The 72,089-nt window shown below is 38.7% G+C and overlaps 4 protein-coding genes across 7 annotated transcripts in view; 2 read left to right on the top strand and 2 right to left on the bottom strand.

Annotated features, from left to right (window-relative positions):
- The first annotated feature begins 18,568 nt into the window (after positions 1-18,568).
- hlfa (HLF transcription factor, PAR bZIP family member a) lies at positions 18,569-31,997 on the top strand. Its single transcript, XM_067476065.1, has 4 exons — positions 18,569-18,883; positions 19,810-20,169; positions 27,219-27,433; positions 28,136-31,997. Exons 1-4 carry the CDS (start codon positions 18,769-18,771, stop codon positions 28,349-28,351), a joined length of 906 nt encoding a protein of 301 aa, XP_067332166.1. The 5' UTR covers positions 18,569-18,768; the 3' UTR covers positions 28,352-31,997.
- Positions 31,998-33,998: 2,001 nt separating this feature from the next.
- Positions 33,999-50,144, bottom strand: mmd (monocyte to macrophage differentiation-associated). Of its 3 annotated transcripts, none has more exons than XM_067476068.1 (7): positions 49,618-50,144; positions 39,139-39,220; positions 38,810-38,970; positions 37,724-37,798; positions 37,533-37,634; positions 36,443-36,512; positions 33,999-35,846 (listed from the first exon to the last, which is right to left on the bottom strand). In XM_067476068.1, the coding sequence occupies exons 1-7, from the start codon at positions 49,653-49,655 to the stop codon at positions 35,643-35,645; spliced, it is 732 nt and encodes a 243-aa protein (XP_067332169.1). In that variant the 5' UTR covers positions 49,656-50,144; the 3' UTR covers positions 33,999-35,642. The 3 variants fall into 3 exon arrangements, with proteins under 3 accessions (XP_067332169.1, XP_067332167.1, XP_067332170.1); XM_067476066.1 differs by lacking the exon at positions 49,618-50,144 and adding an exon at positions 40,086-40,546; XM_067476069.1 differs by lacking the exon at positions 49,618-50,144 and adding an exon at positions 40,101-40,545.
- Positions 50,145-64,949: 14,805 nt separating this feature from the next.
- tmem100a (transmembrane protein 100a) lies at positions 64,950-68,919 on the bottom strand. 2 transcript variants are annotated; one of them, XM_067477908.1, is made up of 2 exons: positions 68,750-68,919; positions 64,950-66,281 (listed from the first exon to the last, which is right to left on the bottom strand). In XM_067477908.1, the coding sequence occupies exons 1-2, from the start codon at positions 68,766-68,768 to the stop codon at positions 65,788-65,790; spliced, it is 513 nt and encodes a 170-aa protein (XP_067334009.1). In that variant the 5' UTR covers positions 68,769-68,919; the 3' UTR covers positions 64,950-65,787. The 2 variants fall into 2 exon arrangements, with proteins under 2 accessions (XP_067334009.1, XP_067334010.1); XM_067477909.1 differs by having other exon boundaries at positions 68,691-68,918.
- A 1,980-nt stretch (positions 68,920-70,899) lies between these two features.
- pctp (phosphatidylcholine transfer protein) overlaps positions 70,900-72,089 on the top strand; it is a 5,203-nt gene continuing 4,013 nt past the window's right edge. Inside the window, exons 1-2 of the mRNA XM_067478121.1 lie at positions 70,900-71,079; positions 71,951-72,068. Coding sequence (XP_067334222.1) covers positions 70,951-71,079; positions 71,951-72,068 — 247 coding nt within the window. The 5' untranslated portion in view covers positions 70,900-70,950. The remainder of the gene's footprint in view (positions 71,080-71,950; positions 72,069-72,089) is intronic.

The following is a 72,089-nucleotide window of genomic DNA, read 5'->3' as shown; positions in this document are numbered from 1 at the left end:
CTTGGGGCCACTGTAACAAGCCGCTCAACTGGCCGTGTCCAACCAGGGACAGCTGGTGTCATTTCAGTTTAGCTTTAGTTTAGCGATGAATCTATGGAGGCAACAACCCTTCAAAGGATGTTGCACCCAAACTGAGACACTGCTGTTAAATAAAGCACTTTTTTTTTTTTGTCACCATGGTAACCCCAAACTTCACTAAGTCATAGCACACATTTTCCAACTTAGCTGGTCGTTTGGATACTGTTAAAGTAAAATAATGTTTTTAATTTATTAGTTTTCAGAATGAAATATGATCTAATCTTTACCAAATTCAGAAATATCAGCAAACATAATATTTCTAAGCAAATACAACATAAACATGTCTTACATGTCTTTTATGAAACATACAAAGTGACTGTGGAAAAAATAAAGGCAACACCAGGCTTCTGATGTCATTAAAAAAATAAATCTGGTATTAGCAAACCTGGAATCCAATCAATGAAACAATGTTAGAGATGTGTTTTTGATCGACAGTACCTTAACTTATAAAAACACCAAGTTTGCCAAAAAACACCTTGACACTAGGTCAACTGGGAAAATGTCTGGTGGGCAAATAAAGGAAATGTATACATTTTGAGAAGAACACATATCACTCCAATTAGAGTCAAAAGAGAACTGAGTAGCAACATAAAACATCCCAACAGTGAAGTACAGTGGAGAGAACATCATCATTCAGGGCTGCTTTGCTGCCTCTGGACCTAGAGCTCTTGGCACTGTGGAGGAGAAAATTAATTCCCAAGTTTTTCAAGATATTCTACAGGATAATGTGAGTGTGACTGTCTGCAGGCTGAAGCTTAGAAGAAACTGTGTGATGTAACTGTGACAGTGACACTAAACACTGAAGTAAATCTACTACAGAATTGCTTCAGAGCCATACAACCTTCTTGGAGTGCTCCAGTCAGAGCTCAGACCTCAATCCCAATAGAGATCCTGTAGATTGACCTTATAGTTCTGTAAAGAAGAATGGTCCAAACTTATTCCTGAACATTGTGCATGAATTCACAGCTACAGAAAGTGCTTGCTTGAGCTTAATGCTGCCAAAGGTGGTTCAATTAAATATTAAAACATGGTTGTCATTTCTTTTTCCACCATTACTCTGTATCTCTGTATATAAATCAGACTCTTTTCTATGCCATGAATAAAGGCAGCGGTAGCGTTGGCATGTGAAACTGTTTATCCAAACTTACATCCCTGCGCTGGCAGTCGTACTTAATGTGTGCATTCACTATAATGTATAAAATTATGAGAACAAATACAAACTCCAAGGCAAAGAAATCCTCCACATCTAGCCGTCAGCCAAGATCAGAAACATTGCTTCGGATGACGCTCAGAGGAAAGGACATTGGTTCCTTGCATCTTTTCCTCAGGTTTTAAGTCCTAGGGACTAAAACACGAGGCTAAGACACAAGGGCGAGGAGAGAAGAGACACTTGTAGGTAATGAGATGTACCCCATGACCTTTTGTGCTTTATCAGCCTCGTGTTTGTTGGTATTTGGGACTTTGGTGAAAATCCGATCAATTCATCACCAGTTTATGCCAAAAACTACGAAATTGCAAACGCTGCCCTTTTATTTCCTTGGGTTTTCTCAAAGCTGTGTGACAAGATATTTTTGATCGATCATTTTAAATCAAGATTGTTTTCAGTAATGTGAATGAACAATTTCCTATGGCACATCATTGTGGAAATAAACAAAGGACTAATCCTGGCTTTACCTTCTGCCTACTGTCCTGTGTTCAATATTTTTGTATCCTTATGACTTAAAGTTTTTATTAATTCCAGTGCAACCAGGACTCCTACGCTTAAATAAAACCTTCTGTTCATTTGATAAAACACAAATCATAAATATTATATTAGGACTATGTTTCCATTAGGCTACATGATTTTCAACAACTAATAAAGCCAAACACTTTGACTAATACAGGCTTCCTATGCTCAAAAGAATAATTAATTGCACCATTTTTGTAATTTCTCTTTTTTAGCCAGATCACTGAAAATAAGGAAAAAGTCTATATAACAGCACCACTTAGTAAGCATGCCAGTAAGTAAAATCTCCCCTCAGAGCGCTGCAGGGGGTTACACTCGTGTCCTGCCATGTGTCTCTTTAAGGACGGATCTCAGGATGCTGCTCAGAACACACAAGCAGATGGTGGCCGAAGGTTCAGTGCCAGCCATGGTTTGACCCAATGACTCGTCTGTGTCAGCAGTGTGTGACTGTGGCAAACAGGATCCTGTGAGAAAAGATGAAACAAAACTAGAAGAAAAGCAGTCCAGGCAGACACCAATAGTCCTGATTACTGATCTGATCACTCTTCAACACTCTGTGACTCCCTGATATATTTTTCTACAATGAAACATGAACACCAAATGTCTTTTTTTTTTTTTTTAGATTAAAACTGGTCATTGACAAAAACAAAGAAATTAACTCTTGTTAGTTGTCTGTGAGGGTCCGTCTGGACCATAGTTCCACATCTTTGACACTGGTCATTCATTCAGAGGCACTCCATGCCAACAACTGGGGACCCCAGGTGAGAAGGGGGCACCCGAATGTTGACAAAAATTGACTTTGCAATGAAACTACCAGTTGCAGACCTCCCTAATAGGACCCCGACTCTCACTCTGTTGCAAGTAGCACATGATTCGGTGTAAACAAACAGGTCTAATAAAACAAGGAAAACCAGCTGATGAAAATCAGTGGAGTCATCAGAAAAGAAGTTGGACAAGTTAACTATAAATCATTACATTGTATGACTGTACGTTTTTGTGCTATGTGCAATGTGGTGTGGTGTGTATTTTATTGCATGTTCCATATCTTAAGCAAAGCGGTTTTATGAAGAAAAATAGTTGCCTAGGGCAGACTCTACAACAGACTCTAGGATCGCCACTGCATCCATCCATTATCTGATCATACAGCCACTGTTAGAGCCAGATCATATTTGGTTTCTATTTTTGTCTGTACATGCTGAAACTTAATGCTATGTGGTAATTTGTGGACACTGATCCAACAGACACATGCTGCCCCAGACTAATGAATCAATGACCAACTCGGCTGTTTGCATAACGAAAACACCCAACTAAAATAAAGAAAGCAACATGGCTTCAAAGGAGCAGCAGAACATTTTGGTCCTTTTTCATCTCTGTATAGAGCTTATTTGCAGCAGACAATGTTTTCCATCTCCGGCTCTGTGGGACATGTTAGATGATTTTCTATTGTTCCCCGTGGAGGACGAGGCACAGAACAGTATCACATAAGCCCACCACCGAGCAAGGGAACAGAAAAACTCTGAAACAAGCAGGCAGCTGTGTGGGCTGCATGTGCTCACTGAAACCAAGATGTTGCCTCTCCTTGTTGCTGCTGGAAAGGTTTTTCATGTTTTAAATAAATTAGTGATTTTATACAAAATAAATGCACACTGGAACAAAGGGGTCATGGACAGACGATATTTTAACCTTAGGAATGTTTTTTACAATAATAAATTGGATTTGTGCTGCCAAACAGAAAGATGTTGAGTTTTTTTAATCATACATAATTTAAACTTTTACAAAGGCATTTAAGATCAAAACCCTGCTGATGTTTTTGATACGGTTTTATCTAGCAGACGTAGGAGCTTTTGACTGTCTCGCCTCTTTCTCACATGAACAAAATCAGCTCGGGGAAATTACCCAGAGTTGTCCTTTCAAAAATGCAATGCACAGCAGGAGATTGTCTGTCTGAGTCAAAAGCATCTCATGGGAGAAACTCTGCTAGATTTCAGTGATGGCTCAGCACATACAATAGGCAAAACTTGATAGAAAAACTTTGCATCCAAAAAAAAGAAAAACACACGTTGGCAGTCAAATGATATGATATAAAAAGTTGTCTACACACACATTCACTTGTTCTAAATCCTCCCAACAATTCAGGACAAAGCAGCATGTTCCACAAACAGGCTCATGCACATATCTTGTCTTAGTACGATGGGGCTGGCAGAATAAAGTTAATAAAGTTATTCCCTGGAGCATCTCACTTGGACATTTGCGTTCTCACATGCTAGAATTTCAGGATTCCAGTGCATGTGAGAAAGAGACTAGAAAATCAGAGGGTAGTGAAATAATAATAATAATATTATTATTATTATTATTATTATTATTATTATTATTATTATTATTATTATTAGGAATTAAAAATGTATATCTCCCCAAGTATTATGGAAGAACTTTCAAGGAAGAACTTCTAAAACAAATTTTACTGGTAGCTTTTATGCCACCAAGGCAAAAACTGGTTCCACTGGCTGCTTTAAAAAAAAAGAAACCAAATCATGTTTTGGCACTTGGATGGACACTATTGGCTTTTTTTGTTTGTTTGTTTTTTTGTCCTTTCAGCTTATCCCGTGAGTTCAGCGCCACAGCGGATCATTGTCCCCAAGTTGATTTGGCACAGTTTTTACGCCGGATGCCCTTCCTGACAAAACCCTCCCCAATTTCGGGGAAAGGGCTGTTAGGGGTTCAGTGTCTTGCCCTGAGACACTTCGACACACATATATATATATATATATATATATATATATATATATATATATATATATATATATATATATATATATATATATATATATATATATATATATATATATATATATATATATATATATATATACCGACTGATTTATGGACACTGTTAGCTAATAGCAAGCTAATAAACAGTGCACTGAGAAAGTTTTCAGACCCCCTTCACTTCAGTTTTGTTATGTTGCAGTCTGATACCACCCTGCTTCACTGTAGGGATGGTGTTGGGCAGGTGATGAGCACTGCCTGGTTTCCTCAAGACATGTTTAGAATTGAGGCCAAACTAATAAAGTTGGTTTCTCTTATTAAGGCCCCTCTCCCCCACTTCAGATTGGCCAGGTGACGGGTTATGTGGAAGAGTCCTCATTGAGCCACTTGAAAACTAAGGAGGAATGTTTGTCCCCGTGCTCCCCAAGTTTCCTCTGAGTACTCCAGTTCCTCCCACAGTCCAAAGACATGCATGTTAGGTTAATTGGTGATTCTTATTTGCCTGTAGGTGTGAATGTGAATGTGAATGGTTTTCTGTCAGTGTATGTTCCTCGACAGTTTGAGAGTTTGCAGGAAATTATTTAAAAAGACTAAATTCTTCAAAAATGAATATAAAGCTTTCACCGTGCTTATATGTTGAGAAACATCACTTTCATCAGAGCAGAAGCAAACTTTGTGACATATTCATAATCTAAAATAGCTTTTCCTTCCTGTCTGAAAAGCTGGACTGAATACTAATTTTGAAATGAGAAAATACAGTAGCAGCTCCTGGTGATGAATCCTTTATTGCAGACTGATATTCCTCCATAGCTGTTGAGGAACATCCTCCCACACCATGCTGTGTTTTTTGTGTTGGTCAGATGATGACAAAAATAGCTGTTATTAAAGCAGAGATGGAGGTGGACAAGGACTGTGGGTTAAACTGTCCAGAGCTGCAGGGTAAAGTGCGGCTGCTGCTCCTGCTGCTACCTCTCTTCATCGCTGTGAGCAGATGCACAACATGGTGAGAACAATTTAAAGTGAGCATGCAAATGAACCATTGTCTCATTAAGGGATAACTGAATCAAATGCAACCACTGTGCAAGCATATATGCCAAACTAGGTCGCATTAACAAAAAATACAGGAGCGTGACAACATGAACTCTCTTCTGATCCTTTGAACTTAACACAGTCGGCGTAGACGACGTTGCCTAGGAACAGAGACACTGCTTATTCCTCAGTACACCAAGGTTTCACATTGTTTTTGTAACAACACATCATCACCTCTTCATGTCATCATCAAGTCTTTTGTATGTGTGATCAGACGCACAGACTAAAGGCTGATTCTTGAAAAGAAATCTGTGGAAACAAAACAACATAATAATGGTGTTACTGCAGTTCACCTAAATCTTTACACCAAGTCTCTGAACCAGTTACTTTGCATGTTATGGCTTTCTTGTGATAATATTGTAAGGAAATAGAATAGGGGGAACACTGTTTATCAGTGATCTAATAACTTAACCAATATAGTGAAACATCAACACAATTATGCAGAATTTCAAATAACCTTTTTTTACTGTAGAATTAGCCAAGTCACATTTTGAAGGCATTAGTTGTGATCTACAGAAACCGAGACATTAATTTGGATTTTGATGAAAAACAGTTATCACAAGAAAATATGACAAACATTTATCGTCTATCTAACTTATCATTATTATTAATATGAGAAAATGTTGCTTTTTTAACCTGAGCTATGAAATTAAGTATCCATGGCCGTTCTCTGCACATAAGTGTGGGTTACAAGAACAAGGACTAACTCTTATATCTTGCAGATGCAGATTCAGATAAAAGCTGGATGTCAAAAGCGTGAATTGAGGTTTGAGAAATAACATAATCCAAAATTTTACCTGATCTTATAATTATTAAAATGTTTTCATCATGATTTGTGTAACTGTAATGATCTAAAGTGTCCTTGTGGCTTGTCAAGATTTCCAGGATACCGAGGGATTTACTCAGTAATCCTCCCATCAACTGGTCAGAGCTTGTGGTCAACTATTTTTGCTCTAGTGATAGTACACTATGCTATTCCTGTAGTGATTCTTAATCGTGTCTGACTGCTACCACCAAAAAACGGGCTTCACAGTGTAGACTGGTATAGGGAGACATTATCCACATGTTCAGGTGTTTAAGTACATTTTTAGTGTCAGTAATATATGAAAACGGAGCAAAAAGAGGATACTGATAAATGCACCAGTCTTGAAACATTTACTGGATTCTTCTTTAGATTGCAAATTGAATTTTATTTTTTTTTTAGATATTGTGATAAACCAACAGAATTTACAGGAATGACATTTTACAGGAACAATCATGAAATGCTTTGAAATGCTTTGAAATGCTCCAGCTTCTGTCCCTTTTTAAAAGGTTATAAAAATCAAAAAATGGAAGTTGCTCATTTTCGGAGTGACAGTGTTACTACACTGTCTGTAATCCTCACAAGGTTACAGAGATTATAAAACGCAGAGTATAAGTAAGGAATCCAAAGAGAGCTCCAGCACATCAAGTATAATCAGATAGTTTCATATGAACTGATTTACCTTTTTCCCCATTTGTCCACCAAAAGGGAGATGTGTAGAGTTCTTGTGAATCATTTTAAAAACATCTGCCCAAAATTCAACCTGATGCATTTAGTTTTGTTGCCATCTCTTTGATCACCACTATGAGTTAATATTGTTTTACAGGCTTCAACTACATTTGCAATATAGTTGATTAAATTATGATGTAATTTATAAATTTATGGATAATATTAGTAATTCTATTATTTTGCACTGCGGGTGATTGTTGTTTTATTTCATGGTAGAACTTGGAATTGCTGTAAAAATTATTTTGAAGGTTAATTGATACACTACACATGTACATTTAAATAACTCGAAAATCTGCCTTTAAATGGCTGCAGATAAACTTTAAGTATTGGCATGTGATTCATAAATACTTAACTGAGCTCAGTTCTTATCAACTAAATGCTTGTAAGTTGTTAGTATTATGACATTATGTGAAACGGTTGGCCTGAAGGCTGGCTGGCACGCCTCCAACGGCCTTTCGTGACAACACCAGACAGCAGGAGGACAGGCCTCCTAAACAAACACTCTCTCACACACACACACAAACACACACACACCCAAACACACACACACACAGCTCAGCCCTATGCTTTTCCCTCCCTCCTGCACTTCAAAGCCTTGGATGGCACTGCAGACCCTGGTCTGCCTCTGTTCTGAGCGCATGAAGCCAGGAGGATGAAATGGCCAGGGCAGAAAATGCACACGGGTAAACCGGAAATATCCGACAGGCCTGAAGACCTTGAGTCTGTGTGCTTCACCCATTCAGCTGCACAAACCGTGCATCCCTTGCTTCATTTACCTCCGAGAGAATGCACTCCTTAACTCATTTAACCAAACAAACCTGATTGTAAGTGGACATGTGAAAACCCTATCCAATTATGAGAAACATCATTAGGAAACTTGATTTGCTCCTGTATTAAAGTGGTTCCTGCGGTGGAAACTTGTTTGACCTTTGGTTTATCTCAGTTAGGACTTTAAAGGGGGCTTCTGCCAATTGCATGATTACCAACACTGTGAACATTTGCTGTATATTCACATCACAAAATATTATTATATGAAATACTTGTGAATGCTTAAGAGGCCTGTTTTAAACATTAAAGAAGCTGTAACCAACATGTTAGAATTAGCTCAGAGCATTACTGTCTTGTGAGTGAGATAATAACTTCAACCGGAACCAACAGGTAAATGAAGCTGCATGACTAATCATGGTCATATGCAAAAATTCTATAGTGGCAGCATTAAGGGTCCTTGCAGGAAATAGTGTGTGGTGGTAAAGGGGGATGAGTGTTTTCACACTGGCATCCTGGTTCAAAAGTTCCTCCTTCACCTTCACCATGACGTTAGTCATGTAAACATTCGCTGGTGATGAGAACTTAATTTAAAGGTAATTCACAGCAACATTTCACCGGACCATGATTATCATGTTACAATAACTAAACAATAAACAAGTGTGTTATAGTGATGTTTAGCCATCCAGTATGTTTTGAAGATATTCAGTACATCTAAATATTCAGGGTTTGCAGTAATATAAGTGTTCAGGTTTGGTGAGTTAATTTGAATGAATAAATACATAAAAGTTCTTACAGGTTCTATCTCCTTTTTCCAAGTTGCAGTTTCTTTACAGTCATGCTTTGACTTCAGGCATGACTGTAAAAACACATCCCGATGTGACTGTTGTCGTTGTCAAACCATAGTAATTGATCTGCTGTTACAACAGCCTGCAATGTGCTGGTTTATGGTTTTCCATTAGAGTTTGGACCTGGCTGCAGGGACTGTTCCCTTTCTGGCACAAGAGCATTAGTGAGGTTTAAGGGTTGTTGGGTGCTTGGGTTATCATCAGTGTTCTTGTTCATACCGAAAGTGTTGGATTGGGGGTTGGGTTCAGGGCTTTTTACATAAAAACCTTTGACCATATGTTTTTTAATTACTTCTTAAGAGATTCCAAGTTAAGTCCTAAGTTAAGACCAATATGAAAACAAACCATAAATCAAAACTAAACCTTGTCATTCCACGCTGTGCATAGACATCCAGGAGACTGAAAAGTTCACCGTGTAACAGAGCACAAAATGTACATAGAATCACGAATATTAAAACATAGTTGTCATCTTAAGAACAGGATGATAAAATTCAAGGTAAAATATGTTAAGGAACTCCCAGGTTCCCATAGGAATCTGAGGGGCTTAGATACTACATTGATGCTACATTTTTACACCCTTGCCCAGCAACACTGGAGAAACCAACTGAAATTCATCATGGTGGGTAATCACTGGTTCTCTGATCATTGATTGTCAGGCTTTAATTCCAATCAAGTGACCACTGGAGTAGGGTCAGACAGTAGTGGTCTAATGAGGTGCTAGGCCGGGTCCAGATTGTTTACGCTGTGTCTTGGAAAAATGTGGAGGGCTAAATAAAATGGTTTGCTGTGCCGTGTGGATGATGACTGACTGTTTGTTGCATCTACTTTCTGACTCACACTGCTCTCCTGTGGGAGGCATAAACATGGAAATACACTGGCACACAGGGCCATAACATAGAAAAGATCAACAGGTTTACTTGTTTATGTGACAGGAAGTACTATGTAGAAAGGGGGGGGGGGGGGGGGGGGGGGGGTAGGGGGATTTAGAGAGGGATGGAGAGAGAGTGCAAATTAAGGGGTTTTTAAAAAAGAGAAGAGAGAGACAGAAGGCATGTGCTTGGAAACGTGTTTGTCCATGCTGACAGCATGTGACTCTATACAAGTCTGTGAGCAAAGCACAGCAGGGGAGTGTGTGTGTGTGTGTGTGTGTGTGTGTGTGTGTATGAGAGAGAGCGAGAGAGAGAGAGAGACTTAGTCTTTTTATCTTTGGGTGAACAGGAGAGGATGAGCAAATGCTGATCTCCATCAGTTTGAATTGCACCTTTTGAGAACATGCAGACTGTGAATGAAATGTGTTCATCATTGTCAAAAGTCTTTAGACCCAAATACAAGACACAAGTCAGGGGAATCATGTAACAAAAAGTTTTAATTACAGGTTTTGCCAGAAAGTCACAAAAGGGAAGAATAATATCTATAGTTTGTACAGTAACATTCTTGGCTCTTCAGTGATTACTTCAACTAGGTAAACGTGCTTGGAATATTGTAGAGAACAAGGCAAGGCCAGCGTTAACCTTTGCTGGGACTAGCAAGAAGCAAACCGCAAAATGTATGTGCACAAATGATGAACTGCAGAGTCAAAGGCAGAAAAGATACAGTCATCAAACCCAGTGTTTTCAAGGACATATTCCAAAGAGTTGAAGGTTATAGGTAGACAATGGTCATGAGCATAAGCAGACAATCTGGCAATTATTGAAGGCAAGAGGGGGTTTAAATACTAAAATGTAATCTGAAAACAAGATATAGGTATGGAGGGGCATAGTTAGGAGAGCTGGCACCAAAATAGATGGAGGCAGGCAAGGCCTGCAATGAGGAAAGTACAGGATCTTAAAAACACAGAGGGCAACATTGTGAAAACAAGGAAGTGTGAAAATGTGAAAATAAAAAGCATGACAGTCATGTCATCATATACTTGATTCTCGGACGTGAGAATCACAATAGTCTTCCTGTTGAAAGCTCCCAGGTACTGTTGTTTCACAGGTTTTTTGCACAGGGAGGATTTGTTTCCGTGTGTGTTACCTTCCAGTAACACACCACCCACCCATACAGACGGATCCATACACAAATATTATGTGCCAAATTTCCAGTTAAAATTTAAACTAAGATTTTACACGGGCCAGATAAAATTAGATCATGTACATAATGAATATTATAATGAAGTACTTTAATTACATTTTCTGTATTTTTTAGCCTAATAGCACATCAAATATACTGTATGAGTGGCAGCTGCTACCACAGAGCCGAATGAAGATATAAACAAACTCTCACAGCTGACATTCAAGTTGCTTTCTCTCACTTCTCACAATTAATTACCCAAAAAGACTAAAGTACCCAAAGTGCCATTTCCTCAGTACTTCATGAAATTGGACTTCAAAAACACTGTTAGTGGCTTGCTCTTGCCAGAGCTGCCAAATTATTCACTCAAGTGTCATTCTGCTATAACAGAAATTACAGCACTCTAGCACAGAATAATCACTTTAATGGATAGAAATTCAGTTCCCATCATTTTGCCCACTGTCAAAATTGTTTTAGACAAGCCACACTTGTTCATTCAGATGTGGGTTCTAAAAATGAACAGCACTGGAAACAAAACATCCCTTCAGAAACCTTACAAGCCTATATATTTCCTTATTTTGGGTCTACTCTAATCTAATGTTAAACAAGCACATCTAAACAATAAAAGCCAGCAGAGCAACTACCCATGCATCAATGTTTCCTCCTACCATTCTAAATGGACTCGCAGCACATTACTGGCTCCAAAAATACACTGTAACTGTCAGCCCCACTTGTTTCACCTGCAGCCCTCTCAATGTGTGTGGGCATCTGAGTGAGCACAGGGATGTGAGTGTTTTAATGCAGTGTGTGGGATGTGGAGATGAACAACCCTACACCTCAATATCTCTTCCCTGCTGGCAAGAGGAGATGATGAGCAGGTAGGTGGAGAGTCAAAAGGAAATTCAGAGCTAAAACTGGTGATTCTGTTTCAGGAAAAACACACCAGCTGGAAAACACAAAATAGTTTCCATTTCTCATTTAGGCAGAATCTGTGGTGTGGTAAGATGCTACTGAACACAGCTAAGACACTGAACACACTGACATGTAGGAATACTGAGTCAATAATAAAGTTCTCTTGTAGTTTATAATCCTTCGTTTTATTCAGGAACTACTCATTAACAATTTAGTAATTAGGAGGTTGTTCCTCTCCTGTTTTTGTCTATAATACTGTATTGATCCCCGGCCCTGGCTATATGTCGAAGTGTCCCTGGGCAAGACACTGAACTCCTAACAGCCCATTCCCCTCGCCAGCTGTGCAGTGCCGGTCCAAGCCCGGTAGAAATTGGGGAGGGTTGCGTCAGGAAGGGCATCCGGTGTAAAAACTGTGCCAAATCAACATGCGGACAATGATCCGCTGGGGCAACCCTGAACTCACGGGATAAGCCAAAAGGACAAAAAAAAAAACTGTATTACATTTATTTCCCCATGTCACTTTAGGTCAAATATAGGTGTTGTACTGGTACTGGTGTACTGAGTGACTACACTTGGTTTTGATTGACTGTAAATGGCAGTTGTTCCATGTCTTTAACATGACTCACCAGCAGGCGAGCATAATAACGCAACTGCAGACTGAGTGATGTTGAAACCCCTCCCAGTGTGATGTCACAAAGGACTGTGAATTCAGATATTTCATGATCAGCCTATGTTGGAAGTCTACTTTAAACACTAACCACTAATTTTCAAAATAAGCACAGCTGTGAACATCATTTCTTTCTATTACTCAGCGGAAGTAATACAGAATGGATAAGCGAGCTGCCTCCATCTACTTTTGCAAAAAGTTAATTGTTATGAAACTTAGAAGAATCCTGCAGTTCTTAAACATGAAGTCTCAGTGCAGCAACAGCAGTATTTTGTAACTGCATAGCTGAATATAATATGCATAATTCATTAATAATAACAAGAGCTCTTCATAGATTTCTAGTACTAAAAGGAAACGTTAAAAAGTATGCAGGCTAAGGTTAGCTAGCAGACCGTTAAAAAAAAAAACATTCTAAAGGAAATTATGGTCAATTTTAAATGCTAATCATTCTATAAACACCTCCAATGAGTCTTTTGCTTGTTGTTGGTCATGTTTTTTCTACCACTAATAGATCATCATTAAAAAATTAGGTTAATAGTTCTTTCTTTAGGTTAACTTCTAATATAGTCCTGAAACGTGCAACTTGTTTAATCCGCATTTCAAACACATCAGGGTAAATATGGAATTCCTTTAAGGTAAATATTTTGCAAAATGAGTATAGATTGACCATATTCAGGCCTGAGTAAAGATTACCTTGTATCCTGACTAAAAGTGTGTGCTGGTCATGTACTGTGAGGCAGAACACTGCAAGTGAGGGATCACTGCCTGACTCCATGTAATTGCTTTGCAAAGTGTTACATAACAGGAATAGTTTTGTTGCAGATTCAGGATCATTTCAGCAGCAGGCTTAAAGCCTTAGTGCTGCCAGATTATTCCAGTATAATTCATCAAGCTTATTCATTTGCCCTCCTCCTTCTGTTATCCTATGTCTCAGAAAGAAAAAGAACTTGGGTTTTGAAAGCTCTTGACCCCTTTATGGCATCAGGGCAGGTCTGAATTGGCTTTTTTATTTCTCACACACAGTCTTTGTTATTATTTAGCTAATTTACATGTTGCCCTGAAAATTTAAATGCAATGAGCATGTTGTTGACCGATGTGAAAAACTGTTTTGTTAAAAGGTTCTTCAGTTGGATTATTTGGCCAACACTGTCTGTGCTCTAAAAATAGGTTTGACAACTACTTGTGGCCTATATGGTATATATGTTTTTCATGATGTGACGCATTAGTTCCACTGACATGAAATCTTAATGCCGCAGCATACTATGTAATTTTAGACAATGTGTGCCATGGATGAATAACAAACCACTTAGTTACCATCTAGAGGTCCCTTTTTATGTTTATATTTAGAAAACATACATCTTTTCAACAAAAAGTGGAATTCTTTTTTTCATCACTTAATACATTTTAGAATCAATTTGTCACATAAATCTAACAGAATGTATATTTAATAAAAATGCAGTGGGCTGCACTGATTGGATGCTAATCTGATTTTTCCAGAACCCTGTACATTTACACCCACAATGTGCCAACGCAGTACCCTCACTGAATTGACTCAGGGTCTTCAGTGCAAAACTGTTGTGTGTCTAAATACAGTACTGTGCTGCAGTCACAAAATGTTAGAAAATGGATGTTTCGATAAAAGAAAATTCTATTTTGGCCAGAGGTCGGATTTCAAAAATAGTGTTTTATCATCTGTAAACAATGTAATATCACGTAATGCTGGGAATATCGTTGAAAACATGTTTGCAGAATGAGGTGTGTCTGCAGGTTTTCATGTCACTTAAAATGGTGGAGAACTCACTAAGAATAATAATGAAAGCAGCATAATATGCATGAATAACAGCAGCATGGGAACTGTCGTCAGTGCACACCAATACAATGGAGGTTAAAAGAATTTTTCACTGACAGGTGTCATTTACACTATTTATATGGTAAATATTTTACTGTAAAAGTAGGTTAGATGCCTCCAGGAAAATACCAAATGTCAAGATATGTCATCCACAGTACTGTGTGAAATTGTGTGTGTCTGTGTTGCATTCGTTGATTAAGACTATGCGACAGGCTGTGATAGATGAGCACCTACACACTCTTTAGTGTTAGAAGTCATTATACAAGTTACAGAATTGTCTGTTTTCCTTAAAGGCCACCATGCAAGATAATATTCCCATATCATCCCATAAAGTTCCCTACAAGCTTGGATGTATGGTACAAACATTATGAAGTTGTATGTGCATTCATAGAAAAACCTGAGCAATATAGTAAACTAATGTTTTTCACAATAAACATAAAAAAAATATCTTATGGAAATCTGAGGCTGGCACTGAGGAGCAGTTACTCTCTGCTGTGTAATCCTCTCTTCCTTCACACACAAGTCTTTGTAGTCCACCGTCACAGTTTGAAATCACATTTTCATAGGCTGCAGCTCTTTGAATGAATCTTTTTATGTGTCCTTCACTGACTCCACTGTGATTCAGGGACAGTCTGCTGTGTTCAGCTGACCGCTTTCATACAACACACTTTTTGTTCGGCATATACGTCACAGTTTTCTTTTCAAGAGTTTTCTCACAGTTAAAACATGTATCATTCCTGCACAACTCATCTTTCCCTCTTTAAGAGCACCGCAGTGCCCTTTGGCAAGGTGCATAACCCTAACTGTTCGGTGGCCAATGGGTTGAACTGCGGTTGTGCTGGGCAATTTCCAGGTGTGAACGTCCTCTCAGTGAAACTAAAACTTATCTATTTACCTGCAGCAGATTGGTCCATGAGAAAACACAGACTTTAACCTTTACTCTTTCACCTCATTACAATTTTCAATCACTAATCTTTCTTTTAGAAAAGCATTTTGGTTTCCATTATTGCATGACAAGTATGGAGTGGATGTTACCTGAAAATGTCCTTCTATACAATGACATGCAGGCCTGCAAATATATAGCAGTGTCTCAAATTCCAACTGAGATGGGGCAAGCAGTAATAACAAAGTTAAGGAAGAGAGAGTAAAGGATATGAATGGAAAATACCCACATGAAGCCCTGGGAAAACCTCGTGGAGATACTGAATTTAAATTGCAAATTTCAAAATATACTGTAGCATCCACTGTCTGACCTGCTTGAGGGGACAAGTTTAAAAGTTAAAAGTTTCTTACCATGAAAAACTTTTTCATACGCATAAGGGCGGTTTCAGATAAAGGGATTTATGCCATGCTGATCCTAATCCATGTCTCCTCCTTCATTAAGCTTTTCTCATGTATTGCTTTGTGCAATTTGTTTTTTCAGCAGTTTTTTTGATTTGTATGGTTTGTTTGTTTTGTTTTTTTGTTTTTTTGGTGGAAAACAAATGGCCCTGATAACACAGACTAATCATCAAAAACAAACAAATGAGCAGAGTGCAGTGAGCATTTTAAACTATGACTCAGTCACTACTACACTAGAAAGCATGAGTTTCCATGCGCCACAACCTGAACAGATAGAACTGCATTCTGACAACAGCCATTCGCTAAAAGTAGGTCAGAATTAGAGTCACGTCATCCCATGCTGTGGCACTACACTGGATTCTTTCCCTCTGCTTGGATTTACAGTTAAACACGGCTTGTCTGACAAGCTATTTGGCTTTAACGTTCTTACAAAGACATGTATGTAAAGCAAACAAACTCTAAAATCTGTGTTCCAGCGTTTCATGTTGATTTATGAAAATATCTCTGACAAGAGAAAGAAACTGGACCAATCAGGGATATATTCTGCCACAAAGTAAAGCTCAGATTCTTCATGAATAAAGCTGCTTTATTCATGAAGAATATGACATTGATCTAACTCTGCAGACATATTTTAAATCTAAATGAGGTATAGTTCAAAGCAAATTTGCCACATAAATGTGATCCTACATTGGGATAACTTGTGGAATGACTGTTTGACTCGATTGTTTTTATGTGTTGCTTTTAGGTGTTTGGCCCATTTTATGGCCACTTAATGTCAGAGGAGGCCAGACGAAATAGTGCAGGCATTACAGCAGAAAACAATGAAACATTTAACATAGCAACTTTCTATTGGTTTTGTTACTGTTTTTTTAGTTTGTTTGTTTTTAAGGGCAGTCTGATGATCAGTGATTTTTAGAGAAATTCCTCTCAGTGAAAATGTTGGAGTTTTGTTGTAAGTATTACTAAATCATATAAAATGAAAATCTGTTACTTTATGACAGACTGCTACAATGTTTAAAGTGTGTGAAATGGAAGCAAGTGTAAAGTACTCAGTCAATTTAATGTTTGGAACATGTAAGAAAGATACAAAATATTACTTCCATTACTTCAACAATTAACATGCATACAGTTGTAATCCCATACATATTACGACTTATGTGACAATGTGACCCAAATGACATTTTTCCCTTTCACATTCAAACAAAAATGTTTGATGTTTACATTTAAAAAATACTCAATAAACAAACAATTAGTATGGCAACATTAATTAGAGAGAGAGGTGCAAATTACAAATGTTGTGACAAAGAGGGTGACAGTACACAGTAATTTGTGAAAATAGAGAATGTTTGATGTACAGTACATTAAACTATGACATATTTACAATATCAAAGCTCAGGTGCCTTGGTGTTACTTCTACAACTAATGTGATCAGGGAGATAGGTAGGAGGGTACTCAGTGCGTGGGAAAGAAGAAAGTGGACAAGGAGACTTGGTGGTGGAACAAAGAAATTCAGGATTGTATAAAGAGAAAGAAGTTAGCTAAAAAGAAGTGGGACACTGAGAGGACTGAAGAGAGTATACAGGAGTACAGGGAGATGCAGCGTGAGGTGAAGGTAGAGGTGGCAAAGGCCAAACAAAGACCGTAAGAGGACTTGTATGCTAGGTTGGACACTAAAGAGGGAGAGGTGGATTTGTACAGGTTCGTGAGTCAGAGAGATAGGTATGGGAAGGATGTGCAGCAGGTCAGTGTGATTAAAGATAAGGATGGAAATTTACTGATGGAGGTGATGGAAGGAGTACTTTGAGGAGTAGATGAATCAGAAAAATGAAAAGGAACGGAAAGTAGAAGAGGTGACTGGTGTGAAGAAGGAACCAGCAAAGATTACTAATAGTGAAGTGGAGTGAAGAATAGTGAATAGTGAGAATAGTGAAGAATGAAGAGTGGAAAGGCAGTTGGTCCTGATGACATACCTGTGGAGGTATGGACGTGTCTAAGAGAGGTGGCAGTTTCTGACTAGTTTGTTTAACAAGATATATGAGAGTGAGAGGATGGAGGAGAAGTGTACTGGTGTCCATTTTTAAGAACACGGGAGATCTGCAGAGCTGCGGCAACTACAGAGGAATAAATTTGATGAGCCACAAAATGAAGTTGTGGGAAAGAGTAGTGGAAGCTGTGCTAAGGACAGAGGTGAGCATTTGTGAGCAGCAATATGGTTTCATGTCTAGAAAGAGTCCAGCAGATGCAGTATTTGCTTTGAGGATGCTGATGGAGAAGTACAGAGAAGGTCAGAGGGAGTTGCTAGTGCAAGCAGGTTGGAACAGGGGGGAGAAAAGTGTCAGGTTTGTTTTGTGATAAAAGATTATTAGCGAGAATGAAAGGAAAGGTGTTCAAGACGGTGGTGAGACCAGTGATGTTGTTCAGCTTAGAGACAGTGGCACTGAAGAAAAGACAGGAGGCAGAGCTGGAGGTAGCAGAGCTTAAGATGTTGAGGTTCTATTTTGGAGTGACGAGGATGGACAGGATCAGGAATGAGGACATCAGAGGGACAGCTCATGTTAGATGTTTTGGAGATAAAGTCAGAGGCCAGATTGAGGTGGTTTGGACATGTTCAGAGGAGAAACTGTGAATATATTGGTAGAAGGATGCTGAGGTTGGAGCTGCCAAGCAGGAGATCTAGAGGAAGGAATAATAATTATTATTATTATTATTAATTTATGTTTAATATAGTATAAAAATTTTCAGATAATTATGGAAGGCAGCACATTTAAAGAGGATTGTCCGACGACTCATGAATGCCCCGCAGGAATAGTCCCGCCCTCGCGGAGCTCCTACGTCAGCGGCGTCCGTCTCCGCACATGGATGGAGAAGTGGAGAAGCTCCGCCAAAGCCGCGCTCCCTCCGCCCTCTTCCTCCAGCTATTTGCCAGTCAGCCTCGACGACAGACAGCCAGCCGCCCGTCGTCCTGCCGCCGCCGCTGCTGCTGCTGCCGCCGCCGCACGGAGTCCCCTCTCCTTTGCGACCCCCGGCGCTGTTTTTTCCCGCCTGTTAGGACCTCCACAGGCCGGCTAGCGAGTTCGGTCGCGTCTGTTTTGGGGGGAAATTCAGTCTTTGCAAGCTTTGTTCTCCAATTGCCCTTGAAGACATATGGAGAAAATGGCCAGACCTCTTCCTATAAATCCAAGTTTCCTGCCGCCGAGCCACGGCGTACTGAAATCCCTGCTGGAAAATCCTCTGAAGCTGCCTTTCCATCACGATGAAGGTAAAGTTGCGGTTCAGACTTGCACGTCCCCAGGACTTGGTTTTCGCCTCCAATCGGCGCAGCTTGTCCTCCGCATGTTATTATCATTGTGTTGACATCAGTGGTATTAGCGATAGAGCGCAGTTAGGAACGCGGGTTAACCCACAGTTTATTTATTTTACGATTTCAAGAAAGAAACATCGTAATAACTCGTTACTTATTAGTGTAATAAGACATGATGCTGGATGTCAGTTGATCGACAGGTTACCGTGCTCTTCAGCTCAAGCTAACAGCCTTTTTTATGCCTATAATCTAAATGTTATTATTTGCATGATGCTATTGTGAGCGCGCTGTTAACTTGGTTTTGCGTTTATAACCTTTAAACCCTCGTCTTCTTTGGATTTAAATGAATGATACCAGAAGGCGTCGACAGAGGGCAGCTTTTCTGTGCTGAAGCGGTTTCGAACGCTGTCCACATGTTGGTACTGCTGATCGTACAGTGTCATTACATTCTGTGAGCATGAATGGAGATGTTGTTAAAGGTTTAGTTCACCTAAATGGCAACATAACTAATTAACGGTCGAAACGGATTTGGTTTTATGTTTTTCTATCGTTTAAAAAACATACAACCTACATTGGGGCCACCACTTAAGTACATTTGAGTTTAATTAAATACAGTTTTTACTGACAGCATCGACAGTGACACGCTTACACTGAGAAATGATGATTTAAGAGTTAAGTATTTTTTTGCATTTGATTGTAAAAAAAAAACTAAAAAATTCCGTGCACTTTTATAGGTTCATAGTGACTTGTTCATCACTGGTAAATTAGTTGAACTAAGCCTTTAAGATAAAACCCCAGGCTTGCTTTCTATTTATACCCACCCACTTACCCGTGATCCTCCTCATCTGTGAAACAATGAAATGACTGTGTGCAATTATTTGCAGGATTTGGGAAAGACAAGGAGAAAGAGAAGAAGTTAGATGACGAGAGCAGCACAGCCAACCACCCACAGTCAGCCTTCCTTGGCCCGACCCTCTGGGACAAGACCCTGCCCTACGATGGAGACAACTTTCAGTTGGAGTATATGGACCTGGAGGAGTTCCTGTCAGAGAACGGCATCCCCGCAAACACAGCTCAGAGCGACCAGGCTCCACCAGCAACGCAGCCACCACAGGCACCTCTGCAGCAGGCTCCACCACCCGCCCCACCCACACCCTCTGTGGTGGACCTCAGCAGCCGTGCCACCACCTCAGTTCACACAAGCATGGCGCCTCAGACCTGCCTCCACAGCCCCAGCCCAGCAGGTAGGAAGCACATGCACTGAAGCCTGATGTGCACCTGAAATCACACCTGCACATTGAGACACATGGGTTGACTCTCCTGTACACGCCTTCTCTGTGGCAGGGGAGGCTCTAGAGGTGTATATGAGTCTTCCCCAGAGTTTCCTCTGATTTAGCTCCTGCCCCTGTGTTTCTTGTACTCAGAGCTTTTGACCACAAATTATATATACACTGACACACTTCAGCTCTGATTTACAACCCTGAGCTGGGCTTTGAGTCCCACATTACAGACAGGCACTAGTCCAAGTAGGCAGCTCAGTCTCATTCATTAATGTCTGACTGGCAGAAAAGGTTCTTTTCTCTGTCTTTATCTGCCGTGATTCATGTTTATTTTTTTGTGCAGGGGTTATATTCAATTTTATTTTTTCGCAGTAATTAGTTAATAGTTGGTTTTGAAATGTATTGTCATTAGTAAGTATTCCCTGGAGGCTATGGCAATTATTGATTATGTGCCTGCATTAGTCTGAAATGTGATTCATATTACATTCTGTTGTACTGTAGATTCAGTAGGATTCATCTTTTACAAATATTATCAAATTACATTTTCATTAAGATCTCAGCAACATAGTATATAGTCATAAAAATTCTTTGAGAAAGAGGATGTTATGAACTTAGAGGCTGATACAGACTTGTTTATTTCGTGATAGACCTGTTCAGGTTGCAGTGATATGATGATGAAATGGAGCTGTTTGTAAGTTGTTAGGAGGCTGCCACACAATACTGGGGTTTGGATTCAACAGACATGAGAACAGTTTGAATTATTTTAAGGGACGGACTTCACTATAAACATAAACAGCAGGCAATGGGGACAGTTAGTGTTTCACATCCAAACTTACTACAGAAATGTTCCAGGGAGAAAATCTGATTATGTGAGACAAAATGACAATTACAAGTGTGATGTTGTAAATGGCTAAAGGTTCGCTTTACCTCTAGGCTTAGGAGGTGGGCTCCTGATGTGACGCATGTTGTTTGACTTAAAAGTCAATGAATGCCTAATGGGGTGTGTTATGCGCTGATAAGTCATATATTTATCACACAACTTCCAATCAGTTAAATGCAGATTAACCTTCGGTGCATTTGTGAATCGATCCCAGTGATGATTAAAGGCTCAAGGGTTTGGATGATAATGGAGGGCGAGTGCAGACTGATCACAACCCTGTCAACTATTCAAGGACAGATTTCGGCCTAAGCAACAGCCGAGCCACCGCTCGTTTGTCAGCTTAATTGCACGAAATGTGTCTGATCGTTAGTGGATGAAATTTTGCATGACTTCCACCCCTAAAGACCCACACAGAGTCCTATATTAGTGTTTTTGTTGGGGCTTTTTGTGCAGAAGGCTGCCATTTTATTTGTGAATCTCCACCGCTGCTGTAGCATTACACAAATCTTTTCTGTCAGTGTGATGTATCTCATAGTTTTAAGAGCAGGAAGAAAAAAACTCTGATGAGCTATTGTAAACCAAGTGATACTGTATGTGTAAAATATGATAATTACTTCATATCACATCATATGATCTAGTATTTATCATGGGGCTAGCTGATATAATTGAATACATAAGAAAATGCCTTATTAAACTTAGTTTACCTTGATCTAAGTTAGAAATCCCCCAATCCTATTTGGTTTAACTGGAACTACCTGTGCTACTGACAAATCAGGGTGGAGGTATACGTGTTACTTAAGTGTACACCTACACAAAATGGAAATTTCACATAGCCTACATAATTTGGGAGTGGCAGTTGGGTTTCGGTTGGCCGTCAGAAATGAACGCTATGCAGTCCCACATATTGCCAATAAGGCAGTATCAAACAATATCGGCAGCGGCTTCAAATCAAAACAATAATATTGGAAAGAAAAACCTAGCAGTGTTAAAAAAAATTTGTGAGCACCTCCTCAACTACCTACCTCTACATATCTGTCACTTATTTTGTCTTGCCGTTTTCTATGCTGTGATCTCAGAATTAACTTCATTGCTTTTGTGTTGTGGAAACACATTTAAAAGGCAATTTAATACTCCTTCTATAGTTCATATGTAGGAAATGAATGAATACAGCATAATCAGCTTCCTTTGTGAAAATGTATAACTACGTTAGGTTTGTTCTCTTCAAGCACATCGTCGTGCCTGATCTGCAGACTGGGCTAAGATAGTTTTAACCTTCTTTACATCATCCCTGCTTGTCTCTGCACTAACCATCTTCATCCTAGTCAGAAACACTGCAACCTAACAAACTCTTATTTGTGATCTATTGTGACTTTAGAAAGTCCTAACGGCTAGAGTGAAGTTTTACATTTTGTTTAACCTAGACAAATTTTAAAAGATGGGGGGGAAAAGGTTAAAACCTTTGCATTGAAAAGCCGGAGTGGCAGAATGTTTGATATCGTTGTCTGATCAATGACTTAAATGATGAATGATCAAAGCAGTTTTGACTAATTCATGGCTCAGTGGGGTAGCATTGGGTCAGGAATTCAACACCGCGGGTCTGAATCCCACCCCACCAGGTGTGGACCTGCCCAGCCATAAAGGGCAACCTTGGTGCCGGTGCCGAACTCAGACAAAATGGGAGGGTTGCGGGAGGATGGTCAACCAGCATAAAAACTCATGCCAAATCAACATGCAAAACACCTTGGTGACCCCGAAGGGACAAACCAATAGTCGTTGCTTTGAACTGTATGATCGGTGTAAAGTTTATTAAGTTGTTACTCAAGTTATGTTGCTACATCAAAAAATGTACTTTGCAGTGTTCGCATAAATGTACCTGATGCCTGTCTGTTGACCAGCAAAGACAGGTGTGCAGACTCAGCAAAGTGACTTTTAGCTCAAACCCACAGAACACACAGAACTCACAAAACACAGAGTCCGAAATAAACAGATACCCTGGAAGCGGTGCATCTGTACAGTACAATTTTGCCCAAGCACACGTGTGTACATCTAGACTTCAGACCATATGTGTGTGTGTGAATGTGTTTTGTTTGGGCCTGACTCTGTGTTTTCACATGAACATGGCTGGGGTTTCCATCAGCGTGCCGGGCCATGTGATGGACACATGCAAGCGCCGTGTGCAGCACTGAGCTACAAACAGGAGCTTGTCACGGCATGAACCTGCCTGCCTATTTTTTTTTCTCTCCTCCCTCCCCCCTTCCTTACTCCCTCCTCCCCCACTCATTCACTCTCACTTTCACCCTCCCTCCTGTCTTCTCTCCCCTCAGCACTCTCCACTTCCCGTCCAGTCTTCCTTTCCCTCCCTCCCTCGCTCGCTCGGCTCAACTCCTAAACAGCCTGGACTCGGAGCCAAGGCACAAGCTGTACCCAGCAGAGCTCACATGGACTCGGGTGTGCTTTTGTCACGTGCACACAATGTTGTTCCAGCTCGCCAACTCTCGACTTGTCTAGCCAGCCACTCGGCCCACAACACCCGGCTTGGTGCTATAGATTTTAGTTCCTTCAACAGCAGGAAATAGAGTGTTTTCTTAGACTGTGTTTTCAGCAGCAGATTAATCCACATTTGGTTCACTTAAAACTATTTACTGCTGCTGCTGGATGGGGAATTCGAAGCTTAGTTAAAATAAATGATACAGTGTGTATCATTGTAGCTCACTGATGTGTCATTAGTAGTTTTTGGTTGAGAGCGGAGCAAGTCAATATTGAATAATACCTTTTTGGGTCATGTGAACATATCTTACACTTGGGTCAGAGTACAGGAGGTTTGTCCCTGCACACAGAAACATACATGTCAGCTGATCAACTGTGGTATTATTGCTTACCTGGAAAAGTGATAAAACTAACAGAAACTGTGATATTATCATGTAGTTTGACAACAACCTGCAGTCAGTGGTGTGTGTGTGTGTGTGTGTGTGTGTAAAGGTAAGCTACTGTGAAAAGGGTCATGAAAAGGTGTGTTTGTTCCAGCTTTCATGTCACTCTTTGTAGGTCAGGTCTGGACTAACTTTCCTGTATAGTTAATTTTAGATTTCCTCTTTAGGGGGTGGAGAATCCACATTTGACCGCTTCCTCTCCCCTGGAATGTGATGTACATTAGAGGAGAACGTTTCAGGTCAATGTGCTGACTTGGAAGTCTACTTTTAGCCTATGACCATGTCGCAGTGTTTCTAACTCTGCTAATTAGATCTAAATGAGTAGTAAAGGTGATTAGGGTGAGATTGGCTATTTTCAGGCTGACAGATTGTTTTAGACTGTGTCTGGTTTCAAGAAGCTTGTTGTTGGGCAGTGCTCAGTATATGAAAAGAGGCAGGAGAGTTTGTGCTGTATGTGTCTTGGCTAATGGATTGATTACCACCTTAACATGACATAGCAGTCGTGTGATTTAGAAATTGGGGGAGCTTATAAATATAAATACACAGTTAAACCATTTTTTCAATTATTTTCTCCAAAGATAGACATGCTGTGTAATCTGATGGAAAAAGCTCAAGATATTGTCTTCAGAATGTTTTTTTTTTTCTTTTTTTCTAACCAGCAGTCCAAAGCTGTTAAGATAATAGTTTATAATGACAGACAACAGCGATAACTAGCAATTTCTAATACTGGAAAAACTGAAACCAGTAATATTTGGCAAGCAGCATGTAACAATTATTTTCATTACCAATTATGAGAAAACTTGTTCCAGCTTCTAAGATGAGAAGATTCCCTGCTTTCTCTGGTTTTCAAATATTTTGAATTGAATATATTGTGTTCAGGCTTTTTTTCAGACAAAACATGACATTTGAAGACCTCACTTGACACTTAAAGCTACAAAATGTGACACGTAATATGTTGTTTCAAAAAGTCTAAATATTTCTCTCCATGCCTGCTCTGGCCCAGACTCACAGATAAGCACTGGCAGCAGTGGAGATACAGTACTACTTGTTTTTAGTGAGGGTCACCCCTCTAACAAGTCAGGAAATTTCAACACATTCAGCTTGATTATTACGTTTTGCAGCTTCTAATGCATTGTAATTTGACAATGACCTGAATGGCTGTGCAGAGCATGGGGGAGTGAAAATAATGGAGCAGGGAGAAGACCAGGTGGAGCAGAGTTGAATGATTCTGAGTCTCATGCTGCATTATTGTAGCAGCAAGAAAATAAATGTGACATTTATATTACAATCACTAGTTGCATCATTGCTGTTGTTGGTACTTTTGCACAGATTATGAAATGCTCAAAAACTTGGCATGGCTTTTCTATTTAGTTTGCATTAGAGTTGAGATGTTTAATCAGTGGATCAGCAATGATTAAACAACACATATCACAACTATTAATGTTTTTGATTGGAATTTGCAGTTGGTCAAAACAGGAAATTTCGGCTTTTGTGATTTTTCTCTTTTCTGACAATTCACAGACTGAACATTTATTCAGTCTTTCCAGGATTTTGTGGCCTGTTTTGTGATTGTTACAACCTAAAATGCATTTTCTGAAAATAATAATTCAATTCTAACTTTTAAATATTTGCTCGCTGTTTATCAGAGCCAGCACAAAGTTTTTTACTCACTGTTCTTTCATTTCAAACTTTGGCTATTTTGTTTAACAAAAGGGGTTTGTCGAAACATATGTTGATAGTGGTTGTTTTGGTCTCACATGGAGGTGTTTGTAACCACACCCAGCCAGGCTTGTGTGTAGTGAAGTACAACATCAGCGTCTGTTGAAGGTGTGTATATGTAACCTATTTCTGTACGTTTTTGCCGGGATATTTTTCCATATTTTTGCTCAAGTGATAATTAGAAGGTTAAATAGTTCTGCATAGTTTTTCAATTAAGCACAGAAAAATTTGGTTTTCTTTTGGTTTAACAAAAGCAGGAGTGATCTGAAGCATCACGGCATCCCCTTGAGGTTTTTATGTCTCTGATGATCCCCCAGAAGCCCATGACTTCCTCTGGGATGGACAGTGTCTCCTGATGTATAGACAGCACTGACTGAACACAGAGTTCCTGTTTGTTTCAGGTTTGCTCACAGAAAACAGTCACAGTTAAATCAGAGGGCTGCTTTTTAAAACCCCACCACAACCAGAAGCAGTTTCGCCATGTATGCTCAGACCGAAGGTCAGCAGGTAGTGACTATCTGTCACAGCAGGCTCACGAGCACAGAGATTTGGGTCACGATGTACAAGCTGCCAGCAGATCTGCAGCTAGTGAAAATGCCTGCTCCACTTTGCTGCTTTTAGTCAGATTCCTAATTGTTGTTATTCATTTGGGTTTTTGTTTTTTTGTATTGAGCATGTGTGGCTTGTATCACAAATCAAATTGATGCTAATGTGGTGAACCACAGAGTGATTTTTCCATCCAGCCTGGCTAATGAACTGACTCACCCTCCACTGGTCTGCCTACAGCTTCAAATCAATTACAGAAGCAAATCAGGCAGATGTGAAGGCATGCGGCAGCTCAAGTCACCTCACGGCAGTTCACAGACAAAATTTTAATGGTAAATGGTCTGTTTATATAGTGGTTTTATTCAAAGTGCATTACAATGCTGCTTCTCACTCACACAAATTTAGTGGTGTTTAATCAGCTGATAGGAGGTGCTCGTGTGTGTGTGTGTGTGTGTGTGTGTGTGTGTGTGTGTGTGTGTGTGTGTTTCTGTTGTTGTTTTTTAAGTTTGTATAATGGCTCCACCTGCTGGTCAGAGGAGTATCATGCCCCTTTACAAATCACTCTCTTGCTCTCTTGCTTCACATCTGCAGCAACTCTCCATTTAAGTTAAAGCCTGACATTTGTTCATACAAGCACACACACACGTGAGCTCAGGGAGAAGAAAAACAGCATTCAGGCTCCCGTTCAGTAGGTGAAGGTCTGTGTGTGTCCTCTGTCTAGCTTCACATAGGAGCTCTGCTGATGAGAACTTGTTTATGGCACTTCGTAGCCAGTTAACTCAAACGGAAGTGCCACCTTTAAGTCTAATCATTTGTGCCATTAGGTTCTCTAGTATTATAAATAATAAAATGTTTTCACACTCTTTACACCTTCTTTCAAATGCAAAGAGTTAGTCTTCTTGCTAACTCTTGCTAATGAATGTTCTTTGCTTTTTCAGCACTGCCCTCAGCCCGGGACACACCCAGCCCCATTGATCCAGAATCAATTCAGGTGCCTGTGACATACGAGCCTGACCCAGCAGACCTGGCCCTGTCCAGCGTGCCTGGCCAGGAAATGTTTGACCCCAGGAAACGTAAATTCTCTGCAGAGGAGCTGAAGCCACAGCCTATGATCAAGAAGGCTCGCAAGGTCTTCATTCCTGAGGACCTGAAGGTAACCTACTGCTCCCTCTGTCTGTCAGGCTCAGCCAGGGTGGGAGTTCTGGTAGTGATTTGAGTTAAGATTAAGATTTCAGTCTCTGTTGTTATTAATGCAGGTGAAAGACCCTGGAGTAAAAAGCTACATTCTCATTCATGTAGTGGTTAAAATAGTTGGAAGCTACTGTATTATAAAAACAAGAGTAGAGAGTAGAGACAAGATGAAAATCAGCCCTGAACAATAATGTAATGTAGTCGTAACGTACTCAGTGTTTGGAGCAGACTGCAAACCTGTAAATAAAAACAAACTAATAAATCACTTAAAAGGGTTAATGCCATTCAAAGTGTTTTACAGACTGACTGATTAATAAGACTGTGCTGCGTTTAAGGTTTTACAGTAGCTTGTTAATAATTGCAAAGTGCAACTCACAAAAGCTTTTTAATACAGTTCCTTCTAAATATAGTGCAACACTTGTGTTTATGAAGTTTCTTTAGGGGGGTTGGGTCAGATGTATTATCCAGCTTCAGATAACATCAAGATTTAATAAACTTAATATTATATACTTAATATACATGAAGGTTTTTGGGTTTGTGGAGGAAATGCGTATGAAGACAAACAATAGAACAGTTAAAGTTTTAAGTGTCATAACGTTTTAAATTGTCTTTGACCGTCTGACCTCCCAGCAGCAAATCCTAACTTGCCCTCTCTTCTTTACAGGACGATAAGTACTGGGCCCGACGCAGAAAGAACAACGTGGCAGCCAAGCGGTCACGGGATGCTCGGCGCCTGAAGGAGAACCAGATTGCCATCCGGGCCGGCTTCCTGGAGAAGGAGAATGCCGCTCTCCGCATGGAGGTAGCAGACTTGAGGAAGGAGCTGGGCCGCTGCAAAAACATTCTGGCTAAATATGAAGCACGACATGGGCCCCTGTGAGCCCCAAAAATTGCCCAACCACCACCAAGCCCTTCCGACACCCACTTCACTAGCCCAACCCGCCTTCCCTCAAGTTTTGAAGGACAATGTGTCTGTTTTGGTGGCACCGCCCCCTCTTCCTCCCCATTCACCACCCCTACCTCCTTTTCCTCCTCCAACAACCTCACGTCTCATCCTCCTCCCCTCTCACAACACACACCTGTATGATTCTGTTATTATAATTGTCATATGAATATCATAAGCTTCAATTTGTCCGTACCTTTTATTTTCTGTACACATTGTCTGACTCTCTCTCTCTCTCTCTCTCTCTCTCTCTCTCTCTCTCTCTCTCTCTATATATATATATATATATATATATATATATATATATATATATATATATATATATATATATATAGGTTAATACACATATTTACACATGCATACTTCCCACTTTAATGTACTGTGAGGAGTAACGAGCCAACCCACCAGCTGAGACCCTCCCCCTCCCTCCTACCGCTACCTTCCACTTTTGAAAAGTGATGCCATGCTGTTAGTTTCATATCGATTTTGTGAGATTGATATGAGATCAGGACTGAAAAATGTTATTTCCTGTTTCACCTTGTTCTTCTGTGTTATATGTGACACGTCTACAGTAAGAACCTACTCCCCTCAAATCATGTAGAAGGCTCATTATTTTCTTCTCTATCAGCATTTTGACCCTTTTTAAACTCATGTTGTATTTGAGGTGTCTAACCCTCCCAATGCTCTTAACGCAGCCCCTCCCAATCCCCCTAGCTTCTCAGCAACACAATTCTTATAAATACTTTCTCTATATTTTAATGTTCAGATAGCACTTAAAATAATCTTTGTTGTTTTTTCCTGTGCAATCATGGCGTCGATTTGCCATTTAAAAACTACCGTTCCGGTTTTCGATTATCACCCGGACACTGAGCAATAATTCCTGTCCAGAATTAAAACTGACATGACTACCTACATGTTTCACACACCTCACTTGCTCCCCCCCTTCCACTTGGAGATTGCTACCTAGTCTCCCCTCTTTCTCCATCTCACATCGTAGCTCACCTACATTAACTAAGACCACCTTAGTTGACCTCTGCACTAATGCGTGTTTCACAATCTGATCCGGTGCAATGTTTCCACTAGCTCAAATTTACTCCACCTCATATTTATCTACCTTTTATTTCTCAGATGGAAGATTGTTTATATATATATATATATATATATAAATATATATATATTCTGTTGATATAATTGTTCGTATTAATACTACTCTTGAGATCGTTCTTAGCCTCCTTGTTTTCAGATTTGAGCATGTTTTCTTTACCAGAAACGAAAAGAAAATTGCAAATCTTTTCATTTTCCTGCAGAGTTGTTGATAATTTGTTTTGCTTTTGTTTAACTTAGCATGATGAATATGAGTGTTTTTATTTTAGAAATCAATACAGATGTCTGTAGTCTCTCTCTGCGTAGCTCTATGTTTGCCTTCTTTTTAAAGATGGCTGTATGAATGTAAAAGGTGTTAATAACAAACGAGTTGGATGGTGTTGTCCAATACTGTGGTTAACCCAATCAGTTTATTTACTACAGACCAAACTATTCACAACAGAGATGATATATTGGTTACAAGAGAAATGTTTATATAAACCAATAAGTTGTTCTTTTTGTACAGTATTTTTCCTATACATTACTAAACTGTGTATTTTAAAGGCACAGCAGATCCAAAATATTATTAAAGAGTACAAGTATATAACTCAAAGACAAATGCGAATAGTTGTATTTTGATATTCCGTATTAGCTAGGATGTGGTAGTGTTACAGAGATTTGTGCATATTCAGCAACAGCCAAACTTCTTGGGCATTATTATAATTATTGTTATTCATATCATTACAATAAATATTATGACACTCCTGCTTATGTTGGTGCCACGTTTAAGCTCCCATCTCAGTCCCATTAAACTCAAAGCAAGAAAATGCACCAATCAAAATGCAGTCCTAAAGGAAGATTGTACAGTTAGGCCCATTTTACCAGCCATCAACGCTGGTCCAACGAGAAAACACACTTTCTCGTGTTTAGTGTCATTACCTGTATCCCAGTCTTTAATAATTCATCCAGCAACAGGCAAATATTCTAGGTTTTTTAGGCTTTTTCTATCTGTGCAGCTTGTGACAATTGTTTGCTTCTGGTCTGAAGTTGAAGTTACTATGGGAGAAGGGATGAAGTTACTATGAAGGAAGGGAAATAGACAGCTGGTTGCTATTGCTGCTCTGTGTGTGTGCGTGCGTGTGTGGGATTGGTTTCTTTAGCTAACACAGTTGTTGCCTCTTTCTGAACCTGAGTGATTGACACTGGGAAGCTTTTCTTCCCATTGATGTTAAATGAAGGCTTGCAGTGGAGTCCCCCCAAACGTTAGCTGTGTTGTCGTGTAGAGCTGCATGCTGCAAAGCTTTTTGTCAATCAGGCAGGAATGGAATAAGACCGATTTGTGTTCTTAGAAGCTAAAACGGACATTTATGATAATTTGTGTGAAACTTGAGGGCTGCTAAATTTTAAAAATTACAGTTTATGTTTTTATGTGCTTTATGTACAGATTAAACAAACACTAAGCTCATGATAAGCTAATTGGCTGCAAGCTGGATGTATTTTTTTTACATAAACAAAATTAGTGTTTGTAATAACAGTAAATAACATTTTTTGTTGATCCTAATCTTTTACAGTTCTTTTTTAGTAGTAATTGGGTAATTTTTTATTTATTTGGTTTCATCATGTACAGACAAATGGAGAATAAAATATAAAACACAATTTTATTTGAATATTGGCAGCTCTGGACAATGTTTCTTAAAAAGGGTATTTTGTTAATTACAAAATGGAAAAAAAACTTTTATAACAGAATTTTTAAATTTATCGACACTATCTGCACCAATCAGAAAAGCCAATATCACACCAATAAAATTGTACATCGGTCTAATCCCAATTCAGTCTTGACTAATTGTTATAGTCCCAATCCAAAAGTGTCTACTAAACTATTGTCTTAGTATTTTTGCGCTTTAGTGGGTGTTTTAAGTCTTATCTGCACAGACACACGGCAGTGTGTTCAAAGGTTTGTACAGAAGAGTGAAGACTGGAACAATGCCTCCAATATTGGTGGAGCATCTTTTACAAAACTCATATATATAACATATATAGGAAAAAGCCAATAGTTAATCCATGTGTATCCTGAAATTACCTCACTGTCGAGTGATTTCACTACCTCACCCGGAAACGTTAACCATAATTCTGAGTCTATTCCAGTGCCTTGAATACACTGACTGTTCCCCAGTCTCTCAGCAATGTAAAGTTCTCCTCACAGCACAGACACACGGGATAGGTTCAGATCTGCACTGAAGGGCTTCTTAGTGCATCAGAAATTAATACACACTGACATCTCTTCATTTCTGATTCTTAGACATTGCAACAGACTTGTAACCATTGTATTCATGGCAACACCAACGGACTGTTTCAGAGTGTATAAAAATACTATATAAATTAGTATTTGGTCTTGTTTGTCATGGAATGGATGCATAACATTTTTTTGTGCTGTTCAGCCCTCAGCCTCTCTGTCTCTCTGTGATTTGTAGTGTCTAATAAAATCCCAGTTCTTTTCTGATGTGTCTCTTTTTCCTGCTCATCCATTCACAATCAATTGCAAAGTTATAACAAACTGATAAAAAGTCTAAATATTGGTAGATCAACAAGTAGAGCTGCACACCAAACCTTTTGTTGACCAAGATTTGTTTTTAGTATTAGACTATCAATTAAAGTTGGCACTAAATTCTTGATGTACATGATAGATTTTTCTTTCAAATACTTTTGTTTGGTCAGGAAATTTCCAATTTTGTTTTAAATGGTCACTGTTTAGGCAAAATTCTTTCACAGCTACTTTGTGCAAATACACCAAACACTGTTTACAATTAGTTTATCTAGGATGAACACACATTTTATTTTATCCATGGTATAATAAAAACTTTTTTTATTAATATTGAAACTTAATTATACATATTTTTTTAAGTTTCATATTTACAATTTCATTAAATCTTATAAAATTACAGTTAGTCTCAATTATCACAGGTCAATGCTTCTTGAACAATGTTTATATGGTATAATAAAAACTTTTTTTATTAATATTGAAACTTAATTATACATATTTTTTTAAGTTTCATATTTACAATTTCATTAAATCTTATAAAATTAGAGTTAGTCTCAATTATCACAGGTCAATGCTTCTTGAACAATGTTTATATGTAGATTTTGGCTTTACAGGCAAGAAAAGAGCAAGTGAACTATTTGCAATCATGAGGTTTTCTGCATAACTCGGTCATGAAATATGATCTAAATCAATAAAACAGTCATGATCTTTCATGTCTTTATTAAACAAACAAAGTGAGTGTTAGAAAACCTGGGCTCCAATCAATGAATGGTTTAGATCTACTTTAACTTATTAAAACAATCAAGCAGCATCAGCTGTTAGGAGCCACGTCCCGTAATTAAGACATCTCAGAAGCCCCTATGGCCAATAGTTGATTTTCGAGTAGCTGGAAAGGGTTGCAGAGTTATACCAAAACTTTACATATTGATCAGTTCACCTTTAGGCATGTTGTCTATATATGGGGACAATTTGCTATTGTGGCTACTCTCTTAAGAAGTGGGTGCCCAGCCAAGTTCACTTCAAAGGCACAATGCTCAGTGAGATAAAAAGGAACCCTTGAGTAACAGCTGAAGATCTGAAAGATTCATTTGAGTTAAATATTTCTTGTAATGAGTCAACCATTCGCAAAATACTCAACAGTGACTTCCTCTACGAACACCCTGGAGGAAGCCATTGCTTTCCAACGGCAACAATGTAGCTGGCATGAAGTTTGCCAAAGACCATTTTGACTTTCCAAACATTCCACAAGACTACTGGGAAAATGTCTTGTGAACAGATGTACACCCCCCGGTGAAATACAGTGGATGGAACATAATAATTTGTGACCTGGACCACTTGGCACCGTGGAGGAGAAAATTAATTACCTAATTTTTCATGGTATTTTACAGGATAATATCAGGGTGGCTGTAAAACAAGCTAAAGCTAAGAAGAGTCTGGGTAATGCAGCAGGACCAGGACCCTCAACACAGCAGTAAATATACTATGGAAAGGCTTCAGAGACACAGAATCTGACTTTTGAAGTGATCCAGTCAGAGCTCAACCCAATATAGATGCTGTAGAATGACCTCATAAGAGCCGTTCATGCAGGCGTCCTACATGGCTGAGCTGAAGCAGCTCTGTAAAGAAGAATGGCCAAAATCCCTCCTGAATATAGTACAGGTCTAATCTACAGCTACAGGAAGTGCTTGCTTTAGGTCATTGCTGCCAAAAGATGTTCAACCAGTTATTAAAACACTTTTTTTAACCTTCTCTTTCTACATTTGCAAACAGTTCACTTACTTTTTCATATCACTGTTCATACTTTGTGTTAAATCCCATCAGAAAACAAACTTTAGACACAGTTTGTGTTCCTACACAAAATGAGTCTAAGATGAGAATTTGATGCAAATGCTATTTAACAGGAAATGATGTGTGCTCAGAATAAATGAGGATCTTGTCAAGAAGTGCAGACATGGCGCATCATTATTTCGTCACATTACAAATATAATATTTAGTATAGTGGAGGAGCATTTACATTTATGCAGCACCATTATTGGCCGATAAAACAGACAAGAAGCATTTTTCCCTGCAAAGGCCAGGATCACATGATAAACAGAACATCAGAATATACAAATGTTAAAAAAAGAGTGGTTGAAGAAATTGTTTCATCAAGAGCCACAATTCAAACATATGCATTCAGCTCCATACATCACTGAGACGAAAGAAACACAAAGGTCGTTTTTTTAAATCAGTAGCCATTAAGCAAATGTACAAAACAAAACAGCATGACAGGAGGACACGAATATGAGGTTTTCTCCACTGATCAGTCCCACTTCAGAATACAGGCAGGAAACACTGTTTGTCCTAGTGGTGCAAATCAAAGACTGAGAAAGAATCAGTGGAAATGTAATACTGTTGTACAAACACACTCTACTGCACAGTTCACATTACAAATACAACACAACAATTTTGTCTCATCGTACTGAACCTGAAGTCATTATTTGGCTCATTTAAAACACCTTCACACGCCCTGAAACGGTGGGAATCAGCCCACCAGCAGGGGGCTCTACAGACTATCAATACAGACTAGTTCACTAAAAACAGAGTACTGCACTTTAATTAGAGCGGGAAACAAAGCTCGAATTAGACAGAAAAGTGTGAATATTGATCAGATGGGTCAACAAAGAATAACTGCAGAGTTCATATAAAGAAAATTGGAAGACAAAACGGCCAAATATTTATATCTTCCTTTAAATAAATTTCCAATTTCCTTTCTCATTGACATTTAAAAACATTTACCATCATAACACAGACCTCTAATTAATTTCAAACTCTTCAGATGTGCATTAACTACTGCTTATATCTGAATATCAAAACACCTTTTGGTAGAGTTTCAAAGGCTGACATCAAATGTTCTGGTCAGAAACTTTACTTATTCTTTGATCCGTGATTTAAATCAAGTTTTGCTCACATAAAATGATTTTACTTTTGTAAAGTTCCTGCTCTGCTGCTTATGTTTAGAAAGTTAAACAGACTTTTGGCTACTTTTGTTAAATTCAATGTTGCTTTTGTAGAGAAACACATTAATACTTCAAAAGTATCAAAAACTGCATCATTTTGGTATTGGTACTAAAACTCAAGCATAAGGATATTTATGCCCAGACTCATTAAAGCTTAGCTTTAGCACCTGATAACCTCAGTGTTAAAATCACCAGCAGAAACAGGCTTTGGATTTCCACAATCTCTAGGCTTTGATACTCACAAATGACCCCCAATGTGGAATGTGATTCTGTTCAAGTGATACAAAAGACTATCAAATTTCTCAAATACTCAAGAATGTGCCGAAGTCAATACTAAGTGTAAAAATTCTATATTCCCTCCCTCACTCTACTGTTTACTTTAGACTGAAGTTGTACAAAACAGCTCTAAAAGTAGCTTTTACTTGTCAGGGAGCCGCTGAATAAATCCAATCTCCATCTTGGAAAACTGTAAACAACTCATGGTCAGTATTTGTTTTTGTAAACGTTGCTGCAGCTTCAGTGGGCAGTCGAGGAAGTCAGTGTGCAGGCGCTCTGCTTAGGAGCAAGTGGGGGAGATGTATCTGCAGCTACCAGTTCCCCACCGTGGTCACGAGTCCAGGAGCGTGTCAGTGCTGGGAGACTTGTAGAGGTATTTCCAGATGGCGTAGTAGTGCACAGCCGCAGCCAGCGCCACAAAAACATGCCAAATGGCATGGGCGAAGGGGATGATGCCGTCGCTCTTGAAGAACAACACACCAAGGCAGTAGATGAGTCCGCCACAGGCCAGCTCTTGAAGCCCATCAGTGTTGCTCTGCAGGACAGATAAAACAAGAGTAGACAAGATCTGAATGGAAAACTATACTCCAGCTGTTTGTATAAAATCTACTCATTCTGACAGTTATGTACAGTGTGCAAAAAATGCCAACATGCAAAAGAAAATAACTTTTAGTGCTGAGACACACTAGCTGACAAACCACTGCAGAACAGAAAACCGAGTATTATAAAGAGAAAACTCAGAAGTAGCAGAAAGCCTTGAATTTCTTTGGAACCACAAGAAGGCAGCAAATAATAAAAGAACAAATCAGCGAGACAGAAAACTTTTGCTTAACCTCAGAAGAACAATACATTCTCCTTTACCTGCAACAATAGACTGTTGTTACAGATGTAATGCAGAGTGGCTTAAACCCTTTCTGTTTTCTAATGTAGCTCATTAAGTTTATTGATACTACTAACTATAAAATAGACTTCAATTTACAGTGGAATTAACAAGGCCTAGTGAAGGCCCCTATGTCCCATTATCAGCAAAGAGACACTCAATCAAATCCACCCTGCTGCTGCAGCCTGTGGAGCTGCTGTATGGAGGAACATACATGGGATAATTCAGTATGAAGAGTGTAAATAAAATACCATTGACGTTACTACTGATGCCGGGAAGAATCCCATCGTCAAATAGAAGGCCAACTCTACAAGTTTATACCTGTGGAAACAAATTAAAGGAAATATGTTCACTGACAAGGTGATTCAAAATACGAGCACCAGCAAAGCAGCAAGCAAACATGACGAGCAAGAAATTTCCATATTATTTAAATAAAGGTCCCCTTTTATGCCCTTATCAGATGTGCATGACAACAGCAGCATCTAGAAATGCAGGAAATAAATGATAAGAAGTGACATTGGTTGGAGGTGAGCCAGGGCTGATTTTGAAGGAAAACTAGGAGCTTCTTCTCACAGATTGACAGGTTGTACCACAACTATTTGTGTTTGATAAATAAACTGAAGCTGGTTTATAAAAATGCAACGATTTGTTCCGATGACATGTGTTTGAGGGTATGTTTGTCCAAGTTTGGTACAGCAGTAAAGAAAAGTGACACTTGTCCTTAGCAACCCACATGGGACAACACTAATGACATAGAGGTGTTTGATGACTCAGTAAAGGCTCATTATGACTGAGCACAAACAAAGAAATGAAGCCCAGCCAAAACTTGACAAACCTGCCTTAAAGCTTTTATGATTCCACAGAATCAAAAGATTTGTTGTGCGTGACACAGCCAACAGAGAGACGTGGAGTAAGGAGGAGGAAATAAAGGAGCAAAACTACCTTTTTTAACTCTTTCACGACTGATGGTAGCCGTGTTCTGGGTTTTATGAGCAGAGGTTTTAAATTTTAAATAATAATTTTAATACTGGGAGTGAGGCTATTGAGTTTGGTAGCTTGTCACACCTTCATGGGACCACAGAGCTAAAGAGTTAGCTTGGGGTTTTTGGTGATGTAATGGGACCACCAGATGCTATTTGTTGGCAGAGCACAGTGGAGGGATTGTAAGCCTGGATGAGGGAGTTTAGGTAGGCAGGTGCTATCCCCACAATATCCAATTTAAGTTTAAGAAAGTCAGCAAATATTCACATGTGAGGAGCTACAGCCAGATTTACTGCTAGTTAGTTACTTACTTACACACACACACGCACTTGCACTAAACTAACTGTAACACAAACTCACTTTTCGTGATAGTTGAAGACATAGATAGTTCCAGCAGCAGCCATGAGCCACACAAACCAGCGCATGTGTGCTGCTAAAGGGCCCAGTTCACGCAGGTTCAACCTGAGTAGAAACAAAGAAAATTACAGATTATGTGCACACATGTATAACACAAGCACTTGTCAATTTAAACTGTTCCATGTGACCCTCACCAAGGTGTGTAGGATGCAGCAATGAAGAAATAGATGACCACTCTGTCACACATATGGAAACAATGTTCCACAGATCTAAATAAGACAAACAGAGAGCAGAGGCAGAGGCCATTCTTAATCTAGGTATCTGATGTCCAAAGCAGACACATTATTTGAATATTCACACAGAAGTAAAAATCTCCATTACAAGAAGTAGCATTATGTTTTCAGGCAAGTGCTGAGTCATATGGAAAGTACTATCTGAACAAGCAATGTAAAGTGCAAATGAAGTGAAACTCAAATCTCAACAATACAAAACATCCACAACAGCAAAGATGATGTTAGACTAGTAAAGCTACTTTAAGTCTTTATTATTGGTCTGAAGTATCATGACAAAAAACAAAAAAACCAAAACTGTATTGTAGTTAATGGAAAGCTCAATTACACAGGTGACCTAGCATATGACCTACAACTCTCAGCAGCAAGTACAAGAACTCACAACATTGATTAACAAATACTGAAGAGCTTTCAGTTTTGAAAAAAAAAAAAGGAATCGCAGTAAAATGCCCATTACTATGCCTTTCTTACCCCTGGCAATTTGACCTTTCATAACATTATCAACGGTGCTAGACAACAAAGCTCAATACTTTTTTGATGCAGTGTGAAATGTGTCTGCAGCCGTACAATAGTAGAGAATAAAATATCTTGCTTTTACCCAATCTGTTCAAAGTAGCTGCTTGTATTTAACACACTTGGCTTTCATTTTTATTTTAATTAAAAAATGAATTTCTTATGAAACAGTGTTGATAAAGGGACTTTGTTTTGACATTGATAAACGTGAAGTAATAGTTTGGCAGAGATCCCAGAAACTAAACTTGTTTCTACTTTCACCACTTTAAATGAGAAACTAGTACCAGGGTATACCATTTTTCTAACTCTATATATTACAACAGGAATAGCTGAATGTTTGTGTCTCATGCTCCGTGTACTCATACATTTTGTATTTACTTGTATGTATATTATGTACTGTATAATTTAATGACAGAGTGTGCGGATACACTTAAGTCTAGCATCTCTGCCACCATGGTTTGCCACTGTGCTTCTTACCTCATGTGGCTCTTCTTCCAGGTGATGATATGAAACACAGTTGAAACTACAAAGAGGGCACACAGGCCCATCCCGTACACCCAGGCTGTGATCCTTTCCCAAGAGTTGTCGGACAGACGGTGCAGAAAAGCCATGCCCACAAGGGCCGGCACAATGAGGAGCTACCAAAAATAAAATTACAGAACATATTTAAACAACATCAGATCAGCTTCTCAATATGTATAGTTACTGTGAACTTTCATTACTGATTTACATCAATGGGCGAGCATGAAATCAATTTAAAGAAAAAGGTGGTAAAAAAAAAAAAAAAGCTGTTAAAAGCTACTCACTGCGTGAGTATAGCAGTTTGCTGCATGCTCATAGCAGGTGGGCTGGTAGCGGCAGTTAGCAGAAGCACGTCTGTTCATAAACCTGAAACAAGTTAAGCAAAAAAATCAACTACAGCAAGCAGCTTCACTACTACTATTTCTTTGCATCTTGAATCATTCCTAAACGTTAATATAAATGTACACTAGCTTCCAGTATTCAGAACAACAAAGCAGAAAATCTTTGAACAGTATATGTATTGTGAATACTATATCCAGTAATTAATCACACATTGTTTGCACAGACAATGTAAGAAAAAAAGCTTTAACATGGATGCAAACACATTCTAACCACACATATACTATTACTCTAATATGGTGTACAACTTTTAAAAGCTCAATTCACACTTTGTGGCAGATTTTAATGTGCATTTATCAGTTCAAGAAATGACAGTTTAATGGCACTTATCATATTTAAGCACAGCAAAAGTTTGATAAAAGTATTTATCTATGCCTACATTAATCACATCATTCATTTAACAGAATGAGAGATTTGGATAGTTGGTCATAATACATTTCAAATCCAACTTAAAAACTGACAGTTTGACATTTCTGGTCAGCGAAAGCTCCCAGAGCCTGAAAAGATAACTTTAATGTCCTGTTGTGACCAGTACACAATCCACATCCTACAAAAAGACTTCACATCTGAGAGGGAATCAGGGAATGAGTGAATCTTCATGTTGCTGAATTAAACAAATACCATAACTTAACATAACCATAGACCTGTCAGGTTACTAATGTTTAATCCCTAATCTATTATTTTCGATTATTTGCTGTGCCAAAACAACGCGCTTTAATCTGAAATGTCTTTAGTTCATACTTTATATACCAAGCAAGCAATAATATACGCAAATATCTGAGATTACAAGTGACATTGTTACATCTATATCATCAAATATTTTTACACTTACAGCGATTTTGCCCACCTGTGAAAGCTGTTCACACTCTTCATTTCAGAGATCTATTCAAACTGACGGCAAAGAAAAAAACAGCAAACGCCAGCAACAAAAAGTGCTACAAACCCCGAGTTTCCAGAGGCAAAAATGAAACAAAAGTGTCCTGACAACCCAAAGGAAACGGAAGGCCTAGCATTAGCTAGCCAGCTAACGACACGCTATTCAGAAGCTAACTTTCACTTCAGCTACAAGGCACCGGCAGCACTAACACTCCCACTGCAAAGGCATTTTTTTAGTCTTTTTCGTAATACCATTCTGTAACAAAATACTGATTCACCGCCTCCTCTTTAAGCTTGCAATATTCATGAGCACCATCGGCAGCCAGGACAAACAGAAAGCATCCCCGCAAGCAAATAGCCCCCACCGACCACTGACAAGTTGCTCCCCGCAAACAAAATATGATTTCTTTTTGTGTCCCGCCGCCCAACCGGTGGTGAGATATTATTGAAAACAGGTTCAACCAATGGGCAGTGACATGACCGGCAAACCAACCAATCAGCTCTTAGATAACTAGGCTAAAGTGAAGCGAAAATAGTCACATGCTGGATGTGTAAAGATCGCCTACGTACAGTGTTATTAGTTTTTTATGGCAAACAAACAATGAAATAAATAAATTCTGACATATTGGACATTGTGTTGGTTTTGCTCAGTGTCTCATAATCTCCCTTTTCGCTCTTTTTCAATGTATTATGCAAAGTGATTTCTATTTGTTGTGATATTCAGTGACCCAGTTTGTGATTGTATCTGTGTTTCACGACCTTTTCATGCTTATTTTATCGCACGTCATGTGAACAATGCATTCATTTGTAAAAGTTAAAATAAACAGTTCACTGATGCAGTATCAAATTTTTTAAAAATCACAGAAGCAATGTTCTCATTGAACTGCTGCCTTTTTAGCACTTAGATTCCATTTACATAAGGTTTATAAGTTGCAAGCATTCCATTATAAATAATTTATAATTTATATAAATATAATTTATAATGTACTTTTTATAGATTATTAGTTAGTTACAAGTTGAACCATTTTAAGAATAATTGATTATAAAGTAGTGCCATTATTTTTATTCGTGGAGTTACATTTTAATAGATATGAAAAGATAAGTTCAGAAGTCTCGGTCCAATTTAAACTGTTTGTGTAGTTTGTTTATACCTACCTCATTAAAAGCTCAATTACAGTTATAAATGTATTACTCAATATGTATGTTCAGAAGGATTATCAACAAGCTAATATTTGATTTAACATTCTGTGGCAATTGTTCAGTTTTTGATATTTTCCTTACATATAGTTAATACAGTAGCCTACAGATGTTTCTGTCAAAGAAATGTTACATACAACAAATTCCTCTCAGATATAAGATGTTTTACTGAATGTGTTGAATGTGTCACTGGCTTACACTAGTTCTTTTCAAGTTCTTTTTCAGTCTAGTTTCTTTTTGACATATTTACACTTTATCATTTCACACATACAGCTGTGAACATGAGGCGCTGGGACTGGCCCTTTGCAACCACTATCATTGACAAAGACATTAATAATTCATGTGGTAGAGCAGTTGTTGTTGCAACAATCTGAGTCAAATGTTGCAGCAGGCATACTGACACAGCCAGACACCGAGTCTCACCACTTACACAATAGCACTGTAACGTGATCAGATTACTAGACATAGAGTATTTCTGTATGACCAAAGTTCAGTCCTTAGGCTTATAGTACTCTCTGTTACTGTAGTGACTGTTGCTGCACAAAACAAGAAAGAACTGGCTTACATAAAATTTCTACAGTACTTCTTGTCTGAGAGCTATCCTCAGATGCAGATAATCGCTTTCTCTTGGATAACAACAAACTAAGATTGAGTAAATACTGGAAAATAAAAGACAAATGCTGTACTAAATCAAATAAAGATATATGGAACTTTGTTGTACTAGTAGGAGCAGAATATTGGATTGATCCAGATGAAGAGAAAGAATTCATTGTTCATTTGTGGATTTTAGAAAGGAAATTAGCACGGACAATAGGAGAACGGCAGAGGCCATATGTCGGGGGACAGCATCTCCTTGTTTCTGGCTTCAGTCAGCTTTTTCCCCATGCTGCTTCTCTAACACCTTTAATGTGATACAGATCCGCAGGTTGGCAGCATGTCAACATGCAACTCTCAGGATGACATCCTGTCCTGGTTGTAAAAAAAAGTGTCACAGTAGCACTGATCCCTTCCTGACTTTGGAGGTGGATAATGTTTCATCTGGAATGCCACATCACACAAGCAGCATGTGTTAGTTTAGACCTAATGTGATATTCAGAGGTATTGATATTATACACATACTTCCTACACCTCAAAATCCAGAGCCTTCATTACCCACAAAGCCACTCTACAAAGATGGTCAGAGATTTAGTCATGAATCTATTGGTGCCTGGTAAGCTCAGTTGTTCTAACATCTCAACCTCTGACTTTCATGCGTGCAGTCTTTAGAACCACCCAACACTGACTCAAGTCAGTGTCATCAAACCACCTGAGGACATTTAGCTGTCTTCTTCACTAGTAGCATTTGAGAGCTTTTTCAACATATAATTATAGTCCTCCCATTGAAGGCAAAGTCTGTATGGAACTGATTAAACAATTTTGTTTTGATGCAATCTCCCAAGCAGCTCACACATATGTCCGCATGTCACAGTCAACACTGTAACTTTGATCTGCACATTTGTATTGTCTGTCAGTTGAAATGATAATGTACTGGATATGGAAACATTTGTCATCACCTTCTATACTTCAAGTCTGTTTTCCCTTTAGTGACTGTGTACACTGAATATTTATTTATCACCCTCATCAGTAATGTGACATCACATCCTTCTTCATTGTTGAGGGCAGAGCAGTTCTGTTGAACTGAGCGCTAACGTGACTGTACCTTAATTAGTCTGTGTGCTTCCATGACATCACCTAATACCCTGCTCTGCTCCAACCAGCCTCAACCTGAGCAAAGGTCTGATCAGTGGCTGAGAATGGCATTAAATGGATGATGGCCATTTATTGATGCTTATTGGGCTGTTGTCTAAATGGACTATCAAATTAAATGTTAAGAAATTTGGGGATAAAGTTCAGATGAAACTAATGATTCATATTTTCTCTTGTGTCACTCATGTGTAATCTGCAAAAATCCCATCTCTGACCTTTGAAGAGTGAAGTAAACAACATGCCAACCAGATAGTGTATTACATAACAGTTCCTTGCACCGCTGTATTTTGCAAGTCAGCCCTCGTCACCTCTCCACCAGTTACCATCAGTCTATTTCTTTCCTTATCTGATGGTCTGACCCTGCTCCTTCCAACACACCAGTTCTTTGTCCTTTCATCAGCCCCTGCATAAACCCGCTCCTAGTTACCATAGTGTCAATGACAGGCCAGTTGCTGTGCGTTCGCCTGAATGCCTGGCCTACCTTTTAATTGCTGATTCTAAAAAAAACAACTATAACAAACCAACAAATTACAAAATTGCAGAATCCAGGAGTAACATTTTAGTAATGAGTTAAAAAACAATACGAAAAGACAGTCTAACATTGTCTAAACTTCTTGACAACTCATGGGTCAAATGTTGTCTGACACACTCTTACTGTCTCATGAGGATCAGAACAATGCAGACCTAGTTTCACTGTCCTACACTTTACCTCTCAGCTGCCCAACAACAAGATAAGGTATCATATAGTTTTATACTGAGAACACAAACTGGAAACAAGCACTATCATTCACAGGCAAATGCTACAAATGTCTGAAATACAAGGCTGAAACATATGTGTTGCTGGTAATGTAACAACTGCTGCCGGCCTTCAGGAAATTACTGTAGATGGGAACGCCTTTAAAATAAAACATGCGAAAGTCAGGGTTTAACGGCTTTGTAATTTCTTTATCGTTTCATATTAAAATGCATTACCTGTAGTTTACTTTCACTGGGGAAGGTAAGGAAATTAATATGGAGGAAAAACCTTTGGTATCGCAGCAACTATATAGAAAAGTTATAATTGTAAAGACGGAAACTAGTCCCCAACATTGAAACAGCAGTACTTTTAAAAGTGGCTTCAACAGAAAGTGCTAAACAGCTTTAGAGAATGTATTTATTTATTTAAACCTTTTTGTATTTAGTCAGTTACTGACTGCATAATTTCCATTTGCAAAACTCTGAACTGTAACATATTTTTCCAAACAACTTTTTGCCTGTTAAATTAAGTGGAACAATTTTAATTCCTTCAAATTGTGGGTTTTTTGTTCACCTTGAAAAAAAAAAAAAAAAACGTTTATGAAGGTTAGGAGCTTTACAGTTGAGGTGTTTTGCTTTAGTCAAGTTAATGACTCTTGCAGCTAACGAGCTGAGCGTAGCGTGTTCTAAAGTGGAAAAGCACATGGATGCTTCAGGTTGAGGATTACAAAGAGCACCGAGGTATGTCTGCTGTCCTGTACTCACTTTAAACCTCAGTATGATGGAGGCATTTACCTTTTGACTGCACTGTAGTTAGACCAATGTGTCCATATCTGTTTCATTATTCTAATATGAATTAATGAAGAAGCTGATAAATTTTTTTTTAACATTGCATATCACTAGATTTTAATTTGTGGCACTGCTCCTGACCCGCCAACGAGAAAAGATGTAAAATGAATTTCTAAAGATTTAAAGCAAATGCATCACTGCCACTATAGTGTTTGTGAAAGATAATGGTGGTTACTAAAATATACTGGATATAATGTAAGTGAGAGGAGGTAGATCTAGCTCAGTCAGACTGAGATGGACGTCATTTGATACTTTACGTCATTTCATGTAAGATATAATTTCTCTAAATTACATAACATATTCAAATTCTTTTTGGTAATCTTTACAAGATGTACGGAGAAAAGCCATATCCAAACTTTATGAATGACATCCATTTACTACACATTTCTAAGAAGTAGCAGGATTACACAAATCTCGGCTGAGGTTTCGGTCCACGTTTACAGGAAGAGGTCAAATCTATTTCTGTCAAGTGCTGGCAGCACAAATCGAAGTTGTCTGTTCACTAATCAGGAACCAGACAACAAAAACTTATTCAGTTGCTTAGTCTCTCACTAAGATAGTATAACTAATTTACTGTACTGTATAAATAGTTTTGAAAGATACGAAGGTTAGAGGCATAAAAAAGCGGATGGAGTAAGCCTTTTAAAGCAAAGGAATTCATATAGAACTACTTTGAGAGCCAGACTAATTTAATTAATTACATTTAATTAAGTACTAATTGATATACTACAGTACATGTATAGTTTATATTCTGCAGACCTCCACTAATGTTAAACTTCACTAATGGGATTATTTCTGCCCTGTCTCCAGGAAATGTTTGTAAACCAAAATGAAAACTGTTCCAAGCAGCAGCTTTACTGAGTTATCTTTATCACTTTGCCAGGAAAAACCCATGCGACACAATTTTCCATCACGCTGTTGTGTCCTATTTCCATTATGTTCACAAAATGACAACTTTAAGCAATGTAAACATGACAGGCTTGTAAAATCAAAGCAATTCTATTATTAATATACAATCCAAATTCAAAAAAAGTTGAGGCGATGTATAAAACATAAATGAAGACACAGTACAATGATTTGCAAATCTCATTAACCCTTACTTTATTCACAATAGAACATAAACAACATATAAGCTGTTGAAACTGAGAGATTTTAACATTTCACGGTAAATATTAGCTTATTTGGAATTTGATGGCAGCAACACATGTTAAAAAATTTGAAATAGGGACAACAAAATGGTGGAAAAGCAATTGCAGCAAAGAAAAAAACAAATGGAGGAGCATTTGTTCCTCAATGGAAAATTTCAAAGACTTTGAAGATCCCACCATCTACAGTATATTCTATCATTAAAAGATTCTGAGAAGCAGGAGGAATCTCTGTGTGCAAGTGACAAGGCCAAAGGTCTGGATGCCTGTGATCTTCAGACCCTCAGACAGCACTTCAATAAAAACTAGCATGATTCTCTACTGGGCATAACTACATGGGCTCAGGAACACTTCCAGAAATCACTGTCTGTGAAAAAACCATGGATGCCCTGTCATCCGGACTAAAGAGGAGAGTTCAAAAGCCTGCATCTCTGATGGTGTGGGGGTACATTAGTGCCTATGGCGTTGGCAGCTTACACATCTGGAAAGGCACCATCCATGCTGAAAAGTACATAGAGGATTTAGAGCAACATATGCTCCCATCCAGACAACATCTCTTTCAGGGACGTCCTAGAATATTTCAGCAAGACAATGCTAAACCACATACTGCATCCATCACAACAGCATGGCTTCATAGGAGAAGAGTCCGGGTGCTGAACTGGCCTGCCTGCAGTCCAGACCTTTCCTCAATAGAAAACATTTTGCGCATCATAAAACAAAAAATCCGGCAACAAAGGCCCAGGACTGTTGAGCAGATAGAATCCATACATTACTCTCATAAAACTCCAGCAACTGGTCTCACACATTTACAGACAGTTGATACAAGAACTTATTCAGATGTGTTGCTGCCATCATATTCAAGATTAGCTAATATCTTCCATGAAATGGTAAAATCTCTCAGTTTCAACATCTGATATGTTGTTTATGTTCTATTGTGAATTGCAAATTATTGCATTCTGTTTTCTGTTGGCCCAACTTCAACTAGTTCAACTAGCTAAAATAAGTTAATAGCATACTTGGCTTTATTGCTGTTATGAGGGACTATACTGTAATACATACAGTACACATACACTTACTGGCCACTTTATTAGGTACACTAATGTTCTATGTTCTAATGTTCCCTCATTCATTTTTAATAGGGTGGCCAAAACTTTAGTACCACCTCTTCTCATAATGCATTCCAGCACCCACTATGATCTCAATCACAAACAGAAAGTAGAATTATCTCCTTTCTGACAATTTCAACTTAAAAATTGAGAACCATTCATACTCACATTCACACCTATGAGCAAGATTCACAAATTACATAAGATGCATGATCGGAAAGAGAGGCTTAAATATAACTATAACTTTTCCAAAAGGGTGCTTCATTGACTTATGTCCATCAGTAGACAGACTTTGGGGTTTCACACAGCACAGTTATTACTCACAAAACCTGTTGGTGATACAGAAGACTCCTGGTCCATATATCAGCTCAAACCGCAGGTGCTGCTTGCAGCTTCCCAATGCTCCCCCCAGGTGGATGGGTTGAATACAGAGGAAAACTTCTAATTCTAAGTAATAGAAACATGACTGGTCTTTATGCATATGGAACAGGCTGTTGGTCGATAAAAGATTTCCTGATTTCAGTAGTGTCCATGAACCTGACTCATTCACCCAGAACTTGACTACACAGTAAGAAATGAGGGCCACACAAAAGGCACCTCACTGTTCCCTTGAGACTCATATAAAATGTCAACAGTCCATAAACCAAACCGAATTGGAATCTATCAAAGTTACAGTGTTTAAAATAAGTTTTCCACTCTTTTTTTTTGCTCACTGATAATAACTTTTCTACTATGATGATATTAAAGTTGAACTTTGTTTTGATGTTGTTCTGGGCTTCTTAACAAATAAATACCTAATGAAGTTAACTTGGAAACATATTTGTACAGTGCAGATTCAACAACTGGACTATCTGTATATTTTAAGTATTTGGGGCACAAATTATTTGCTAAAACCTGCTTCATGTCCACATTTTTATCATATTTGTGCATGTGTGATTTAATCAGCGTTTCTTTGGTTGTCATCCAGATGGTGTGGATTTATTCCTGCTAACATGGATCATCTTTGATTTTATCTACATTTTTCTGAAAGAAACAAGTGATTGGTTAAAGTGTTCTACATATTTCTCTGAGGAATCCTGAAAGGTGCAGACCATGGCCTACAGCGATCAAAATAGAGATAAATATACTATTTCTCAGAGGATGATGCTGTGAGTCAAAGTCTGAAGGCTGTAACATTAAAAACTAACAAGCAATGAAGGGTAAGTGGAGAGAAATATACAGTCACTGTTGCCAAATCTTAGTGTATGTCAGACAGATTGTGATACTGGTTAACCATTTGTGTTTGTATTAATTTCCTTTATTTTGCCTTTTTCATCCATGTACTCTGGTTCATATATGTGTGATATGTAAAAGCACACATGGTCCTCCTAAATTTCAAAGGCTGACGCAATGATTAGTTTGTACTCCTGTAAAACGTTGTTTGGTCATATCCTTCAGCGCAGCACAGAGGAACAATAGAGTGAAATTTATCTTAAAAACAAATCATTTTAAATAGATTCAGAATCGATGTTGCCTAGTGCAGTGATTGAGGTTTCATACAGTATCACAGAGTATTTCAGGTGAAAATTGAGGTGCAATTTTCAAAAGGAAGGGGTGCCTGATTTCTTACTGTGTAGTCAAGCTTCGTGGAAACCGATGAAAGCAGGAAAACTTTCAAGGACCAATAGCCTGTTTTATATGGATAACTAGTAAAACCTTGTTAAAATATCCTGATGTATTCCTTTAAAGGGTTTCGACAGAGCCAGAAGGAGCGCAATATTATCAAATGTATCAATTGAAGGACCAGTTCTGAGTGCATTAGAGGTGTATCTGACCTCATCTCATCTCATCAGACTCACTCAGAGCAATTATTGTGTTGTGTCAACTCTACACTGTTTACTTACTGAACATAATGATATCATGCGCTTCAATCTTGTTTAAATAAAACTTTGTTTGCAGTTTCTACAGACTTGATATAATATCTAAACTTGTAATATCAGATATGTTAAAGAGAAAGTAATACCGTTCAGGAGCTTAAGCTCTTTTTTTTGTTGTTGTTGTTGGCTCTCTTCGCTTATCGTGCTAATCAAATTGTTGAAGACAAACAACAGATAAACTTTGAGACATGTGTTTGTACTGTGGCAGGTAAGTTGAGCGCTGAATCGATCAAAGGGCTATTGTCCCTCGGCTGTGAGGAGGTGGTGATTAAAGGCACCTCTTAAAATAAGAAAACTAGACCTGGCAGGTCACGCCCTTGATCGGAGAACTATCAACCATCTGTCTGCCCCCTTGACAACCACATTCATCCACATAACACTTCCTCAAAGTTGTAGGAGGGTAACTGTCCATTCAGACTTAACCAAATACTGATCACCCTGAATAGAAGCAATGCAAGTTGAGGTTTATCTTTGTGTTGGAGACGTCAGTTTTGTCAAAATGTGACACTTTTTTTCTCAGCTGAAGGCACCTGTTTGTCCTAAAAAGGGTTGTTTAATGAGACAACATGAGCCACAGATGCTCCGTATTTTGCCCTAACCCAAATCTTAATCCACCATGTCTGTCAACACAACTAAACACATCAGATATGCCCTCTTTATTCCCTGTGCTTTATCAGTTGTGACTTCTCTGGGGCAGACTGCAAGGCTTTGGCTTGAGATCTTTAAGATAAAGTGGGATTCCATGTGCATACACACAGCACTTAAAGACATCGGCACATGTCATTGTTCCTTACCGTCCAAGTGTGGTCCTGTGTAGGTCAAATTTTAGCATAACTCCAGAGAAAAATAAGGAAATGTAAAAAGAAATGTGTGTACAAAAAAAGAGTCAGGTATGTACATAGGTGAGTCCTCTGACTGTTTCTTAGACCATTGTGCTTTTCTTCTCCCTGAAGTCCAAGTGCGTTGGCTCGTGGTAGGTTGTGATCATGTTGGCCGTGTCCCACCGTCCCACTGAAGCTGGTGAGCTCTGCATCACCACCAACCTGATCGGAGACTGGGTCGGCTGTGGGTCTGGGGCGTACTCCTTGGTGGGATCTTTGCCCCGGCAGTCGTACATGATACACGATATCAGGAAGACCAGCAGCAAGATAACATAGCTTGCAATAAGGATGCAAAGGTTCAAAGTAACAGGGTCGATCTCCTGGTAGTTTTCCAGAAAGCCCATGGTTCTTGCTTCATGCTGTGCGGCCCTGAGGCCCCAAAGAACAAGCACCTCGCAGTAGGGGATGGTAGTAATGTATCAACTGCCCTGCAGAAAAACTACACAAGCCTAGTGACAGCAGGGCTTTCTCCCTCTTTATCCTCCTCAATCTGTCTCTCTGCTGCTGTACCATCCCCGCCCTCCCTCTCTGACTCACTTCTGTCTTCCACCGCTCTGTTTCAGACAAGCGCGTAGATACGTGGCTTTGGGGTAAAAATACTTTAATCCGTGCCATTCCTCCAACCTTGAGTTTCTTCTCTGTGTGGCTTGTCTTAATAATGTAAGATTCAGCTGTAACTCAGCCACTGTGGCAGATTATTTGTTATATCATCTGCTGGCAAGTTAATTACTGGGTATTTGACATATAAGAGTGCATGATTGTGTGTGTTTGTGTGGGAGCATTTGTGTGTGCTGTGTAATCTTAATCTTGATTGTGAGCGGGGATTGACGGAGGAAGCCATCTGGCTAAATAGGGGCCAGAGAGCGTGACTAAAAAGCTACTCAGAAAATGCTAACATGCTAACAGAAAACATGATTAACCACAGAAGGTGAAAGACAATCTTATCCTGAAATTATGATCTAGAACTTGCTCAACATGCAGTCCACACAGATTACAGCAGCCTTTGTCCTCTGTATGTACACTTCATTCCTCTTTGTAGAGTCCTGGGGATTCAGAGAAGGGATTATCCGAGTAGAGAGAAAACTCCTTGGGTTTATAGTCTCTACTGATACATGGCAATGCATGAATCAGCGTCTGCAGGTGCATGTTGCTGTGGGTTTGTGCTGAATTGGGAACAAAAGGGCAGAAGAAGCTTTTTTCCAACAAGAACTGTACTGTGCAGACACCTGACACTGACTATTGCTGTAAAGCTGATGGACAGCAGAGGGCAGCAAATAACAAGGATGAACAAGTTAGAGCAATGTAGAAAGCAGAGAGAGACACGGGGAGCAAACAGTACAGTGTTGTTTTATGTGGACATAAATAAAAACAATATTACCATGTTTCAAATGGGGGCGACTGTAGCTCAGCCAGTAAGGCTGGTCAGTGGTTCAATCAGCAAAAGATGAACTTTAAGACAAATGTGGCTCAGGTAAGCCAAGACGAACCTGGCTGCAGAAAAAGATCAGAGTGCAGACAAGATAGTCAGTGTTTAATTTTGACCATTAGTTATTAACGAATGCCTGTTTATAGACTGTTTCTGGCACTTATTGCTGAGACCAATGGCTTTCCCTAACTCTAACTACTTGATCATATTGACAAACCCTAACCATCTTCGTGTCAAGATTCATCTTTTGGTAGCAAAAACAGCTTCTTTCTAATATCTACAACTTCGTATCTAGGTCGATACAGTACTCCTGGAAAAAGTGGGTTGTAGATGAAGGTAGAGGACTACCAACTCTTGGCAGGAAGCAATCAATATTAGTATGAGGCTAATCATTTCGGCAGCATCACTAGTAGAAATGGTAGCATTGAAAGTCTTAAATAAAATGTAAAATACAGGTTCAAGGATTTACAGTGAGCAAGGTGCTGCTTTCATCCCGACACACAGGGGCAGTAGTGGCCTAAAGGTTAGAGAAGCGAGCTTGTGACGGGAAGGTCGTGGGTTCAGCCTCTGGACCAGCAGGATAAAATCTGGGTGGGACAATCGTTTGTTTCCTCCGTCATCAACACCACTGTGGTGCCTTAAAGCAAGGCCCCTAACCCAGAATGTACGCACTGCTCAGTGGCCACAGGTCAGAATGTGGTCGTACTGAGCAGCTTACAGGTGTGACTGTCTACAATGGAGTTAATGTATTCACTTTAGCTAAGTGGAGCATTTTGGCCTCTTTCAGTTCATTCTTTTGGTTTTACGTCCAGCAAACAAAGTTCGGCAAAACAGGGGAATACTAGAATTGTTCTGGGTTTTGTAACTTTCATTTAAGTCCCGTGTTTCCACAAATACACTAGAGGTGAACAAGAACATCAGGGCAGTACAGTGGATTCTCCCTCAAAAGAAAAAGAATCTATGAAGCATGAAATCAAGCACTAATCTGCTCCAGCTCTCCCTACAACAACAGACTCACTCATGATGGGTTCTACTTCCCGGTATATAACAGGGCGAAGGTGGGCAACAGATGTACACACAACATCTGCAGACACAGAATGACCTTACTCCCCTCCTGATGTGAAGGCCTGTAATCCCTCTATATGTTCAGGAAACTGATGTCAGAAGCAAAAGGCTTGACCCCAACCCTGTTTGACCTCCACACAGCTCCCCTGGCTACAAGACAAGGACTGATGTGGAAGGGGAGTGGGGATGGGGGGGCTGTACAGCTGACAAATCATCTCCCAGTGAAAAATGATGACGTCTGTGCGCCAGCGATCCTTGTCCTGTTCTACAAGTCGACATCTGGAAGTGTCAAAGTGCACTGTGTACAATACAGACAACTGCACTGTTTCCATTTTAAACAGTCATAATGTGTTTATGATGATTGTTCGACTTTTATGTACCAATCAATAAAACGGCTTCATACAGTAAAACTGGATTAGCCTTCAGATGACTTTGCTCATTCACATGAAATATTCAGAGCTCCAGGGGGCATAACTCTGTCTCATGAATAATACATGCTTCATAAATATAATTTATGGCTTTGGTTAATTCCTTTTAAGATGCTGCAGATGATATATAACACCATATGGAAAATGGTAAAGCTAAATGATGACAGTTCTTTTTTTTTTAAGAGCGTTTAGCACAACTTTACTGCATGTGTGCTCTGTGAAATAGCTTTAAACTTTAAACATTTGTCAAGGGTTAAAGCACAGAAATTAGGAATTAAGATGACCAAATATACGGTATATCTATAGAGTATCTTTAACTGTGTTAGATCACACATTTCTTTTTAATATTCTGTTTCTGATCAAATATGCATTTTTAAAAAATATGTTCAAACAAATATTAATACAAATGAAGGATGAAACTTACTTAATTTTTCCATTGAAAATTCAAAATAAAATCTAGAGACACCAAAGAACAGCACTTTTTGTACACAGATAGAAGTCTGAGCAAAGATTTAGAGCTCTAAAAACACTAACAGTTCAGAGGAAGAGCAACAGGGTGTTTCTGTCCTGGGGATGTTTGTGTTGTTGTGGTGTTGGGGAATGATTAGTCCAGAGGATGTAATAGGTTTGTCTGTGTGTATACCAGGCCTCTTGGGTGGAGTTTCTCCCGCTCATATCTTGGAGATATAGATCTTCCCCACCGCCAGACTTTGGTGCCAAGGAGTCCAGCAGCCTTGGGACCTGAAGACAGACAGCGGGGAGAAACGGAGAAGAATGTGTTAACAAATCCGTCAGAAGACTGAGCTGAGGATGTCTCAGATTTTATATTCTCCAAATGTCTCAACATGGTGTTTGTTCATTTTCACAGTGTGAGGCTAAGTCTCCCTGTTGTGATCCTCCCCTCAGTCTGACCTCACCTCTGCTCTCCCACGATTAAGCATCCCAAAAGCAAATGAGAAGCAACAAAAAACCATGCTCCCTACTAGGGCCATTTGATGTGAACCTAAACCGAGACCCCATCTGTGATTGCGGTTGTAAAGCATTTCTCCTTATCTCAAAGCCTGGATGACTCTGTACAAATGTAGAATAAAAGAACAATAAATCATTTGCACATATTTTAAAATAAGAGAGAATAGATTTCAGTAGAATATTCGATTCTACTAAAGGGCAACTTCCCAAATTGTCAACTTGCTACCTGTGATTTTAGTTTGGGGACTATTGCAAAGGCCATTTATATAGGAAGCAAAAATGTTGCGAATCCACTCTCTGCGGGGACTCGCAGTGACTGTACTGTACCGTATTAGCCTTTAAGTTATGTCATGTTTTGTTTATGAAATTAGGTTGAGTTAGAAATGTTAAGACATCCTGAAGGAAAAAGTAAGATTAGAGATTTTAGGAAAAACAACAGAGTAAAAAAAAACATCTTGGGTAAAGTTACACAACAAAATGTTTTCATTTCCAGTTAACGTTATTCCACTATTCCCACTGGGCCACAGGGGGGAACATTGTGGAGTCGCTGCTGGACTACAGGCCAGAGGCCACTGAGAGGAGAGAGGTGATGTGGTGAACGTGATCCTCTGGGTTGTGTCTGCAGATTGTTTGAGTTACAGCAGAGATGTTCCATGAGGTCAGCATGGAGGTGCTGTTACACAACCAGGACACAGCTGAGGAAAGCTCCTGCTGCACTCCGTCAGAGATAGTGTATATGAAGACTGACACTGCGCGGGTAGTCCTTAGATACATGTCGTCATTGTTTGGACAGAACAAGGAAAAGCTGGTCCACAAACTGGCACTTACTGATTGTTTTCATAATATATACAGTATATGTTTCTCTCTTTAAATATTATTTTCCAGGTATTTAATATAAGTAGGGCTTGAAACTGATGCATTTGAAACATTTTTATAATGTTGAATATACAATTTCATGATCCAATTTTACTGTGTCTTCTATCAAAATTAACAAAGGTTTCACTGTAACTAGCAGAAAAAATGTATGCTGTATTCAAAAACAAATGGGATATCTTCAACATTAAACAGCGTAATGTCAATGTATTTGTCAAATACATTACAAATATTGACAATATATTGTTGTGTATGTAGTGTGAAACATTAAAATACTTCTAGTCTAAATGATTTCTGGGTTTCTGATGATCACTTCATTCAGGACAAAGTCTCATTCTTGTAAAACTTTCCCCAAATCTTGAATTTAACAGCACTGTTGAAAAACACTTGTCTTTGAAACATATGCAAATGCATGAAGCAATAATTCAGCTGTATAGATAAATGTTTTGGAGATAATAAAATGTCATAATTTTAAAAAGCCATAAGAGATTTAAATATGAGCAGAAGTTTGAGGTGAAAAACTGTGTTGTTGGCACTGAGTCCAGCATCATAACATTAGGTGTCAAACTGCTATATCTGTTCTGTATACAACCCCCCCAGCAGCCTTTGATGATGTACACTATATAAGCTCATCTAAAATATGAAGAAGACTGGATGTTGTACCCCTCAGACAGCAGTGGGATCCTGTAGATCTGATAAAGTCCCAAAGAGAGCCCTTTCCTTCCTGAGTGGTGGACTGTTTGTGTTACAGAGTTTTGCGTCTCTTCTTCTGGGTGTGGGAACCTGCTCCTCCCTGACTTCATGGTTTCCTCTCGTCAAGGACCCAGCATGAGTCTGCCTAGTGTCTTTCAGCAAATTCAATTAAACAAAGAGGACTTTATATGAAATTTATGATGTGCTCATTTCACATCTGCCACATAATGTAGAATGTACACATGAACTTACTCATGTTGTTCCTGCTGTTTCTAGATTAACGAAACACTGTTTGCCTTGATGACGCCTTTGCACAGTCTTGGCGACAGCTTCATCAGAAAGTCACTTGGTAAAATTTCTTAGCAGGGCAATGACCTGCAGGCTGTGTATCTGCAATTTGGAGTCCTCCATCAATTTCCTGGCCTCCACAATCACCTAGTCTAAACCAGCTGTGATGGTTTAGGATATAGTTGCAGCACAGAGTAAAGGAGAGGAAGCCAACAAGTGGTGGGCACATGTGAGAACTTCTTCAAGACTGTTCTGACTTACTGACAGACTGAGAAGTACATGCATTGCAGTCATCCAAGCAAAATGTATATGGTGAGCAAAAGGCTACTTTAAATTATCTCAAATGTAACACGAATTTCACTTTTTTTCTTTCTTTCTTTTTTTTTTAATTGCTTTGTGCACAATCCCATACTGTATGTTAAATACAAAGAAAATCCAATGAAACAGAAAATGTGTCAGAGCACCTGACTGATAGACTTCTTGCACACATGCCTTCATAACTACAACACCTAACACCTGTTTTTGTCTAAAAATGATGGGATTTTAACAAACTTATTTGTCCAGTAGCACAGAAAATACAGTTTGTGTTCAAAGCTTGTACAAAGTAATTTGTACCCACACTTTGACTGTTCAGGCAAAATATAAATTCCCTTCTAACAAGTAACACAATTTGTTTATTTACTATGCTTATAGTTCTCTGACAATGTAATTTAATACTTTAATGAGTAATTAAATGTGGAAACAAGTCTATACATGGTTGGTTGCACTGGGAGTTGTAGTGTGAGTTCCCTTGATTTGGTTATAAATCCAGGATAATGAACACATTATAACGAAGCATACTGTAGATATGTTAGTTGACAGTATCTTCTCCTATTCAGCACATTTTCAACACATAAACACACTTTCCAATCTAACATTAATAAATCTACATTTTAGTTACATTTATTTAGCATTTTGCATAGAGAGCAAAATATCTTGCTAACTAATGACATAAGTCGGCCTCTGTGTTTTTTCTTCCAGCTTTCTCTTAGGTTAAATGCCTCAGTGGTTTCCTATGTTGCAACCCACATTCACACCCAGTTTAAATCAGCAGGGAGCTGTAAAAGTGAGTCCTCACCATTGTCTCCCATACATCTTTGCAACAACAGCTTGTTCTCTTTCCCAAGCAGCGCTCAGAGGAATGTCCATGGCTGAATAAAAACCAAAGAACCACAAACTCCCATCAAAACAACACCTCCCCCTCTGGGACTCACAGTGATGCTGTGTTAACAATCCCTCTGGAGGACAGGGAGGGGGGTCTGCTGTGGTTGGGTCTAGCTAGTTGAGCAGGATCTAGAATGGTGGGCTGTTGGTTCATAGGGCCACAGCTCCAATGTGTTGACAGTGGAATAAAACTTTGACATTAGCTTGTTTACACTTTACTAACATTGTACTGCACAAGTAAAATACATAGTTTAATTATGCTTCAATGTAGAGTAAAATGTTGCACAAAGTCATGTTTTACTTGACATGCTCAGATGTTTAGAAAGGTAAAATTGGCCTCCTTGCAGATGTGGTATCCTACAGGGGTGCTAAAATGGCTGGTAGTGCAAACACAGCAGTGCCGTTGAGCAAGGCCCTTATTCCCATATAGACCTTATTCCAATATAGACTGGCCTCATGTGCTTGAACTGTGCAACTTCCTGGTAACTGCAAACACACTGTTTCCCAAGGATCCACTGAGTAGTGAACATCCCACCTACATTGTAAGTGCTGCCATGAGAGCCAGGAAATTGGAGGTCAAATAAACAACATCCAACACAAGAAAAAAGTGATAGATAATTTGATTTGGGCATAGGGAGAGGCCAAAATTTAATTAGAAAAGCAAAGCTTCATGCTGTTATTGAAACAGACACATGGGATTACTTGCATGCCATACTTATATCAGATGTGAAAGCTTGAATAATCATCGAAAACCTTATATAAAGAGTTTAACTAGCCTTTAGGTGGATCTTACCTACAACATTATTGCGTGTAAACATCATTACATTAACAGTGCATGAAGCACTGGAGCAGACTGCTTCATGTATGTTATGAGTTTCAAGCGTTTCAAAGCCCAGGCAGGAAAGTTTCAACTGTGCTAAGTAGCTCAGCTGTTTAGATGATAAGGAAACCAAGTGCTGTGAAGAAGCTACTTCCTATGACATCACTGTGTTTGTTAAATGACCCCTGTGGGTATGTCAGACACACCTTCTCATTTCCTCATCCAGCCAGTCAAATGATTTACTTGATTTACTTTTACCTTCACCAGTTTAAACAACAAATACAATACTAACAACAATACTGCTACTAGTACTAATAATAAAAAGAAGAAGAAGAAGTAGAAGAATCACAACAATGAGCTGCAGACTTATATCTCGAAGATAATGGTATTTATATCTTTAAGCATACAGACAAAGTCATCATCCTCCGACGTGTCAAATAGCCACTTTTTAACTGCAGTATTTAAATAACATCAGATGTAAACCAGTGACACAGTTTTCAGTTGCTCAATGTGCTCTTGTCAAACATTCATGGAATAAATCCCTAACTAATTTCATTTAGCAATGAAGGAGCATACTCTCAGTAATAAACACTCTTGTGAAGTATGTGTTTGTAATTAGGAACAGCCTTTCCAGAGATTGACAAAAGCCTGTTTTCCTTCTGCAATATCTAATCGCTTTTCTACACTGGGAGGATGAATAAGAGGCTAAACAATTGGCCATGCACGCAATTTTCCAATCTTTTGCACAGCATGTGCGTCAGAAGAAGCCATAGTAATCACAAACCAGGGAAAAACCAAACAAACTGCGTGTAAAACAAACAGTCCCAGTGTAAGTCAGATTCAAACAACTGGTCATGATTTTTTTTCCTTGCACATATGGACTTAATCATTCCTGACGTGTGATGGGACAGACAACAGGGTGTTAACTTTCCTTTTGTTCTGTCAGTTTTGTGTTCTAGTGAAGACACCTCCTTCTTCCCCGGTCGTTCGCTTAAACTTTGAATTGTAAAGTAGACTGTTAATATGTGGTGAAGCTTTTTCAGTTAAATCAATAGATAAAACCGTAAGCTCCAACAGCGTTTATTTTGGGTGAAAATCTACAAATAAAAAATCTTTTCTGTTCTTGTATCGCCCTTTGTAAATACAGATCTGTGAATTTCCCTTCACAGTCCTTATTGTGACGTATCATACATTTATATTAGAAAAACTATCGTCTGTAAATGAGAGATGTGTAGAACAGACTTTTACATGATTTCATTTATACCCGTTTTAAAGGAGGAAACATTTCAAAGGACAATGTTTAAGAGTATTACACCCCTGGGTTTAATTGGTAAGTGACAGACGACTGTACATACAATAGAAAAGGGACAAGAAAGTAACAGAGAAGAAAACATTAAAGCCATTTATTCAAAAATTAAAGTGTCTGTATCAGCAGTTTCTGACTAAGATAATAGGTCCAAACACTTTTCTATATTGGCAAAATAAACATGGATGAATTTGGACGGTAATAAAAACACTTTATGAAAGGCTATCTAGACTTTGAAGGGCGACTTCACCAATTTTCAACGCGCTTTCTCTGGCTTTAGTTCAGGGTGTAAATGTACATTAAAACGTTTAAACTTTTCTCTGACTTGACTATAATAAAACATTTCTCTGCTTCTAGCTCAAAAAGCTCATTTGGAACTTTGACCTACTGTGTCCTAACTGTTTAGAAATAGACAGCAGGCGATGTTCAGACAGCAAGAACTGATGAGAGATGTTGTTAACATTTATCAACATGAAACTCATTCAAAAACAATAGTTTGGACAATTCTTTTTCGTAGATGTTGGGAAGGCTGCACTTGGTCTGTGATAAAGAACAACACATGTTGTGAAGGCTAGATAGAAGCCACCTTTTAGCTGACTGTTCATTTGTTATTAACAGGGAAAATGTGGCAGACATGCAGCTTCATAAATACCTTTTATATCCCACTCTCAGGTGTGAGTATTTTTAATCCTAAAAGTTAACTTTCAGCACTATTTCTAGTAGTGATTCTAATTCTAATAGTGCCAAGTCAAAACTAAGTGCTACGTAACTTGTTAATCTTGACTTATTAATTTTGCTAAATTACCTGGATAATGCTTCCATTGTCAAAGAACTTACTGAGAAAAGTCTGTCCTTAGCAGAACCTTTTCCCTCCTCCACCTCCTCTGTCTGCCGGTTTATAACATTATCATACTTTATTGTTATGCAGGTGTTTAGGAGAAGGTCCACACGGCTCTCAGTGAATCATGCATTTACATAGAGCTGATTTAGGGAGACTCAATGTTTTAACCCATTATTATCATTCTTCGGTCTGTAGGGCTCTTGTTCAAAGAGCAGTTGTGCACATATGTCTATGACAGGAAGTAGGTCCTATCAATCAGGTATTTTTTTTTAATACCTAATATAGTTTCATATACTTTCATTGTGTGCCGTGATAAAAATGATTTTTTATTTTTTTTGTCCTTTTGGCTTATCCCGTGAGTTCAGGGTCGCCACAGCGGATCACCGTCCTCATGTTGATTTGGCACAGTTTTTACGTCAGACGCCCTTCCTGACGCAACCCTTCCCAATTTCTACCGGGCTTGGAGCCTCGCTTGGGCACCAGCTGGGGAGGGGAATGGGATGTTAGGGGTTCAATGTCTTGCCCAGAGACACTTTGACATATAGCCGGCGCAGGGGATCAAACCACTGACCCTGTGGTCCGTGACCGCCTGCCTTTACCAACTGAGCTACAGCCACCTCTTTGCCCTGACAATAATGATAATAATAATACACATTTACTACAAATTACCTAGTTTAGATAATAACCTTTAATATGAGAATCGATCCAACAACAGCAAATGCTGGGACTGGAATTACTGATATTTCCTGATTTATCCACATGGACCATGCAGTGGAAAAGAAGTATACGTGTGCATTTACACATCTAACAGATGTTTAGAAAGGTTGCCTCCCAATTGAAAGAGAAAGAATGTTTTTTGTAGTGTCATATTGGAGATGACCCTGCACTCATGTTGAGGTGGAACTGACTGTAAATTGGGAGGGACTGGTCAGGAAGAGCTTTCTCTTTATTATGTGGTGGAATTGGGGCAAACCAACCTCCTCTGGGACTGTGGGCAGGCAAGACTTCACACACTCTACTGGCAGCACATAAAAGACTCAAAGAAACAGCATGTCCCGAAGAGTTACTGACCGCCACTGTTTCACTGTACTGCCGGCTCGTAATGCTGCCAAATGCATTCACTTTGACATAAAAGGTTTCCTTTTGCAGTCTTGCATTAGCTTCTGGTAGGAAAAAAACACACTACAGTATATACCCAAAAAGAAAGAAAGGATCAAGGATACTGTGGAAATACGTGATTACAACCTTTCATTAAAAGCCAATTAGCAACACTTCCAACTGAAATAATCAGATCCACAGCCTGTTTTCTGAATGTATGTTTGATGCTGTTTGAAGTCCTGGGCCTGTATTTAATGAGCACCTTAAAGTAGGAAAACACTCCTCACTAGCCAGAAAGTTTGTTCCTACTGTGTCCTAACTGTTTAGAAGTAGCCAGCAGGCGATGTTCAGACAGCAAGAACTGATGAGAGATGTTGTTAACATTTATCAACATGAAACTCATTCAAAAACAATAGTTTGGACAATTCTTTTTCGTAGATGTTGGGAAGGCTGCACTTGGTCTGTGATAAAGAAGAACACATGTTGTGAGGCTAGATAGAAGCCACTTTATAGCTGACTGTTCATTTGTTATTAACAGGGAAAATGTGGCAGACATGCAGCTTCATAAATACCTTTTATATCCCACTCTCAGGTGTGAGTATTTTTAATCCTAAAAGTTAACTTTCAGCACTATTTCTAGTAGTGATTCTAATTCTAGTAGTGTCAAGTCAAAACTAAGTGCTACGTAACTTGTTAATCTTGACTTAATCATTTTTAAATTGCACCTACCCCTCGTATTTTGGGAGCCATTTCTACTTAAGATAGAATACGATACGATATATTCAGACTAAATTGTTTACTGGTTTTGCTCATTGATGCAGGTACACTATACAGAACATCACTTGCCTTATTCTTTAGTGTTATATGGATCAGTCATATTTTTACATTTCACTCATCCTTCTCATCCTTTCAAAATCCTTCTTGGTTCAGTCAAAACATGCTAAGTGATACCTCTTTCATGGCAGGAAGGAGCTGAGCTGATGCGTGAGACTGAGAAGTGTTTCAAAGATCCAGTTTGGGTCACCTTTATGCCCAGCTCTGACTCTGAAGCCTAACTTTCTTCCAGTGGGCGGTATCCCTTTCCATGGAGGTTTAGTCTAAAATGAGGCAGCAGAAACCTTCACAGATCCCTGTTTTTCCGCATCTGTTGTTCATGTGTACAAACCACAGAGCAGATGTATATTTTCCCAAAACATTTCTCATGTACAATACAGCACAAAAGCTATGAATATATATAGATCTATCTATCTATCTATCTCTCTCTCTCTCTCTCTCTATATATATATATATATATGTATATATATATATAGATAGATAGATATATTCCCTGGGTTTCTTTTAAGGTCAAGTGGTTTAAAAAAACACTGTAGGTTGTTGCCCACAGTGGGGAGGCATTGTTCTTCTTTAAAATTTGTCTGTCTTCTATCTCCTAATTGACTGATGTTGAGATCAGTCTTTTGGTGGGGCCAAACCATCTGTTGCAGGACTGATTGTTCCTCTCAACTCTAAAATTGTTATGTGACTCTGTCTAAAGGGACTTTTTTGGAAAGACCCGGGTAAAATCTGTTGAATTTAGTTTGCGTCTGTCATCTTGAGTTTTTCTTTACTAAGAATACACTGGAGGATTTCAGCTTTGACCTTCTCTTGAACCAGACCTTCTCAACAACTGTTCCTTCTTAACTTTTCCTTCCCTAGCCACAAAGCACTGAAGGCTAATACTCTGAAAACATTTGTCTTCTCTTTGTTTCAACTTGTTCTAGAACATTACTGTTACTTTAATCCAGTCAGCAGGTCGGAAAGCTGTCAGCTCAGGTCTCTTTCATCCTGTTCGTGCTCTGTCTGAACATCTGTCTTACTTGAATGAAGTGAACTGAGCAGGATCCCTGTAAACCTGAGCTCATTATGTTTAATTGAAGTGGAGTTAAACAATGTGCAATCAGTTGTGCTGTGTCTCCTTTCCTTATTTCTTTCCTTCTTTTCTCTCAATTATGATGCTTTGCTTAATTTGCTCTTTCCTCCCTGTCTTCCTTGATCTTTTCCCTTCATTGCTTCCTTTCCTCTTGCTATTCTTTTCTCTTCCTTCTATTCCTATCTTCCCTGTTTTTCTTTCTTTGCTTCCTTTGTTTTAATGGCTTCATTTTCCTCATTCCTTGTCTTCCCTCTACTATCTTTAGCATTTTGGGTCTTTACTTTCTTCCTTCTAGTTTTCTTTAGCTGGATTTTCTACTTTTTGTCATCAACTGTGGTTTCTCTTTTTCTTTCTGTTTGCTTTATTCCTTCTATTTGCCTCCCTTTTCTTCCTTCGTTGTCTCTATCTTCTCTAAATCATTTTTGTTTTTTGTCTTCCTTCTTCACATTTTATTTTTTCTTCCATCTGTCCCATCTTTCTACCTAATCTTCTCATTTCCCTTGAAACAAATCTGAAAGCATTAAAACTAATCTTTAATACTTTTTCAGTATTTACTGTATCACCGTTTTGTCACTGATACACATTTTACTTGCTTTACTTGTGTTTTTCTCTGTCAGGTCTTGTTGTTTATCGATAAACTAACCCTGCAGCGTGGCACTGAGTGGAATGACAACCATGTGAGTGACAAAAACTGACGCACACAGTCCCTGCATGAGGTGCCAGCAGTGTGTAAAGAGACTAAAGACGCTGGTGGAGAGCACCTGTCAAACTTAATATCAAGTCACCCATTTTTCCAGCTTCAGTCTAGTCAGTCTGTCTTTCCTCTAACCTGACAAGCAGGAAGAAGATGACTTACTGTGCCATGTGGCACATAAGCCATAATGGCCCATCCAGTATCAGTGTATAGCTAACTGTGTGTGTGGTGGTGATCTCTAAAAAGTGGCAAAGTGTGTTGTATGTTCTCCTCTGACGCAAGGAAACCGTTTAGTTGTAGTGTCTGGTGTCACACGGATGCATAGCAACGCAAATGCTGCCTATAAATATACTTCCACATCCAGGCTATTTTAAACTTAACAGGTCAAACAAGAGAGTTCAACTTCCTTCTGCCATTTGGAATTTATATTCTAAAATATTTAATTATTTGTAAAGTCCAGCAGAGACAACTAAAGGGATAAAATAAATTAGTAAGAGCTAGCTAGACATGATAAAACAAAATCTACTATTAAGATAAAGACAGAAAACAGGTCAGGTAACCCCCCAAAGCCATTTGGCCACGTGTTAGAAAAAGCAGGTTGACAAGAAGGTTAAAAAAACCTAACGATGAAGTTTGCTCAGGCATCAGAATGTGTAGTTTGTATCATGTAATGCATATTGAATATTTTGATGGTTTCATGATCACCTTTTATCACATTAGACTATAACTAATTATCAGTGGTGTTGGTCTTTGTCACCTCCTTTCCAATTACTTATGGGCTTGACATATGCCTATTAAGGTAGAGGGAAAAAAACTGGAATATACTGCATTATAGACACCCATGGAGATAAGTGAAGAAATTTCATTCATGTTCATCTAATCTGACCCCTAATAGAACAAAGCTATCCACTGTAAAACAGAAAAACCTTTTTTATATATAATAAACATAAGGTAGAATCTGTACATTTGTGTGCAAAGACTCTGGCACACCCCTGTACGTCATGAGAAAAAAAATGATTTCCTTTAGTTCAGCAGCAGTAAAAGCAAACAGCTGAGTTAATATAATAAGTCATCACTTCGCCAACTAATAAACTTTTTCTAGGGAATATATTCACTAATTCTCAAGAGTCACATTTTCTATAAACTTAAAAGCCTGAGCAATTCATACGTGATCAATGGACTAAAATATATTATATTGGCTAATACTTCACATGCTTTCAGTGAAAAATGTATTCAAAATTAATTTGCACACTAGAGACCAAATGTCTCACTCAAGTAAGAGGGCTATGATGATCAGTTACCTCAGCATGTTTAGCATTGTAGCATCACTGTTGCCCATTAAGTTGGAATAACTTTATTTAACAGACACATTCCTCTTTTTTGTAAAGGTTCATTTTCACTGTGATAAGAGCTAAAAAATATTTTATTCTAACTTTATGGGTAGTGTATACTATATTATAAAAAGTGTTAAAGGAGTAATCCAAGATTTGGGGATGATTTAAGAGAGTTTTTATATAATTCTTGTGTTATGTACAGATTCAGGCTGTAAGAATCTTTAAACTGTCTCAACAATCTAGCATTAATTAAGCCTTAATATTCAGTTCAATTTGTTCCTCTCAACTATGACAATAATTGTATGTTTCAGCATTTATGAGTTTATTAAACCTCATGACGTCTTATTCACAGTGGATACATGCAAACTGTTAAAACATATGCTACATTGTTTTTACAATATGGCAGTACATCGTGGAGAACAAGATCATTTCCACAATGTTTCTCTATCAAATTCTTCACAAAAAGCAATTTCCTCATAATTGTGATACTTTACTTATTCAGTTTAAAAGTTGTGTGAATACAGAATACAATGATTATGAATGATCAAAGTGCTTTAAGAGAATATGTATTTACGGTTATATATTCCCTCTCTGTGTGTCTGACTTTTCATCTGAACAGAAAACATTGGCAGATTTTAAAAAAACTCTTCATAGCACGTACCATACCTCCATAACAGGCACTTCACAGTCATTTTCTGTGAGATGAAAAGTGGGTCAGTATAAACACATACGTGCAAGTTGAAATGTGGTAAATGAGACATGAATGTTTCCCTTTCTTTTCCTGGACTTGTCAAATCACCCTCCCATTACAATCAAAATGGCCACATCCAACAGCAGATTAATGGGAGACTTCCTCTACATGACTTTGCACAGTGGTAATTCATCTTAATTGTGATACATTCCTTTTGGCTGTGTTCCCAGCTCCCCAGATGCCCGACGTCTGTTTGACGAATAAATCCTTAACAATGTTTTCAAAGCATTAAGTTCTGGGCCTTTAGAGTCTGTGGTTAAAGCTTTAACATGTCAGAAATCTAACACATGCTGGACGACATCTGTTTACAGTTGGTTCTCAAGGTCAGATCCGACATTTCTCAGACTCTAGGAATCACGATTTTCTGTTGTTCATAACCGCTGGTTCAAGAAAAAATACTCCTCTGGTTTGCAACTAGGGCGGTTTGGCTCTCGCGCCTCCTCTCCTTCTTTCTCTCTAATCTCACCTTCCAGCAGACAGCACTGGAGGCTAAGAGGACCACTCCGCCAGAGAGCAGCACCAGGCCAAAGTACGAGATGGTGGACCCATGTGAGTTAAAGCTGTAAGCCACGGCAGTGACCACGATGCCCGCGATGAGGACCACCACGCCGAATGGGATGATGCAGCGATAGCAGGACAGCTCCGTCCCACCAGTAGCTGCAGTCAGTTGGACTTCATTCACCAGGGGGATGTTTACCGTCGTCATGGCGGGTGCGGGATGCTCACTGTTGTTGGCCTTTTCTGGGGTTGATGGCGTCCTCATGGCGTCCTTTTTAGCTTCTTCCAGCATTGCAGGATCCAGCAGCTTTCTGTTAACTAACCACAGATGGCTGCTCAGTGTTGCCCTTTTACCTCCTTTCCTCACTGATATTTGCAAGTCTATGTGGAGAAAGAAACCATTCATTAAGGGGAGCAGAGAAGGCAAAGACTCATGCTTGTTGCTCAACACTGGACTAAGCTTTGCAAAAGGAAAAACAAAACCCTGTCTTGCTTGCGTGTTTTGTTGTTGAATTTAACCCCACATTTCACAATTTAGCACCATTTTCACCACCGCCACATGCTGTTTTAATAAACCTGAGTAACCTCTTTGCACAACCCCAGTCTCCTTCTGGCCCAGTCTGAGGAGGTGTCTGAATGACGCAGGACCACTCATCACAGCACGAGCTGAGACATTCCCTGGGGAGTGCAGGATCTGACATTACAAACTGCTCCGTGAAATGCGAGGAGCTACGAAATCACCAGTAATTTTACAAGCATTTGTCCCACCCCACAATGTCTGCTGCATGGAAAGTTGTGATTCAGACACTGAGTGAGATTAAATGGGCAGTACAGCATTAAACAAACTTCAATCTTCAATCATCATCTAAGTTTTAAAACACTTGCAATATAATCACTTTAATTACAACATCAATCTCTCATAGAACTGTTAAACATATTATGATGTTCTTTAGATTAGTGCTTCTATCCTGAGGGTTAGGCCCAGCCAACGGGTCAGCACCACAGCAACCTTTATCTCTTTGGGTGTAACTAGAGAGTTTAAGCAACCTGGGGGGACTATTCTGTCCATTCTACAATTTAAATTCATTGTTTGTTTGGACAAAATACATAAAACTTGGACAACTGTTAAGCCTTTAAACTAATAAAGTAAAAGTATAAATATTTCTCAATCAGAATTACGTCCCATTAATATGGACAAGTCTATTGGTTTATATTGAATTACTGATTAAAGGGCAACTTCACCGATTTCAACTTGCTTTCTATTGATTTGGTTTAGGGTGTAAATGTACATCAGTGCTTTCAAACTTCCCTCTGACTTCCCTATGTTAAAATATTTCTCTGCTTCTAGCAGGAAAACCCCTCTAGATGACATCACTTGAAGCAGTTTTTCATCATTAGGAGTTCAGATGATGTCATCTTGGGGAGCTCTGGAAAAGCAGTTGACCATGATAACAAACTCCCTAGTGTGAGCAACAAGAAGACATAATCTGAATTAAAGATTCCTTCAAGTGATGTCATCTGGAGCTGTTTTTCAGATAGAAGTAGGGAGATATTTTAAAAAAGGGAGGTCAAAGGGAAGTTGAATGGCATTTATATACATGTACTACCCGAACTAGAACCTAAAGAAGCTAATTCAGAATCAGAGAGGGTGTCCTTTAACACATCATGTAAACAATGGATTCAGGAAAAAGAAAATATAATTGAACTGTAGAATGAATTAATATGAAGATATGGTGTTGGGAACACTGTGATGACTCTTGTTTACAGCCCTGCAAAGAATCTCCAAATAAATCTAACAAGCTGCAAACATAAAATAAGAAACTGCTCAGCTATAAATTTGTATGTTGTGGTTTCACTACGATTTTTTTCAGATCTCTTATTGTGAAAAAATTAAATCCTTTTCACCTTAAACAAACTAATCCGAGAAGACAACATCAATCTTTGTCCTCACGGTTCACAGATAAAACCTGAGGGGTCTGACTTGCTTTTTGCTTAGCTATAGAACTGCTTGGATCCTGTGCACAAACCAGTACAGACTTTTTAAATGTTTTTTTTCCTATACTTTACACAAAAGAAACATTTACTTTGTCTTTACGAGAAGTAGAAAGTTACAATTTCTTAAGTAAGAAACAGAAAAGTCACTTCTCTCACTTTTATTCATTCTTTGAAAGTGTGTAATAGCATATGAAAACTAAAGGATTTGTTTGTTCTAAAACATAACATGTCAGAAAACAGTGAAAAGTGCCCAAGTCTTCAGACGTCTTGTTTAAAAAATCCAAACTTATTACATTTTCTAAAAATAAACAAATTTGAGATGTTGGTACTAATACATTTTACCTAGATAAATGAATAAAGCACATTAATTTTTTAGATAAATTATGAATCAACAAATCATTGCAGTTTTACATGAATTAGACAAAGCCCCCCTCAAGATAGGTTAAATAAATTAAGTTTATGACTAATAAGCTTTCAAAGAGACAAATGCTCCAAGATGTGAGGGCAAAACAGTTCAAAATAAACTTTGTTAAACTGTTTTTTCACAATAAAGTCCACATAACAGGTTTAATAATCTTCTGGAGAAAGAGGTTACAGCTAAAGGTGTGTAGCTATATTGTAGATCGAAGCGCTAAGTTTTAAATAGAAAGTATATATCAAAGGTATCTGAATGTAAACTAGGGTAATAACTAAGTTTATACGGCATCAGGCTCATAATAAGGGAATAAACTACCTTTAACCTATAAGTTTACTTGGACATGCTCGACATATCTTTGAAGAAGAAAGTCTTGTTACCTCACAAACGTTTTACATGTCCCACAGTTTCCAAAGTCCTCAGCTGCAGTGAAACCCACCAAAATAATTCAGATTCATCTGGTCCTACGTGAGCGTTGTTTTCCTCTGTGCTGAACAACAAACAGCTGCTCTGTGCGGGCTGCAGCTGAATGCCATTCATGAGGAGCTTCCCCCTACACAGTCCTCAGGTTCAGGGTATGTTGGTCGGACTGCCATCCCCATTGAGAACTATGTCAAATATCGATGGCTGTAGTGTGAAGCTTAAAGTGAGATGGTAAATTAACTTTTCCGGTTCTGTATTTCAAAATACATTTCCCGTTGCTTCAAGCCTAACATGCACCTAACTGCGTGCATTTATTTTGAAGTCAAAGACCGTGTATTTCCTTTTGGTAGTTAGTTGGTAAAACTGTGTTAATGACATTACTGAATATGTGAGGGTAGGAAACTTTTTGCGCTCCGCAACTAATGAATAATTATTATAAATAATCGAAAATCGAAACTAAAAGACATTCATTCTGTTTCATTGTTTCAGAAAGACTTTTGTTTTTGAAAGCCAGCCCATGAGATTGTGGATATGTTCCTGGGGCTTTCTATAGAATTGTAGAAAACCAAAAGAATCCAACTTAAAGCTGTTTTGAATGTCACACTCATTAACTGAATATCTAGTCTGATCAGCAACATTCAAGGCTAGCAGCAAATTTGGTCCAATTCCAAATGCAACTGCCCTGCTTGCTGTAAACCATAGCTTATGGGTGATTATTGACTTAAATTTGGATTTACGTTTTGGAAACTTACTGTATGTGACACCTGTGTGTTAGATTTCCCAGCAAGTGGGAAAAATGTTTACCTCCCACATGTTTACTTCCTATATCCTGCAGGACATGCACTTTATGTACACTGCATGACATACATACATACTAAAGTATTACTTCCCTTCTGTGCAAGGATTCCATTTCTCTGTTGCATAACACAGATTATCTCCCACAATCTATGTGAAATGAGATTTTGGTTTCTCATTTGTCAGTGTAATAGCAAACCTCAGCTATTAGCTGGAATTTAAACCACTCCCGTAACAAACACATGGCCACAGAGTATGTCTTCAGCCAGGCAAATGTATCATTTTGTATCATGTATCATTATGTTCTATTAAATTATTTTATTTATCTAAAGAATCTAAGAATGATTCACTGAATTTCTTTTAGTCTAACAAGTACAGATGTCAAACAAATGTGTTGTGGAGTAGAAGAATTGTACCCTTAGTCTTACTGAATAGTAAGTTTCATAGAGGAAATAATGAAATTAAAAATTAACAGTTGTTGAGGAACTATGTAGTTTATTTAATTAATGAAAAGCAATCCTACTACTCTGTAACTACTACTACTCAAAAGTCACAAGTCAAATCCAGTTCACTTTCACAATAAAAGAGGTCTATAACCAAATATAGGCCAACATAGTGTGAAAATACTGCATACATCCAAAAATAGCTCGTGTGAATTAAAATAAATAAATAAATAGGTAGCATATAATAACATTATATCATAATTAGGATTACTGATCACTTATACTATTATTATTTAATGATATGAATGATCACGGCTATTTAATTATTATTTATTTACACATTGCTTGTTTTAATTTTGTTATTTCGTTCTGTCATGTTATTTCTTGGCATGTTTGGATGATAAAAAAAAAATAATCCAATCCAATCTATTTCATTTGTATGAGGTATTTTATTGCTGTATTGATCAATGTTGATTTAGTTCTAACACTTTATTTAGGCCACTCTTTGGTGCTTCAATTCATAAGAAGGCATCATGTTTTAGAAGATCTGTATATGTTGGATGCTATGAAGAGTATTTATATGCACAGTTACTATCAATTATTTTGCAAATACATATGTAATGGAAACCGTTGCGCGAAGTGGAATCCAATGTAAACATTCAGGTGAAAAGTGTACAGTGTGTGAAAAAAACATACTTCCTATAAATTGTGTCAACACATCTTCTTGCAAAACTGCCACTATGTGTATAAATCTAATGGGCTAGTTCTTTACCCCCGTTGTTGTTGTAGTAGTAGTAGTAGTAGTAGTGGTAGTGGTAGTAGTAGTAGTAGTAGTAGTAGTAGTAGTAGTAGAAGTAGAAGCAGTAGACATCCAGCATCGTGTGAATGCAAGAACTATAACGTCTTTTATTTTGAAACTTGTGACCGGAAGCGTGTTGTTTGACTCCGGCCGGTGCCAGCTGTAGAGCGAGGATCTGTCATGTCGCTGCAGTTCAAAGACGAGGACTTTCAGTGCGCCTGGAGGGAGCTGGATGAGCCGCAGCTGGACGGAGGATGGGAGCTCTTCACCGAAACGATGGGAGTCAAAATTTACCGCCTCTATGACAAGGTTCAGGAAATTTAACTCACTGCTGCTTTTCTACCAGGATAAGGGCTGTTAACGACTGACTAAAGCAATGGGTTGGAATCGATGTGTGAAGCCTCTGCGTTGGTATTAAAGGGGTTTCGCTTTTGCTATAGCCAAAGTGATGTGACATTGTTATCTTTAATACATGACAGTCAACAACACTCATAAACACATCAGCAGTGACGTCCTAGCGGCCAATATTGGGAATATCCGGAAAAGGGAGAGTTGGGTTATATGTCAGAAAGGCGAGCGTTAGTTCCCAAGTCTTGAGAGTAGTCAGCGACAACATGTTAGGATCACGATAAGCGTCAGAAGAAAGCACCACTGGTTAGAGTGAGGCTCCGGTTCAAGGTTAATGTATCTACGGGCTTAATTTCATCCAGAATCTCCTCCCTAACTTTAATACCATTCAGCATAGTTTCTAAACTTTAGGCATAATTATGTGTAAACTGACTGTCATTAGCTGCAGTTGAAAAAAACAAAGAAAAGTCAGCTCAGGGTTCAGGCATTGTTAAACCTGCTTACTGGAACAGGCTGCACTGGTCAAACCAAATTCCATTCATTGAGATTATGCTAGTCTTGCCTATGGGAAGATATTCATACCTTGTCAAACCTGACACACTTAATTTTGAGGTTGACCTAAAGTCTGCCATAAATTCATTGAATTGCATTTAACAGAAAGTAAGTTTCTGATTTCTGAACCAAATCCAACACACTTCCTCTCCCAGAGCAAGAAAGGGTGTAACGCAGACTGGGTCTAATCAGAATTGCGTGGTTTGGGATTAGTTACATACTGTGGGGTGTGGCGTGGAGCCTGCAGTTGGAACAGAGAACTTTCATGTGCTGTTTTCAGGAAACAGGACTTTATGAGTACAAAGTCTTTGGTGTGCTCACCACCTGCACTGCAGAGCTGTGTGCAGATGTCTACATGGACTTGACCTATCGGAAACATTGGGATGGATATGTAAAAGGTAAACAAAAAAAGAAAGGGA

Source organism: Channa argus, chromosome 15, assembly GCF_033026475.1.
Source record: "Channa argus isolate prfri chromosome 15, Channa argus male v1.0, whole genome shotgun sequence".
Taxonomy (NCBI): domain Eukaryota; kingdom Metazoa; phylum Chordata; class Actinopteri; order Anabantiformes; family Channidae; genus Channa; species Channa argus.
The sequence above is the reverse complement of the archived record's forward strand: the minus strand, read 5'-3'. Positions and strand labels throughout refer to the sequence as shown.

Excerpts from the sequence above, each read along its gene's own strand:
- mmd (XM_067476066.1), bottom strand. The coding sequence starts at position 40,126 with ATGAAGAGTGTGAACAGCTTTCACAGGTGGGCAAAATCGCT. Across the intron at positions 39,221-40,085 it reads CACAGGTGGGCAAAATCGCT|GTTTATGAACAGACGTGCTT; the intron begins GTAAGTGTAAAA and ends AACTTGTTTCAG. Across the intron at positions 35,847-36,442 it reads CATCAGTAGTAACGTCAATG|AGCAACACTGATGGGCTTCA; the intron begins GTATTTTATTTA and ends TCTGTCCTGCAG.
- hlfa (XM_067476065.1), top strand. The coding sequence starts at position 18,769 with ATGGAGAAAATGGCCAGACCTCTTCCTATAAATCCAAGTTTCCTGCCG. Across the intron at positions 18,884-19,809 it reads GCCTTTCCATCACGATGAAG|GATTTGGGAAAGACAAGGAG; the intron begins GTAAAGTTGCGG and ends AATTATTTGCAG. Across the intron at positions 20,170-27,218 it reads CCACAGCCCCAGCCCAGCAG|CACTGCCCTCAGCCCGGGAC; the intron begins GTAGGAAGCACA and ends TTGCTTTTTCAG.